The 72,089-nt window shown below is 39.0% G+C and overlaps 3 protein-coding genes and 1 pseudogene across 7 annotated transcripts in view; 2 read left to right on the forward strand and 2 right to left on the reverse strand.

The window, feature by feature from the left end:
• The first annotated feature begins 12,349 nt into the window (after positions 1–12,349).
• GPRASP2 (G protein-coupled receptor associated sorting protein 2) lies at positions 12,350–21,558 on the forward strand. 4 transcript variants are annotated; one of them, XR_013169625.1, is made up of 5 exons: positions 12,350–12,603; positions 13,109–13,263; positions 13,791–13,889; positions 14,198–14,277; positions 21,004–21,558. XR_013169625.1 is itself a non-coding variant. In XM_077146870.1 (5 exons), the coding sequence occupies exon 5, from the start codon at positions 14,919–14,921 to the stop codon at positions 17,613–17,615; it is 2,697 nt and encodes an 898-aa protein (XP_077002985.1). In that variant the 5' UTR covers positions 12,350–12,603; positions 13,109–13,263; positions 13,791–13,889; positions 14,198–14,277; positions 14,599–14,918; the 3' UTR covers positions 17,616–17,966. The 4 variants fall into 4 exon arrangements, 3 of the variants coding, with proteins under 3 accessions (XP_077002985.1, XP_077002986.1, XP_077002987.1); XM_077146870.1 differs by lacking the exon at positions 21,004–21,558 and adding an exon at positions 14,599–17,966; XM_077146871.1 differs by lacking the exon at positions 21,004–21,558 and adding an exon at positions 14,599–17,966 and having other exon boundaries at positions 13,173–13,263.
• An 8,038-nt stretch (positions 21,559–29,596) lies between these two features.
• Positions 29,597–35,141, forward strand: GPRASP3 (G protein-coupled receptor associated sorting protein family member 3). The gene is made up of 3 exons (XM_077145914.1): positions 29,597–30,018; positions 30,424–30,496; positions 31,237–35,141. The coding sequence occupies exon 3, from the start codon at positions 31,534–31,536 to the stop codon at positions 33,259–33,261; it is 1,728 nt and encodes a 575-aa protein (XP_077002029.1). The 5' UTR covers positions 29,597–30,018; positions 30,424–30,496; positions 31,237–31,533; the 3' UTR covers positions 33,262–35,141.
• Positions 35,142–45,134: 9,993 nt separating this feature from the next.
• On the reverse strand, positions 45,135–46,658 carry LOC143670754 (coiled-coil domain-containing protein 125-like; annotated as a pseudogene).
• A 24,927-nt stretch (positions 46,659–71,585) lies between these two features.
• GPRASP1 (G protein-coupled receptor associated sorting protein 1) overlaps positions 71,586–72,089 on the reverse strand; it is an 8,181-nt gene continuing 7,677 nt past the window's right edge. For both annotated transcript variants that reach the window (XM_077145912.1, XM_077145913.1), the window contains one exon: positions 71,586–72,089. This exon is cut by the window's right edge and continues 5,441 nt beyond it. The gene's annotated coding sequence lies outside the window, so the exon portion shown is untranslated.

Here is a 72,089-nt window from a genome sequence, read left to right on the forward strand (position 1 = left end):
TAATGCAAAATGGTAAGAATTAATAAACAAGTTCAACAAAGTTGCATGATACACAATCAATAGAAAAATTGTATTTCTATACAGTAGCAATGAACAATCCAATAATGAATTAAGAAAATAATTCCATTTACAATAATATTGAAAATAATTTTAAGCTTAGGATAAATTTAAAGACGTACAAGACATTTACACTGTAAACTATAAAACATTGTTGAAAAAATTAAAGAAGACCCAAATAAATGGAAAGACATCCCATTTTGAGGATTATAAAATGATGTTGTTAAAATGGCAATACTCACCAAATTAACCTACATATTCAATGCAATCCTTAATAAAAATTCTCTTTTTGTATGAATCGACAAATGAATCTTAGCGTTATTATGGAACTACAAAAGATGCAGAATAGTCAAGGTAAATTTGAAAAAGAACAAAGTTGAAGGACTCACAATCAAATTTTGAAGCTTACTACAAAGCTATAGTAATCAAGACTGTGTGTTAACTTCATTAAGGATAAATATATGCATCAATGGAATAGAATTAAAAGTCCAAAAATAAACCAATGAATCAATGGTCAATTGATTTTCAACAAGTGTTCCAAGACTGTTCAAAGAGGGGAAGAACAGTCTTTTCAAAAAATGGACCTGAGACAACTGGATAGCCACATGCAAAGAATGGAGTTGGGCCTTTACCTCATGCCATAAACAAAAATTAACTCCAAATGTATCAAAGATGTAAGAGATAGAACTATAAAACTCTTAAAGGGAAAAATGTAGGTATAAAACTTTGTGGCCTTGGATTAGGCATATTTCGTAGATATGACAGAAAAAATAAAACTAACAAAAGAACAAATAGAGAAACTGAATATCAAAATGAAAAACAAATTTGCGTTTCAAAGGACAAAACCAAGTAAGTAAAACCGATAATCTGAAGAATGAGGGAAAATATTTACAAATCATATGCTTGATAAGGCACTTGAATTAGGGTAGATAGAGAACTCTTCAACTCAATAAAAAAAGATAATCCAATTATAAAATTGGCAAAGGAACTTAATGGACATTTCTCCATAGAAGATACACAAGTGGCCAATAAGCACATGAAATTACCCATCAAGTAAATGCAAATCAAACCACAATTTAATACCATGTCACAGTCTAGGGTAGCTATAATCAAAATAACAGATAATAACAAGGGTAGACAAGGATGTGGAGATATTGAAACGCTCATAAACTGCTAGTGGGCATGTAAAAGGGTAGACTTGATTTGGAAAACAGTGTGGCAGTTCTTAAAAAATTACCATATAATCTAGCAATTTCACTCCCAGGTATATACCCAAGAGAAATGAAAACATATATCCACACAAAACTTACATGTGAATGTTCATAACATCATTATTCATAATAGCCAAAATTGGAAACAACCCATGTCCATGAACTCATAAATTGATTGACAAAATGTTATATATTCATACAATGGAATGTTAATTGGCAATAAAAACTAATGAAATACTGATACATGTGGCATCATGGAAGAACCTTTAAAACATTATGCAAAAGTGAAAAAAAAGTGAGTCACAAAGGACCGCATATTGTATGATTTTTACTTATTTTAATTGTCCAGAATAGGCAAATTTATAGAGACAGTATATAGTGGTTGCATACAGCTGGGATTGGGGTAAATGGGGTCTGACAGCTAAAGAATGTAAGGTCTCTTCTGGTACTAATGAAAGCGTTCCAAAATTGATAGTGGTGATGGATGCAAAACTCTGAATATATTAAGAGCCAATGAATTTTTACACTTTAAATAAGCTAATTGTATGGTATGTTAATTATATCTCTATGAAGCTGCTAAAATACCATCAACAAAGTCAAAAGACAAAGTATATACTGGAAACACTAGTTATAACACCTATGGCAGTATATGGGCAAATTTCCTGAATTTACAAATAGTAGAAATTACTGGACTTAACAACACAATGGAAAACTGGGTAAGTAAAACAGTCCATTCAAATGAAAAGAAACATGTTTGCAATAACCAATGAATGGATATAAGACCTTTGTTGGTATTAGTGTAGTTCAAGATTTCCTGCTATCCAATTTCCAGGTGCTTAGGATTACACTTCACTCTTTTTGAACACAGGCATAGCCCGGTGTCTTGCTTTAGACAATGAAATGGAGTGGAAATGGTTTATGTCAATTCTGGGGAGAAACTTGCCACTCTGCAAATTGTCACATTCTGTCTTTTTCTAAGGCAATGATCCAGATAATGAATGTTCCCACTACTTTAATCCTACTGAGCATATAGCCCAACCAATGTGTGTTGGACATGTACTGTGCAAAGAAATATAGTTCTGTGGTTTTTAAGTTACTAAGATTTGGGAGACATTTGTTGCTGCAACAAAATGTAACACACACTGACTGATACATTCACTCACGATTGTAGAAATACAAATCAAAACAATATGATTCCATTTTTACCCCCCCTATTATTGATAAAAATAAAAGTTGTATAGCTCCCAATGCTGACAGTGTTTCTGAACCAGACATTTTCATTTTTTATTGGCATAGTGACATCTCGTGAACTTGTCATAATTAAGTTAAAAATACTCTACTCTCAGATATTTAGGCTATATCTATTTTCCCTTATTGTGAACACTGCTGTGATGAATAACCTTGTAGTAATTTTCTGCTTTATATGGTATATTACATGCGTACATTTTATTTTTGTTTCAGCCCAGTTATAGCTTTACTCTCTTTCACACAGCAAAATCACCTGAGTGAGTTCCAGGATACTGAGAAGAGACCTTGAAGATTTACGCAGTACATCGATGTTTACGTTTGCTGCGGCTTGGATCATTTTTTCTGTTTTACTCTGTTTCCATTCATTCTTTCAGTGCAATCCTTCTGTAGTCTTTCTGTTCTCTGAAGTCATCGTAGAGGTGAAGGGATAGAGAAGACTGGTATCCTGATAGTTAATTTTTTTTGCAAAACTATCTTAGTTTCCAGGCTCTGGTGAAAAATACAATATAAGAGTTTGGCTTAAACAATGGGAATTTATTGTCTCATGGGTTCAGAATTTCTTATTGTCTCATTTTTCCAAATCTTTTACTCTTCACTGTAAAACAATGACTATCGAGTTTCTGACCCTACTTTTATGGTGGCACAGTAATACTTATTCAGAGTTCAATTCAGATATTTGAATATTGAAATGGAATAGTTAAAGGGGTCTCCAGACATTTGAGAAAAATGATTGTCAAGATAAAGTCTAGTAGCATAGATAAAAAGCCATACATCAGAAATTCTGGTTTCTACTGCAATATGTAAAGGGTTTTAAAGTCATCACTTATAAGCTTATCAGAAGAAGCTGAAAAAATTGAAAATCAATGACTTTTCTTGGACCCATCAGTGAAATAATTTCACAGGGAAAACGACCACTGAAAAATCTGTAGAAACATGCAAATTCAGAGTCATGGTATTAGTGTAGTTCAATGCGTACCTAGAGCAGAATCCACTGGAGCCATAAACTGGTAGCAACACTTATATAATAATTTTAATGAAATTCTGGACTCTGAGTATGGACCAGCAGAAGAGTAAGAAACTTCTTGCAGCCAGGGTCTTGGAGGAGGCCCCCATACTTTTGTTGATTTGACCTACAAGAAATTCACAAATTTTGTCACCATGTCCTCACAGGGAAGAACAAAGTATCCCTTCATGGATCTGTAAGAGGGAGAGAAACACAACATTTCATATATACCCAGAGCATTCCCCATAACAAAGGCCTACTCTCTGAGGGAAAAGTCTTTGCAAGAACCTTATGCCACATAGGGGGGAAGGCATTTATCTTACTCTAGCCCCATCTAGCCTTTCTGCCTCATCTTGGGGGAACAAGGGTAAGAAACCCTTGTGAGGGCACAACCCAGAGGCCCAGAGGCCTACGAAAAGAGTGATATGTATCATAAGATGGTACAAAGTACCTGCTCCTCCACATCTTACCATCACAGTAATAGGGTCCAGTGAATTACAATGGAAAGAGTTGTCAGATTCATACTCCATATGAAGAGTAGTTCTTCGGGAGGCCCAAAGTCAACAGGAGAGACAAAACAAGGAAGATAGAGAAATTGGAAGCTTCTTCCACCTACAACTACAGAAACATTAAACAGAACAACACATAAGCAGAATAATATAAAACTTCACATTAAAAGTCTATCTACCGGGGCGGGCCACGGTGACTCAGCAGGTAAGAGTGCTTGACTGCCATGCCCGAGGACCCAGGTTCGATTCCTGGTGCCTGCCCATGTAAAAAAAAAAAAAAAAAAAAAAAAAAAAGTCTATCTACTGGGTGGGCCACAGTGGCTAAGTGGCACAGTTCTCGCCTGCCATGCCAGAGACCTGGGTTCAATTCCCAGTGCCTGCCCATGCAAAAATAAAAGCCTATCTACCTTAGTTCCTATTACCCAATGCATTGTGTCCAGCTTCCATCAAAGAATTATGAGGCATACTAACAGTCAAGGAAAAACAGTCTGAAGAGACAGAGCAAGCATTAAAACCAGACCCAGATATGATGCAGATTTCCCAATTATCAGGTAGAGAATAGAAAATAACTATGATTAATATGTAAAGAAATCTAATGATAAAGTAGACAACATGCAAGAACAGATGGGTAATGGAAGCAGGGAGATGGGAACTCTAAGAAAGAAGAAAAATGAAATACAAGAAAAAAGGCACTATAATAGAAATGAAAAATGCCTCTGATGAGCTCATTAGTAGCCTGAACATGGCTGAGGAAAGAATCAGTGAGTCTGAAGATAAGTCAATAGGAACTTCCCAAAATGAAATGCAAAGAGAAAAAAAATAATGACAATAAGATATAACTGAACATCCAAGAACTGTGGAAAACTTTCAAAAGGTATGATGTACATAACTGGAACACCAGTAAAAGAAAGAGAGAATGGAGCATAAGAAATATTCGAAGGAATATTCCAAAATTCATGGTAGACACCAAAACACAGATCCCAGACGCTCAGAGAAGAAGAAGAAGAAATATCTAAATATATACCTAGGTATATCATATTCAAATTGTAAAAAGACAAAGTCACAGGAAAAAGATTAAAGAAACTGGCACTAAAATATCAAGTCACATAAAGAGGAACAGTGATAAAACATACAGTAACTTTTAATCAGCAATCTTGTAAGCAAGAAGATTTGAGTGGTATATTTAGTGTTGAAAGAAAAAAAAAACAACCTAATATTCTATATCCAGTGAAATTACCATTCAAGGTTGAAGAAGAAAAGTTTCTCAGAGAAACAATATTTGAGCAAATTGATGGCACAAGCTTGCCATGTAAGCAATGTTAAAACAAGTTATTTAGAGAGATGGAAAACTATATAAGTTAGAAAATCAGATCTACATAAAGCAAGGAAGACTGTTGGAGAAGAAATAAATTAAGGTAAAATAAAATCTTTTATATTTCTTATCCTTAACTGATCTAAAAGATAATTGTTTAAAGTAATAATAGTAAGTATATTGTGTAGTTATAGCATATGAAGTGAATAACAATGTTATAAATGCTGGGACGAAGAAAATGGGAACATTTTCTGTTAAGAAATCTGCACTAAATGTGAAGCAGTATAGTGTTATTTGAAGGTGGACTGAGATCAAGTATAAATGTACATTAAAAACTAAGGCAGGGTGGGCCACGGTGGCTCAGCAAGCAGAGTTCTTGCCTGCCATGCCAGAGACTTGGGTTTGATTCCCAGTGTCTGCCCAGGCAAAAAGAAAAAAAAACTAAGGCAACCAGTAAAAAAAAAAAAAAAAACTTTCAAAAGATGTATAATTGATATACTAAGAGAGGAGATAGAATGATGTAATATAAAATCCTCAATTAAGCCATGGAGTGCATAAAAAGATATGGGAAAAGAAGCAAAAAGTAACAAATAGAAAATGTTGTAAACATTGTAGCTGTATATCCAACTTTATCAATTATCCCTTCAAATGTGAATGCTTAAATACACCAATTAAAAGACAGATTTCAAAGAAAAAAAGTCCCAGTATTACTGAATTGAATTGGGTTCCCAGACATTCATGCCCACTCAGAACCTCAAAATGTAAACATATTAAAGATGAGGTCATACTGGATTAGTGTAGGCCCTGAGTCCAATATGACTTGTGTCCCTATAAGAAGAGAAGTCAAAGGCACAAATACACAGAGGGAGGAATGTCACATGATGATGGAGACAGATACTGAAGTGATGCCGCTCCAAGCCAAGGAACATCAAAGACTGCCAGACAGGAACCCCAAAAGTTAAGAAGCAGCAAGGAAATATTCTTTCCTAGAGTCTTCAGAGAGAACATAGCCCTGCCAAGATGTTGATTTTTTTACTTCTAGCCATTAGAACTATGGAAGAAAAATATTGTTATCTTAAAGTCCTCTAGTTTGTGATAATTTGTTATGACAGTCCAAGAATTCTAATACACCAACTGCATGTGGTCTACATCAAACCCACTTTAAAATTAAACACTCTGATAGGTTGAAAGTAAAGGGATAGAGAAAGATGTACCATGCTAACACTAATCAAAAGAACACTGGACTAGCAATATTAATTTCCTAACAAAGCAGACTTCAGAACAAGGAAAATCATCAGTGAAAAACGGGCATTACATAATGATAAAGTGGTCAATATTAAAGAAGACATGACAATACTAAACGTTTATGCACCTAAAACTACGGTGCCATAGTACATGAGGCAAACTGACAGAACTTCAAGGAAAATAGACAAATTCACTATTGTAGCTGGAGAGTTCAGCACCCTTCTTTCAATAATTGCTCTATAATGGAGGAGAAAATTAGTAGGGATATACTTGACCTGAACATCACTATCAGTCAACTTGATCTAATTAACATTAATTCAATACACCATCCAAAAACAACAGAATACATACACTTCTCAAGCTTACATGGAACATTCACCAAGACAGACCAAGGCAGACACATTCTTGGCCACAGAACACATTTTAACAAATTTAAAATAATAAAAAGCATGCTCTTAGACCACAATGGAATAAAATAGAAATAAGTAAATAAAAGAGAAATTGAAAATAGCCAAATATTTAGAAATTAAAACAGCACACTTCTAAATAATACATGGATAAATGAGAGATTTCAAGACAAAAAATTAAAAATAGTTCGAATTAATGAAAATGAAAATACATCTTATCAAAATGTGCGGGATGCAGCAAAGAAATGATTATACTGGAGTTTATAACATTAAATGCATATATGAGAAAAAAGAAATAATATCTAAAATCAATACCCTAAGTTTCTACCTTAAGAAACTATATAAAGACCAATTTAAAGCATAAAAGAAGCAGAAGAAAATAAATACTGAAAATTGGTGCAGAAAATAAATGAAACTGAAAACAGGGAAACAATAGAGAAAATCCATGAAACCAAAAGTTGATTCTTTGAAAACCTCAATAAAATCGATAAACCTATAACCAGGTTAAGCAAGAAAAAGGCATAGAAGACACAATTTACCAAGGTAAAAAAATTAAAGGAGGGGCGGGCCATGGTGGCTCAGCAGGCAGAGTTCTCACCTGTCATACTGGACACCCGGGTTCGATTCCCAGTGCCTACCCATGCAAAAAGAAAAAAAAATTAAAGGTGGGTCATCACTATTGAGCCCATGGAAACTAAAAGGATAATAAAGGGATACTACAAACACTTCTGTGTCCACAAATTTGATAATATGAATGAAATGGATACATTTATTCATAGAAAATAACTAACAAAACTCAAAACTGCACTGAACTTCAATGGTTTTGACATGATTCTTCCAGATGCTGTTGCCATTCAAAGCTTTATGCGAGGCACAAAAGCCCTTCCAAATGCTCCCTCTAATTTTTCTATCCACCTCCCATACAGAGAGCCCTCATGATGTCACAGCTGTGTAATAGTCTGGACTGTAAGGCCATGTTGGAGAGAAAGATGTTTTCTTCTCTTTTAGGTGATACTTTATTGATGGAACTTATACAGCAGAGTGTTACATAATTTATCATGAGGCAAATAAATATTTCTTTCTGGGCTTTCTATAACCCTGCCTATGCTGTAACAGACATACCTGAGGATACACGATGGAACAAGCACAAATAGGAGTCCCAATTCCAGGGCCGCCATTAGAATAGTTGTACTAATCTTTACACCAAGACTTTGTTCCTGAGCTAGGCTCATTGTGCCTAGCTCTGTTGTACTTCAGGATGAATTCTTTTGTAGCAGGCCCACCTCCATATGACCTGAACATACTTGTCCAGGTTCACCAGGGGTGTCCTCACTCAATCAGCAAACACAGGGTCAAGTTCTTTCCTGAAGTCTCTCAGGCTGTATTGCTAGTAGACTTCCACTGGGTCAATTTCACCAGTTAGTTCTCCAGACATGCTGCAGGGAGGTCCAAGTACCAGCACTCTCCTTGAATCCCCACAAATATATGAATCATGAGACTTCCAAAGAGGTTCCCCAACCCACTCACAAATGGACTTTTGCAAGGCCTCCCCTTCAGATATGCCCAGTTCCAGTATATTCCTGAGTATGGGTATATCATGAAATCATAAAGGCCTCACAGGCAAGGGATATGCTATTTTGAATAGTCTCCCTTATGTAGTGTGGGCTTGGGGGCAGAGTGGTAGAGATGATGAATCAGCACAGCTGCTTCGGTATCACAAATTGGTTCTGAAATTTAGATATGTGTCAACTCACGCTTACACTGTTTCTAGAGGAAGCACTTGGGATTGTAGTAGACTGGAATACTTGCAACTTAATAAATTCTCTATTTACAAGCCATTCCGTTTCTAGTATATCACATTCCGGCAGCTTTTGCAAACTAAAACACCATTCATTTATTCAACCAATATGTTTTGAGCACCTACACTGTCCAAGGCACTTTGGAAACAGTAGAAACAAAACAAAAAGAAATCCTTATTCTCCTGGAACTTACATTCACTTGTGGTTTCTTTTCCATTCAATTCCCTGTTTACCTGTTTACAGGTACGTCCAAAACCATATCAGCACAAGCTTCTCTGGTAATCCTGGAAGTACTGGGCTCTTGATAGCAAGATATTTACTGACAGGGGAGTGCATTTTAGGATACATCTTAGGAGGAAATAAACGGTGCTTATAGTCAGGCAGACATAGGTCAGCATTCTGATTCTATTTTTCATGAGCTCTGACTTCAAACATCTTAGATCTGACTTTAAACTTATCTGAACCTGTTTCCTCATCTGTTATATGAAGATCATAGTAGTGCAGTTTGGTAATAATCCCTATTTCCTAGTTTTGATATAAATTAATACATGTAAAATTCTTCAAATAGGGCCTTTCTTAATTGAATATATGTTAATATTTGCATGTTTTTTCTAAATTAATTGAGAAAAATTATCCAATAGATATGTCAACCCTCACAGTATAACCTACCTACCAGCTCTTAGTAGATGCACTCCTTTGTCAGTACATATCTTGCTATCAAGAGCCCAGTACTTCCAGGATTACCAGAGAAGCTCGTGCTGATACGATTTTGGACATACCTGTAAACATTTAAACAGGGAACTGAATGAAAAAGAAACCACAAGTGAATGTAAGTTCCAGGAGAATAAGGATTTCTTTTTGTTTTGTTTCTACTGTTTCCAAAGTGCCTTGGACAGTGTAGGTGCTCAATACATAGTGGTTGAATAAATGAATGGTGTTTTAGTTTGCAAAAGCTGCCGGAATGTGATATACTAGAAACGGAACGGCTTTTAAATAGAGAAGTTATTAAGTAGTAAGTTTACAGTTCTAAGGCCTTGAAAATGTCCAAATTAAGGCATCAAAGGAAAAATATCTAATTCCAAAGAAAGGGCCAATGAAGTTCAGGGTCTCTCTCAGCTGAGAGGGCACAAGATGATGTCTGCTAGCTTTTGCTCCGGGCTCTGTCCGTTCTGTTGGCTCTGTTGGTTCTGGTGACTCTCAAGCTTTTTCCAAAATGGTTCTCTCTTAAAAGGCTCCACTAAGCAACTGCATCTTGAATGGGTGGAGATGCATCTCCATGGAAACCAACTAATCAAAAGCTACCACTCACAACTGGGTGGGGCACATCTCCATGGAAACAATCTAAAAGATCCCTTCAAGCAATACCGAATGATAATTAAAGGACATGGCTTTTCTGGGGTACATAATAGCTTCAAACCAGCACAAATGGCAACAGGGACTTTCAAGAAAGAAAGAATAGGAACCATGAAAAAGTGACAAGGCTTCACATACACCCACAGATTCCATCACAGCTCAGGCTCCCTTCTTCAAAACCTGGCATTCACCCAAGACTGTATGCTGAGGAAGGAACAGGAAAACAATATAAAATTCAGCTGAGGTCATTCAAATAGCACAGTAAAAAAAAAAAAAAGTGATCTTCCACTGATAGTAAGCTCCAGGTGTTACCTATCAACAAGTATTGCACAACTATAGTAAATATCTGATAACAAAAGCTGATACAGAAATACATGAAAATTCATGGTAAATGATTCCCTTGTCATCCAGTAGACTATCAGTGGTTTTCAGCAAAAGGGGAGCTTCTCTAAGATGGGTTTCAAGGGCCATTGCAAAATCTCCTTGCTTTAAGAATCAGGATATAAGATGGCAGGAGACAGAGAAGGGGTGTTGTGGTAAGAAATAAGTTCAAAAATAAAGAATCCAGTTGGAGGAAGTCAAGGGGAATGGATTTCATCTAGAAGGAGAGCCTATTAGGTTCCAACTGGCTGTACTGATTCCACAAACATGGTAGCTTTAAATTGCACACTGATTATCCTACAGTCCTGGAGGTGAGAAGTCTGAAATGGGTGTCTCACGGGACTAATGTCAAGGTATTGGCGGGGCTACGTTCCTTCTGGTGACTTTCAGGGAGAATCTGTTACCTTGTCTTTACCAACTTCTATGGGCTGCCTGCATACCTTGCTCCTGCTCAGCTTCCATCTTCAAAGGCAACCACGGCTGGTATACTGCTTCTATCATCTCCCTAGTTCTCTCTCTACTGCCTCCCTGTTCCACATTTATAAGGACCTGTGTAATTACACTGGCCAGAGAAATAATTTTTGTCAGCTGATGATTAGCTGATTAATTCCTGATTAAAGGAATTAATTACCTTAATTCCATCTGCAGCCTTAGTTCTCCTTTGCCATGAAAGAGAACATATTCATAGGTGTCAGCATTACAACTTGGACATCTGGGGGTGGGGGCGGGGATGGAGGCATCATTTGCCAGCCACACTGAAGGTGCCATTCAAATGGATTGTTAAATGTGCTGCATCGTCAGCACCATGTTTGCGCTTAACCACTGCTCTGTTTGTCCTTTGGAACTTGATAAAGAGGGGCTAAAGACTGGGGAAAATGTGTAGAGATGAGGAAACAAGATTCAGAAAGAACTGCTAGGCTTCCCCAGCAGTCCTGGGGAATGTGTGAATGGTGGGGGATATCCCTACAGAGTGGCCTGGCACAACTAGACATGACAATGCAAGGTCCCGAGATTCAAGCTGGTTTGAATCACTGCTGCATTTCCACACTGCCACCAATTATCAGGGCCTGGGTGTGACTGGGAAGGGAAGCTCTGACAGGACAGACGAGGAGCCAGGGTAGGCCCTGCCTGGTGTGGCTGCAAGTAGATGGACAGAATGGATTGTGTATTCCAGTGCCCGTCCTGACAGAGAAAGGCCCTCTTTCTTGGGTAACTCTGGCAACCCCGTAATGCCAAGAAAAGCTGCCATTTCGAATGGAGAGAAAAAAGCAATGTGACAGAATGATTCTTGATGGAGACAGAGGAATGGTTTGTTTCCTAGGGTTAGAGGTCTAGATGTGCCTTCTTCTAGAAGAGGGGCAGGGGACAGGACCTTATAGGAGGGCCCCCCCCACCACCCCCATGCTCACTCCCCCGACTTTAATTAAGAGCCTTCCTTCCTCCTCTCTCTGTCACATTGAAGTAATGAGGGAAGAACATGGGAGAGACCACCTCTAGACCCTCCAGTGTGTTCTGGCCTTCAATCGCCTCTCCCCGTCACCCTGCTTTCCTGACACCCCATCTCCCATCAACACCCTGGAAAGATGATACGCAACAAGCCGCAGTTCGGTGTTCATCCGCTGCTCCTTCCCGCACGGCTCTACCTGACCACCAGGTCCTGCCCCCACCCCAACAGCCCTCCATTCCCCTATACGGTATCCTAGTGCCAGAAGCGTGCTGGTGGTCGCCACACAAGGGGCCGCATACACTGCGGCATCCAGCTGGCAACCCGCCTTCCCCGGGCTGGGGCTCCTGGCCCCGCCCACCTCTGGGTCGGAACTATGGTGGGCCTGGGAGGGGGCGTCGAGCGCATTCGCGCCCATATCCCTCCGCCCCCTTCCCGCCCCCACTTCCTTACACTCTAGCCACCAGCCATTCGTGCCGCACTCCTGCGCAGCCCCTGCTGGGTTTGGTTCTGCAGCGTGGGGGGCGGGAGCGCCTCTTTGCGATTCTGACCCGGCACGGAGAGCGGTGGGACTGCGACTGAGGAGCTTCGAGAGGAGGGGGAGGCCGACGAGCTGGGCCCTGGGCCTGCAAAGGCAAGTGGGGGCGGGGGGACCGGGGCGGGTAGGTGGTCGCCACGGTTGACCGTGGATGGCCTGCCCTTCTGAGCCTGGGATCCTGGCAAGGAGGAGAGAATGCGGTCCGAGCCAGCCTCTGAGAGAGGTGCGCAGCGCCGGGAGACCCCTGACGCGAAGATGCGGAGATCGGCGCGGCCCAGGCCGAGGGCGGAGAGGTGGCCAGAGAGACACCCTCGGGTCGTGCAGAAAGGAACCGCGCAGCCCGCTTCCCGGCCAGCCTTCCAGGAGCCCTTGCCCCGCCCCCGGCCGCGTCTGTGCTGGGAGAGGGCTGTGGAGAGGCTGCTGTGGGGGCGATCTTGGAGAGGCTCTGGGGTGGGGGTCGCAGGGGGTGGTAGTCAGAGGCGGGGGTTGGCGTCAGAGCTTTGCGCGGAGGCGGCAGGTGGACGGTCGCGTTCGCCATTCCCGGCCCAGATTCTGGGAAGGTGCCTGTTGGGCCCCGCGTGTTGGATGCTTTTCCTTGCAGCTCTGGGCCCGGTTTCTTCCTGTGGGTGCCCTGTTGATGCCAGAGTCTCCTGTCTGCGCGGTAGGTCTCGCGGAGTCTGTCTTCCTGCAGTGTGCGGCTCTAAAGGAGAGGCTTGAGAAAAAGCAGGAGCAGGAAAATGGCCTGGATTCCTGGAGGTGTGTTGGGAGAGGGAGTGGGCGGTGGGCCCTGACTGGAGACCATGAAGTGGGTCGGGGGGATGCAGGGGCACCTCCTAATATTTGCTTCTCTGTCGGTGTTCTAGACTCTTCTCACCCCTCACCCCCAAATTCGGGGTAGGAACAAATAGGCTTTGGAGGTGGGGTTGGCAAGGGCGTCATGGTTGCAGGTACCACTTCCCAGCTTGGGTTCTAGAATATGCCTTTGCCCATCCCCCAATTTATGCTGCGCTGGGTACGGGTTGAGTTCCACCTAGCGGTGAATTCCCAGAATTGGAGAAGAAAGTTAATGGGGGAGAGAGGGAGGTGAAGAAATGGAGTTACAATCTCTGGCAGCCTGACTTAGAGGGTCTAAAGGAGAACTGAAGAATATTCTACCGGTAGAATACTAAATGTTGAAAAGCAGATAATATTGTGACTCCTAGCCTGGGTGTTGGTTTGTTCACTAGTCAGTTACTACCATTGTCTCCTGACTATGTTACGTTTATTTCTGTTTGAACCCCTAGGTCTTCTTTAGGGCTGGTCAGTTCTGCAAGGAAGGAAAGGAGGGGGCACTGGCTCAGATCTCTGGAGGTTGGTGTGAACGGGAGAACACCTGTGGACAGGTAGAGTTAGAGCCTGGCACATGACTTTGATCCAAGCTGGTATAGGGCCTCCTCCACCTCTCCTTTACTCTGCCATATTTCCATACTGCCTCAGCATCCTTTGTGCATTTCATGCAGAGACTATTGGTTTAAAAGTAGAGAGGGCTGTGACTGGGAGGAGAAGACATAAGAGTAGGGACTAGGAGATGGGAAATGATAGACAAATTGGAGCCTTGAATGGAAAGGGAGGTATTTGTATCAGGGGACAGCATGTGTGCCTGTATATACACTCTTGCTCCATTCTTACCTGTTTCTTTTTTTGTCTTTAGGGTTACCTGAAAGCCTTCTGTAGGGTTTGACAGTGCTGGAATCCAGGAAAGGAGGGGGAAATTGCACCAGATCAGTGCAGGTTGGTATGAGAATGGTTCAAGGTTTGGGGTGGGATCCTATATGCCAACATGTGTCCCTTAATGGTTACAGTCCAGTCTGATGGCTTCTCAGTCTCTCCCATTGCAAACCCATTTTCCCACCATTCCTGTGCCTGTTATTTATAGCAGGCAAAGTAATGTTGCCGCTCCAGGGGTCAGGAACATGGAAATGAGGGCTCAGTGACTGTTTCAGTAACGCTATGGTGTCACCAGGTGTTCAGTATCCAGTCTTCCCATGTGAGTTTCTGCATGGGATGACAATTGAAAGAGGCTCAAAGCTCATTTCCTTTCTCTTTCCCTAGATCCACCTCCAGTGGCAGCTCTGGTGGTGATAGAATCGTTGCGGCTACCACCCTCAGCATGTCTATGTCCACCTAGGAACCATCCATCCTCCCCAGCTTGGTTGTACCTCCTCTGCATTCTTTATTATTGTCAGAGGCTGTGTTTGGGAACGAGGTTGATTGACTGCTGGACTGGCAATTGCTTCTTATCTCTTGCTTCCAACTTTGTCTCCAGAATCACTGAAAGATTAGGGTGTGAAGATAAAACCTGTGACACATCTGTATTCAAGGCTGAGCCTGGGGTAGGGCTATAGAACTTGGTCTCCTCTGTAATTGGGACCATGACTGGAGCTGAAATTGAGCCTGGAACCCAGGCCAAATCTGAAAAGAAGACTGGAGAAGTGGTTGGGGATGGGGCTGAGAGAGAGGTTGATGTCCCTCTAGTGGTCAGACCCAAGGTTAGGAACCAGGCCCAATTAATGACTGGGGCAAGGTCTAAAACTGAGGCCAATGCAGTAACTGGGACACGGCCCAAAGCTGAAACCAATGCAATGGCTGGGTCACAGCCCAAAACTGAGGCTGTGGTAGTGGCTGGGTCACGGCTCAAAACTGAGGGCATAGCAGTGGCTGGGGCAAGGCCCAAATCTGAGGCTGTGGCAGCGGCTGGGGCATGGCCCAGAACTGAGGGCATGGCAATGGCTGGGGCACAGCCCACAACTGATGGTATGACGGTGGCTGGAGCATGGTCCAAAACTGAGGCCATGGCAGTGGCTGGGGCACGTCCTAAGACTGAGGCCATGGCAATGGCTGGGGCACGTCCTAAGACTGAGGCCATGGCAATGGCTGGGGCACATCCTAAGACTGAGGCCAAGGCAGTACCTGGGAAAAGGCCCATGGATGAAGCCCAGGCTTGGGCCCAGACTGAGTTTGAGGTTGAGGCAACGTTGAAGGCAGAGGGAGTGACACAGTCCAATGCTATGGCCTGGCGAATGGTTAGTACTGAGACTGGGCCAGTTGCTAAAACTAGTGCTTTGTCTATGGATAGGGAACTGGGCAATGTGGAGGCTGAGCCCTTTCATGGCCCAAAGGTCCAGTCCCAAGCAGGAATTCAACCCTGGTTTGGATCAGTGGAAACTAATATGGGGTCTTGGTGCTATCCCAGGCCCAGAGCCCAACAGAAGGCCACAAATGAGTCTGGATTCTGGTCAGCAGATGAAACCTCAGCAGTGTCTTCTTTTTGGGCTGGAGGAGAGGGCAGTATTAGATCATGGCCCAAGGAAGGGGCCAATACCAGGTCCCGGCACAGGGCTAAGCAACAGAATAATACCAGATCTAGGCCCAAGATAAAGCAAGAACCCTATATTGATTCTGAGGATGAGACTGAAAACCCATACTGCTTGTGGGCTAGAGAAAAGACCAATACTTTGTCCAGACCCAAAGCCAAGGAAGAGGCAAATATCAGGTCCAAACCCAGGATAAAGAGAGAGGACTGTTTTGAATCAGGGTCTGAAGATGAGTTCTATAAGGAGTCATGGTTTTTGTCTGGAAAAGAGGCCAATAATAAATTCAGGCCCAGAGACAAAGAAGAGCCTAATAACAACTGGAAGTCCAAAGCCCCGAAAGATGTTAATAACCGGGATAGGGTCAAACAAGAGCCCAGGAGTGAGGAGGAGGTCATTATTGGATCCTGGTTCTGGGCTGAGAAAGAGGCCAGTGTGGAGGCTGGGGCTGTGTCCATATGTGAATCTAGGCCAGGAGCTGAGGTGGGGGCTGTTGCCAGATCCTTGTTCTGGACTGAAGAAGAGGCAAGTTCGGGTGCTGAGGCCAGAGAAGATACCAGGGCAGAGTCTGAAGAAGAGACCCTATTTGGTACCTGGTTCTGGGACAGAGATGAGGCCTGTTTTGACCTAAATCCACTTCCTGTGTACAGGGCACGTTGCAGGTTCAGAGATTTGGCTGAGCAGGAAATTAATGTATCATCCAGGCCCCAAACCTGGGAAGAGGTCACTGTTGAATTTAAGCCTGTCCCCTGTCATGGGATTGGCTTTCCATCCACAAGCTCCTTTAGAATTCCTGAAGAAACGGGGTCTGTATTCTTTGAAATGTTCGGAGGAAAGCCCAAGAATGTAGAACTGAGCCCAGAAGGAGAAGAGCAGGAATTTTTGCCTGACCCTGAGTTGCCATTTCAGTATGAGCCTTCCTACCGTTCAGTCAGGGAGATTCGAGAGCATCTTAAGGCCAAGGAAAGTACAGAGCCTGAGAGTTGGTCCTGCAGCTGCATACAATGTGAGCTTAGAATTGGTTCTGAAGAGTTTGAAGAGCTCCTTTTATTAATCGACAAAATTCGGGATCCCTTTATTTATGAAATATCAAAAATTGCAATGGGTACGAGAAGTGCTTCTCAATTTACCCGAGATTTCATTCGGGATTCAGGTGTTGTTTCACTTATTGAAACCTTGCTCAATTATCCCTCCTCCCGAGTTAGGACCAGTTTTTTGGAAAACATGATTACCATGGCTCCACCTTATCCAAATCTAAACATGATTGAGACATTCATATGTCAAGTATGTGAGGAAACCTTTGTTCATAGTTTGGATTCCCCTGAGCAGCTGCTTGGTATAAGAATGGTTAGACACTTCACTACTACTACTGATTATCACACACTGGTTGCCAATTATATAGCAGAGTTTCTCTCCTTACTTACTGCAGGCAATAGAAGAACAAAGTTTCACGTTCTGAAAATGTTACTGAATTTGTCAGAAAATCCTGTCATGGCAAAAAAGCTATTCAGTGTCAAGGCTATACCAATATTTATGAGTCTCTTTAACATAGAAGAATCAAATGATAATATTCAAATCGTCATAAAAATATTTCAGAATATTAGTAATAATGTGAAAAAGGGAGTGATGTCCTTAATTGATGATGATTTCAGTCTTGAGCCACTTATTTCTGCATATCATGAATTTGAAAAGTTAGCTAAGGAACTGCAAGTCCAAATAGACAATCAAAATGATCCTGAGGCAGGACAACAAAGTTAGTATGATTAACCACCTGCCTTTGGTCAGCCATATGTTCCCAAAGAGTCCTGAGTAGTGCTTTGGTTTTCACAATCTGGTGTTATGTGGTAACTTGTATTTTTATTGCTGATGTTAGCTTTGTCCAAGTCTTGGTTTGAGCTGGATCACTGTGTGGATGCTAAATGAATATTAAAACTGAAAACACATTTGTTGATATTTGTCTTGCTGTCCAGACTGCAATATTTTTTTAATTGAGCTTCCAGTGAACTGAGTCAGCTAACTAAGATACACTTCTATTTGTTGTATTAACATGGTTCTCTATCTTAGTCTGTTGGTGTTTTCAATAAAGTTCTATGTTAAAATTGGTAGAAATGACTCTTCTTCGGCTTAAAGTTAGGTGCAGAGACATTGCACACACACACAAGCACAGATCATTGGTATGGTAGCAAACACATTCATTGGAAAATCCCATTCTTGAAGCTTAACAAGGCAAGAGATTACTGTGGGCTGTGGTACTAAGGGGATGCTTCAGAGAAAAGAGACAGTTAAGTTGGTCAATAAAGGGTAGGATAACATGATTTATTAGGTCATTCCTGGAAGTGGGCAGTGTGGAGTGAAGAAAAGTGCAGAATTGGAAAATCTGTTCCAGTAGCAGAGATGTACCTAGTCTGCCTGGAAGAGGTGAGAATTTAGTAAGGGATGCCATTGGAAAGTTGGGGTGAGGCCAGTTTTTGACAGATGATCAGGCTAAATCTGCACATTTTATAACTCAAAGTATAGGTGTTCAGATGTTGCTTCAGTGCCACCTAAAAGGTGAAGGAAAAAGTAGGATAGCACACCAGTTAAAGGGATTCAGGAATAGGATTTCCTTTCTGATTTTAGTCCAAGGAAAATGTTAAAAGAATACCATGCAGACATTGAAAATGATGATGTATAAATCTGTTTATTGACATGAATGACCTTGACGCTTTTATATTCGGTGCAATGTGACATCATCTATGGAAAATTGGATCCCATATTTTAAAATGTGTGTGTAAATAGACAACATTTCTGTGTAACTAAATTATGATTAGTCTGGAGTGGAATATACCATCTTAATTCTCAGAGACTGATACTGGGAAGATACAAAAATAAGGCAGTATTTTCTTTTAATATGTTTATATCTAGTGTCTCCAGTTGTAGGTGGGCAGGTAGAGTATATGCTTATATAAATGCATAAACTGAAAATGTAACAAATTCATGGAGATCATTAAGATTTACAAGGGAATGAGACTGTGGAAAGACTGGCTTTTTAAATAAAATTTTTAAAGACAAAATTGCCAAGGTTGCTTAGTTTATATTACTCTCTTGGTACAAAAACAGCAGCATTTTAACATGATTCTGTATTCAAAACATTTCCTTTTTGGGTGATGTAAAAGTTCTGGATATGAATAGCAGTAATGGTTGTGCAATATTACAAATGTACTTAGTCAATGAATTGTACACTTTATAATGGTTAAATAGTAGATTTTATGTTATGTGAATTTTAGCACAATAATAAAACTTTAAAAAGATATATCTTCAGACAGGACAATTGCAAAAGTCAGGGACAGAGTTGGTTTGGGGAGAGAATCTAAACGGGGAAATATCAAAAGTTTTATCGTTTTTAGATGTAGTGAAAATGTTATTTTTGTTTTGTCTGTGGGCCTGTTAATATGACGCATGCGAATTTAACATGAATATGGGAAACATTTTTTCAATGTATTATTGAACAACTGCTAAGATTATGAAAATGGTTGAAGGACAAATCTGTGTATATAATACAGACATAAAAATATGAACAAAATGTATGGTAAATTCCATACACATAGGTAAGCTAATAAATGTTAGGATAACTTCGCTAAGTTAAAGACAAAACTCTTTAAGATCCTGCATAGCAATAAACTGAAACCTTTGAGGATATCATTTGCCTATGTTATGGACAAAATATCTGCAAGTTAATATAAGCTTCTACAGCTGGGCTTTAGCACAATAAATAGAAAGTGAAACCCAGCACTGAACTGAAATTATATCTGGTAACTTGTGTCGTTTTTATCCAAGTCTTGAATAACATTTCTGACAGTAAAAAGGGATCTTTTTCTTTTTCCAACTGACTCTAGTATGTGAAGTTTATAGAAGTAGGCAAAATGCAGTTTTGACTCCTGTCACAAACCACAAATGTTAACAGGGATCATCCTGGCAGTAGAAACTGAAATTTGAATGTTTGTTTCACTTATCCATATTTCTCCAAGACAGATTGTGTGTGTCTGTGTATTTTAGTATGTCACCTGAGTATGACACAAAATATTAAAAACCAGTTAATCTCTGAAGTCCTCTTAGAGCGTTCCTTGCCAGTCCTAGGCCCTTATAGACTTAGTCCCAGGCCTAAGGCTGGAAGCTTTGACTCCAAAACCACCCTTTCTTCCAACTCTCTATCTTCACTGGAGTCAGGAGCTTCAGGTTTCTTCTAGCAAGCAGAAGGCACCAGTTCAAGCCAGAGGCAGAAGGTTCTGCCAACCAAGCAGCAGGGCTGCCTCAGACTAGCTGATTGCTTGGTCACATGGGGTTAACAGTGGATCATGTGACCAGACTCACATCGAGGTGTATCTACTTGTAAGGAAAAGAAACAGGAAAGACATACACCTGATGTTTGACAGATGGAGGTCTGAGGAGAGCTGGGGTGTTATTTTGGATCGGTGGTGTGCATGGATTTCTGTCTGTCCTTCCCTGCACTAGTGTAAAAATTAGTTTCTCAGGCGACCATAAGAACATTTGTTGGTAGAGGAAAGGGTCCCTCAGCCAATTGCCAGCACCTTATCCCAGGTCTGTCTTTTGTCCAGGAGCTCAAGGAGTAGGCATTCATCCTGTGGGAAGCACACATGGGGAGAAGCAGTGGTTGCTATGGTGGAGGTGGAGTGAAGCCAGGAAATGGTGGAGCAACCGTAGGACGTGATGGCTGAGACTAGATCCAGATACCAGGAGGGCCCCGGATCTGGTTCCCTCCTTTCCCTCTTCCCTTCTGCCGCCTCTTTATTGTTAAGCTCTTCCTTCCACTACCCAACATTCGGATAATTTAAATATTTGGACCAATGTTCAGGTTGTAGTTTTTCCACTCAAGCTCTTTTGTCTCTTGTCTGTGTCTGTTCTTTTAGAGTTTGACAAAAGAGAATACCTCAACCAATGTGTCATATGTCCCTAATTTTAGCAGCCATCCCCAGTTTAATACCTGCAAAGCACAGCTGCAATCCAATGAATTGTACATCAACAGGTTATAATGAAGGGGTCAGAGCCACACAAATGTATTACGGGCAAAGAAAACAGCATGTTTTTCCGATGTGTACCTGCAATTTAGATGATTTTTAAAGTTTTCTCTCTCTTTTTTTCTGATTAGAGCTCCCTGAAATTCCTGGTGTGTACTGCATTTATACTTGAGGAACTTCACTCTGCAGCCTGGCTAGATACCTCTAAGTCTCACACGTACCCTCCAGCAGATAGTTAACCAACCTGTGGAAATTTTCAACCTCAGCCAAACAGCAGAGTGAGTGTGGGAGGGGTGTGTGTGTGTGTCCAAGCAAGAAGCTGATTGTCTTTGTTCTGATCACTCTGGGTGGGGCTTCTTGGGGGCAGGACATCCCCCAACTTTTTCGTGAGGTATAGCTGAAGGAAAAACCTCATCATTTATACAGCCCTCTTGTTTTGTCCCCCTTTCTGAATAAATATTATTGTCTCTATCATGTATTATTAGGGCAAGTCCACATGTCATTTGGCTTAAAATGTTGCTGTCATCTGTCAGCATGGGAGCTCATCTATTAAGCATCACCAGATTCCCTAGAAAGACTTTCAGGACCCTGCAAATTTCATCACAATACCATCTTTCCATTTCTATCCTCCGACACATTCCTTAAAGTCAGGGCAGGGAATCGAGTAAGTTAAGGGCAGCAGTTGAGGAGGCACTCACTTTCAGGTGCCCAATCCTAGTCCATCCAGTTGTGTTCCACCTTCTCTATATTTAAGCCAGACTGGACTATCCACTGTTTCCTAATTCTAATGTCTGCTTTCCTATATCTATACCCTTCCCCATACTGTACCCTCAATCTGTAATGCTCTTACAGCTGTACCTCTGTCCATGGGAGACATATTCATCCTTTTAGGCTCAGCTGAAATGCCCGGACCTCTTTGAGATATTTCTGATATCTTCACCCTTACCCCTTGCCTCCAGGTAAGATTTAATTCCTCCATCCTCAGTACTTGCATGCTATTTTATTTGCCTCTTTCTTAGTTCTTGTTTCTTTATATATGTATTGGTGTCTTTTTTTTCCTTAAATTTAATCTGATATAATTTCAGAATTACAGGGAAGTTGTAAAAATAAGATAACTCATATAGAGAACCCCAACCTACTCCTATCCCTCCAGATACCCAGGGCCACCAATTTTAACATTTTGCCACTTTTGCTGTATCATTTTATCTATCTATCCATGCATCATATATCTATCAATTTTCTAAATACTTGAGGGTAGGTTGTATACATCACACTCCTTGAATACATAATACTTCCATATACATTTCCTAGGTACAAGGATATTTACTTAAGTAATCTCCTTAAATACAGGTATTGTGTTCAAGAATTCTAACATTAATATAAAGCTTTCAAAGCAGATTCCAATTTTTCATATGTCCCAATAATGTCCATTTGGGCCTTTTCTCCCCTATTTGTTAGATACAGTCAAGGATCATGTATTGCATTTAGTTATCATTATCTCTTTAGTTGCTTTTTTAAATTGTAGAAATATATATGCAACTTAAATTTTCCCAACTCAACCACTCCCAAGCATACCATTGAACAGGATTCACAATACTGTGGTATGCTCATCACCATCAATAGAACTTTCCTATTACCCAAAATAGAAACCTCACACGTTACATATTAACTTCCCATCATTCCTCACTCCACTCGTTACATTAACGACCTAAATGTAACAGCTAAAACTATGAAACTCTTAGAGGAAAACACAGGGAAATATCTTCAGGACTTTGTATCAGGCAATGGATTCTTAGACTTTATACCAAAGGCAAGAGCAACAACAAAAAAATAAAGTAAAATGCACTTCATTGAAATTAAAAACTTGTGCACCTAAGGACATTATCAAGAAAATGAAAAGACAGTGGGGAGAATAGGAGAAAGTATTTGGAAGCCATATTATGTCTGATAAGGCTTTTATATCCAGACTATATAAAGAACTCCTACCACTCAATGACAAAAGAAACCAACCCAAGTAAAAAATAGACAAAGAACTTGAGTATACATTTCTCCAAAGAAAAATACACAAATGGCTAATAAGCACATGAAAAGATGCTCAACATTACTTAGATCTTTAATTTGTTTCATTAATGACTTTTAGTTTTCTGTATACATGACTTTTACATCCTTGGTTAAATACATTCCTTGATATTTTATTAGTTGCTGTTGTAATTGGGATTGTTTTCTTCATTTCATTTTTGGATTGTTCATTACTCATGTATAGAAACACCACTTATTTTTGCATATTGATCTTGTAACTGACCACTTTGCTGAATTTATTAGCTTTAGTAAATTTCTTGTATTATCTTTTGGATTTCCTTAGACAGTGTCATGCCATCTGAGAATAGAGATAGTTTTACTTTTTCCTTTCTGATTTGGAAGCCTTGTTTCAGGTTGCAACCTGGATATGCCTTTTGTGGGAGACGTGATTCAATTAATACCCTCTCTTTCCTTACTGATCTTCTCTCTAGATGTTCTATCCATTATTGAAAGTGGTATATTGTCTCTGACTATTAATGTAGAATCATGTATCTTTCCCTTCAAATCTGTTAATGTTTGCATCACACATTTTGGGGCTCTGTTGATAGGTGCATATATCTTTATAATTCACTATATCTTCTGATGAATTTACCCCAACAATATATAGTGGCTTTCTTTGTCCCTTCTAATATTTTCTGACTTAAAGTTCATTTTATCTGATATTAGGATGGTCTCACTTGCTCTCTTTTGATCACTATTTACATGGAATATTTTTTTTACATACACTCAATTACAACATGGTTTTTGAGTTTAAGCTGACTCTCTTTTAAGCAGCTTATAGTTGGGTCATACTTTTAATCCATTCTTCTAATCTCTGCATTTTGACTGGAGAGTTTAACACATTTATATATAAAACACTGATAATGCAGGACTTTCTTCTACTATTTTACTGTTTGGTTTTTCTAAGTCTTTCAACTTTTTTTTTTCTCATTACTGACAATTTTTATTCAGTTGATCTTTTGTAGTGAACTTGTGCTTGTCTGAAACTGTTATGTACCCCAGAAAAGCCATGTTCCTTTAATCCTAAATCCAATCTTGTGGGGCAGTCATGATCTTTTAATCCTGATCCAATATTGTAGGGTGGGACCTCTTGATTCAGCTGTTTCCATGGAGTTCTGACACACCCAGTTGTGGGTATGACCTTTTGATTAGGTTGTCTCCATGGAGATGTGATAAACCCAATTGTGGGTGTGACCTTTTGATTAGATGGAGATATGACTCTGCCCATTGAAGGTATAAGTGTTAATTAATTTACTAGAGTCCTTGAGCTGAAACAGACATAGATGTTTGGAGATCAATACAGAAAAAGCCCAGGTGCTAAGCAATGACTCACAGAAATAGCAGAACCCCAAGAGAAGAAATCTCCATCCTCAGGAGATGCTAAGCTAAGAGATGAAACCCAAAGTTTTGCACTGGAGCAGCTAAGTGAGGGCCCACAGATGCTTAGAGATGAAGCCACTGGAATCAGAAACTGGAAGCAACAGAACCAGAAACATGGACCAGCAGCCACTAGCCATATGCCTTCCCATGTGACAGACATCAGCCTTTCTTCAAAGTCAAGGTATCCTTCTCTGCATGCCTTAGTTTGGACATTTTTAAGGCCTTAGAACTATAAACTTGTAAATTAATAAATCCTTGTATTTATCAGGGATCTCTAGAGAAACAGAACCAATAGGAGATACCTGTAAATATAAGATTTATAAAAGTGTCTCATGCAACCGTGGGAATGCAAGAGTCCCAGATCCATAGAGCAGTATGCGAGGCTGGAAGCTCCAGCCAAGAGTCTTGACAAACTCCACAGGAGAGGTTTGTTGGCTAAAGAAGTGAAAATTCTCTCTTCTCCTTTAAAAGCCCTCAACTGATTGCATCAAATTCAGCTGATTGGATCATCTGGTCCATTTGCCCCTTTCTCTCTTTTCCTTCTGGAACTCCCATGATGTGTAGATTGGTATGCCTGCCTGATGGTATTCCACAGGTCTCTCAGACTCTGTTCTTTTTTTTTGTATTTTTTATTCTTTCCATTCCCCAGAAAGAATGATTTCAACTGCTTTATTTTCACTATCACTGGTTTCTTCTTCTACCAGCTCCAATCTGCTGTTTAATTCATCTGGGGAATTTTTTTATTTCTGTTACTGTGGTCTTCAGCTCTGGTTGATTCCTTTTCATAATTTCTGTTGTTTTAATATTCTCTTTGTGTTCATCTATCATTTTCCTGATTTACTTTAGTTGTTTGTCCATGTTTTCCTTGACCTCTTTGAGCATATTTAAGACCAATTTTCTTTTCAAGTTTTGTTTGCTATGTCCCAGGTATTGTTCTCCTCATTGATGGTTTCCCTTTAGAAGGGGCTTCCAGGGGTCAGAGACTGGTTGCTGTAGTCTAAACAAGTACCTAGTAGTATCTTTCACTGCCTCTTGGTGGTGGCAGTGACAGGAATAACTTTTTCTCCTAAGATGAAGTCGCAGTTATCCAAACCTCACCACCAATAATTTGATTCAGGAGAGATGAATTTAATCTACACTCCAGGTTAAGAGTTTTTTGCCAACATGCCAATTTCTGGGAGCCATAAACATTTTCTGTACTTGGGGAGCAACTGGGAATTTTTTGTACAATTTTAATCACAAGACTGAAGTTCAATTGAAAAGAGGACAAAGGCTTTGTTCACTGGTGTTTACCTACCTGATTAAACCCATAAACTTCTGGTTTCAGCTCTGACATGAAAAGGGCTTGGAAGTTGCCACTTCCATCCTTCCAACAAGAAAAAAAGCTGAACAAATGGAAAGTTAAGGACTATTTTTAAATCCATTAGATAACTCAGGTTACAGGGTAAACCATCTCCCAAAAATTTGAAGAAACAGGCAAATCTGGAGTATCACAGCTTACTTCTCCTTAACTAGAGTTAAAGTCTCTGGAGCCATAAACTAATAGGGGCACTTAAATGGTGATTTTGGTAAATTGTTAGAGGCTGAGTATGGACTAGCATGAGAATTAGAAACTCCTGGGGACCTGTAGTCTTAAGGGGTCCTTCACACTTTTATGGGCTTTACCTCCAGGAACCCCACCAGGATCTCATGGTAAAAATATGAGAAAGATCCTCTCATGACTTGGGCAGTGGGAGGGGAAGAATACTCCTTGTGAAGTACAACCAGAACCTCCATGACAGAGGCCTGCTTTCCAGTGGAAAACGGTTTTACCAAAGCCTTATCACAGCTGACAGAAGAACGTTCCTCCCATTCCAGCTACTTCTAGCCTTGATGTCTCATGTAAGGGGGAAAGGAAGCTAAGAAACACTTGTGAAGGTCACAACACTTTTGAAGCTCAGGTCAGAGGCCCACTAGAAGGCTAGAGTTTAATCACATAAGGTTGTCCTTCCTCAACACTTTACTGCCATGCCAACACAACTCCAGGTTAATAACAACGCATCACAGAGGAAAGCGATGCAAGACACAGTCTCTCTGAGCAGTGTTTAGGGAACCTCAAAGTTAGGAGCAGGGAACAAAAACAAGGACAATTAAGAAATCTGAAGCCGGGCGGGCCGCGGTGGCTCAGCGGGCAAAGTGCTTGCCTGCTATGCCGGAGGACCTCGGTTCGATTCCCGGCCCCAGCCCATGTAACAAAAACAAAGAAACAAAATACAATAAAACAAGAAAATGTTTAAAGATGTGTCCCTTTCTTCCTTCCTTCCTTCCTTCTATCCTTCCTTCCTTCTCTCTGTCTTTCCTTAAAATAAAAAAAAAAAAAAAAAAAAAAAAGAAATCTGAAGCCTCTGGCACCTACAGCTAAAGAAAAACACAGCCTAACTCCTAGTCAGAATAACAAAACCTCACACTAAAGACTTACCTCTATTTCTGTTACCTAATACTTCATTTCCAGCTTTCAATACAAAATGACAAGGCATGCTAAAAAGTAAAAAGGAACAAAAAAAACAGTCTGGAGATAACGAAGCAACAGACCAGACTGACATATGATGTAGACTTTGGACTTTAAAACAATTGTGATTAATATGTTAACGTTTCTAGTAAACTAGACAATACAGAGGACAAGCTGAGCAATTTAGACAGAGAATCAAAAGGAAATGCCAGAAAGCAAAATCATTGTAACAGAAATGATGAATGCCTTTGATGGGCACAGCAGTAATCAGGATATAGCTGAGGAATCAATCAGTGAACCTGAAAATAGGTGTGTTGGCTTGAAATTGTTATGTACCCCAGAAAAGCCATGTTTTCTTTTCTAATCAATTTTGTGGGCGATTCTGATTGGATTGTTTCCATAGAGATGTGACACACCCAATTGTGAGTGTGGCCTTTTGATTAGATAGAGATATGACTCTACCTATTCAGCGTAGGTATTGATTAGTTTACTGGAGTCCTTTAAAAGGGGAAACATTGTGGAGGAAGCTCAGACACTTGACACACAGTTGCTTCAGAGCCAGCAGAGATGCAGACATTTAGAGATGCCGGGAATGCCAACAGAAAGAGTAGACACCTAGACATGGATGTTTGGAGATGCAGAACCCAGGAGATATTGTCTTGTGCTTTCCTGTGAGATGCTAAGCAAGCCAGAAGCCAGTGTTGGGTCCCAGAGGAGGTTAAGTGAAGGCCCAAAGATGCTTAAATAGGAAACCACTGGCATCCAAAGCTAGAAGCAACAGAACTGGAAACAAGGACCAGTAGATGCCAGTCACGTGCCTTCCCATGTGATAGACATTGGCCTTTCTTCAGAATCAAGGTATCTTTCTTTGGATGCCTTAATTTGGACACTTTTAAGGCCTGAGAACTGTAAACTTGTAACTTAATAAATTCCCTTTTTAAAAGCCATACCATTTCAGGTATATTGCATTCTGGCAGCATTTAATAAACTAATACAACAGGTCAATAGGAACTTCTAAACTGAAATGTAAAAAGTAAAAAATAAATTAAAAATTCCAGGACATCCAAAGACTGGGCAATTTCAAAAGGTATAGCATACGCATACTTTAAATACAAAAAGGAGAAGAAAGAATGGAGCAGAAAAAATAATGGCTGAGAATTTTCCAAAATTTATGATAGACACCAAGCAACAAAGAAATCCAAGAAGTTCAGAGAACACCAAGCAGGATAAAAAAAAGTATACACTAAAGCATATCATATTCAAAATTCAGAAAAACAAAGAAAGAAAAAAAATCTCGAGACAAGTCATAAGATTAAAAAAGCACCTAACTATAGGGGAACAAGAATAAAACGATCCTACTGCCTGGCCAGAGAAGACTAAAAATATGTATATTCAGGAGAAAAGAGCAAATACATTTCTTACGCAACATGTAAGGATGTGAGAAAAGAGGGAGTTAAGGAGAACAATTAGGATCTTCCTTCAATGTGTGTGTGGGTGGTGTTTCCCTTTCCTGACAAAACATCAAAAGAGGAGCCAGGGCAGGCTCTACCTGGTATCTGAGGCTGGTTGTGGGGAGACAGAGAAGTTTGCACGATCATGTGCGGGTCCCGACAGCGAAAGGCCCTCTTTCCGGGGTAACTCTGGAGACCCCTTAATGCCAAGGCAAGGATCCCCTATACGGTATCCTAGTGCCAGAAGCGTGCTGGTGGTCGCCACACAAGGGGCCGCATACACTGCGGCATCCAGCTGGCAACCCGCCTTCCCCGGGCTGGGGCTCCTGGCCCCGCCCACCTCTGGGTCGGAACTATGGTGGGCCTGGGAGGGGGCGTCGAGCGCATTCGCGCCCATATCCCTCCGCCCCCTTCCCGCCCCCACTTCCTTACACTCTAGCCACCAGCCATTCGTGCCGCACTCCTGCGCAGCCCCTGCTGGGTTTGGTTCTGCAGCGTGGGGGGCGGGAGCGCCTCTTTGCGATTCTGACCCGGCACGGAGAGCGGTGGGACTGCGACTGAGGAGCTTCGAGAGGAGGGGGAGGCCGACGAGCTGGGCCCTGGGCCTGCAAAGGCAAGTGGGGGCGGGGGGACCGGGGCGGGTAGGTGGTCGCCACGGTTGACCGTGGATGGCCTGCCCTTCTGAGCCTGGGATCCTGGCAAGGAGGAGAGAATGCGGTCCGAGCCAGCCTCTGAGAGAGGTGCGCAGCGCCGGGAGACCCCTGACGCGAAGATGCGGAGATCGGCGCGGCCCAGGCCGAGGGCGGAGAGGTGGCCAGAGAGACACCCTCGGGTCGTGCAGAAAGGAACCGCGCAGCCCGCTTCCCGGCCAGCCTTCCAGGAGCCCTTGCCCCGCCCCCGGCCGCGTCTGTGCTGGGAGAGGGCTGTGGAGAGGCTGCTGTGGGGGCGATCTTGGAGAGGCTCTGGGGTGGGGGTCGCAGGGGGTGGTCGCCAGAGGCGGGGGTTGGCGTCAGAGCTTTGCGCGGAGGCGGCAGGTGGACGGTCGCGTTCGCCATTCCCGGCCCAGATTCTGGGAAGGTGCCTGTTGGGCCCCGCATGTTGGATGCTTTTCCTTGCAGCTCTGGGCCCGGTTTCTTCCTGTGGGTGCCCTGTTGATGCCAGAGTCTCCTGTCTGCGCGGTGGTTTCGGGGACTCTACAGATGGGGAACCGTGGTGGGTGGACTAAGAAAAACTGAAGTTATGCTCATCCTCTTAATACAACACTGTTTTACTGCCTCCTCACTTACACCCCTACACTCAATTTAATACAAACAAATGAGCAGGACAAGTAATGGGTTGGCTTACACATGAAGAATTCGTGCAAATAAATAGTGTGGTATTATTCTACCTTTTTGGCTCAGCATCCAAGTCCATTTAAAGTAATATGTTGAGGTGTAGAAATGGGGCTTCAGGTTAAAGGAGAAAGCACCACAGATGATATCATAGACTTCCTGAGGGTAGATGTCTGAGGAACTTTGGGAGTTTTATCTACAGAGTTAACATTCTGGAAAAGAAGACATCAAACCCTGAATTCTGGGAAACTGTTAACTTGATATTTTTCTACTGTTGTCAACATAGTTTCTTGGTGTTTTGCTCAATGCCACTTATCTTTCTAAGATGAAGAGGAAGAGGAAGATTCTTCTTGGTTGTGAAATTTAACATTTCTTGAGGAAGATCTCCTGAGGAAGCTGGGATAGGTGGAAAATGAGGTGAGATCTAAATATGGGGTCATGGGGAAGAGAAGGGGGCTCACAAAGATAGTATTGAAATAATAGTTGCTATTATCTTCCCTATATGCTTTTTAAATTCTGTTATTCATGTATCACGCTCCACTCCTGCACCTCATAGTATTGTTTGGTGAAAAATATGTGGCCTCTGCTATTAGAATGGCTGACTTTAGGATTGGGGGGAGGGTTATTCATATAGGCTGTGGGTCTTGGGGGATGGCTAGGCAATGTGGGAGGGGCAGACAGGTGACAGACATCTAACTTGTTCTTTTATATATAAAGGTAAATGTTACAATCCTTGTCTTGGGTGTTGGGACTTCTGTTAATCGCTCAGTCTCTTTTCTTTCCTGGATCTTTTTCTCTACCAATAAGTCTTTCTCATTCTAGGTTCCTGTAGAGATCCATAGGTAGCTGTTCTTTAGGAGTTTAAGAAGAAAAAAACTATGAATTTGGAACCAAGGTGGGTATGAGTGTGAACACCTCTGTTGATTGAGGCTGGTGGGTTGGCTGTTGGCAAGTGGATGAGACTAGATCATATCGTGGAGCTGTTGTCTTCCAGGTTTCCAGACATCTTTGCCCTTATGTATTTGTGTACAGGAAATGGAGTGGGATGAACCAGGATTATGTAGGGTAATTAGATATTGGGGTAGTAAATGGGGAGGGGAACTATGAGAAGGAGGACCAGGACAGCCAGAAATGTTATATAGTCAAGGCTCCAGATTTGGAAAAACAGGTATCAGATTTAGAGACCAGAGTATGTAGGATTGTCTACCAAATATTCAAAATTCTAGTCTCTCCTATATTTTTGTCCATAGGTTGCCTATGGATCTCAGGTAGGGTTTGCCAATACTGGAGGCAAGGAGGAAGGAGAAACTTGGACCCAGATTAGTGCAAGTTGGTGTGAGAATGAGACTCATGGGTTCAGAAGGGCTGTGTGTTCTTTAGCATCTCTGACTTTCATCAAGCTTTCTCACCACCTCTGCTCCTGTTTAATGCAGAGAGAGGAGTGTGGTAGCCTCTGGGCTGCAAATTGTTGGGCATTAGTGAGAATGTGGAAGGGATAAAATGAGTAGCAGAGTTTTCTAAAAAGAAAATTTTTTTCCTCCTACCAGTCAGTCTCTATCCTCTAATGTCCTTTATTTTGCATAGAGCAATATAATTGGAAGATACTCAGAGCCCCATTTCTTTCTTCCACCTCAGGTCTATCTCCAGTGGTAGCTGTGGTAGCCTTGGATTGGCAGAAGACAATCACTGTTAACAGATCTCACGCAGGAACCGTCATTGTCCTCCAGTCCGAGTATGCCTCTGCCTTCTCTCTGTATCAGTGACAGAGGCTGTGTGTTTGGAAAGGGAATGTTTGACTATCAGTTGACAGTTGACTCTAACTCTTGCTATCAAGTTTATGACCTGACCCAGTGAAAGTGTTAACACACTAACTTGGGATACATTGACAACCAAGTCCAAGACTGGATTGGGCTATATAACTGGGGTTCAGCCATGACTGGGACTGAGAATGAGATTGGAGCACAGGCCAAAACTGAAAAAGGGGCTGGTGTAGAGGCTGAGGCTGAAGCAGAGAGGGAGTCTGTTGGCATAGTCAGACCTGTAGCCAAGACCCAGGCCAAGGCAATCACCAAGGCAGGATCTGAGGCAGAGACAGTAGCAAATAAGAATGCAGTTTCTAAGAACAGGTTTGATGCTAAGATGAAGGAAAGATCTCTGTCAGAGCCTGAGGCTCTTATCAAAGCTAAAGCTATGCCTAGGCCCTGGGTCGGGTCAAGGGAAATCGATCCAGACTTCAGTCCCTTGGCTGAGGATGAGGCCACTGTGTTACCTGGATTTTGTTCTGTGGCTGAGTCTGGTGCTCAGTCCAAGTTCACATATAAAGATGAAGCAGGTATTGATGCCTGGTTCTGGGCTGAGGAGGAGGCCAGTATTGGTTCCTGGTTCTGGAATGGGGAAGAGACTGGCAGTAGGTTCAGTGCTAAGTATGAAGATGAATTTGATACTGGTGCCCAGTCTTGTGCTGTGGGATTGGGTATAGAGCCTGCAGCCGGAGTCAACTGCAAACCTAGACCAAAGGCTGAGGAGGAGGAGTACATTATTGGGAACTGGTTTTGGGATGGAGATGATACTAGTTTTGATCCTAATCCTAGACCTGTGAGCAGGATAGTCAGGCCACAACCTGTGGATGAAATTAATGAAAAAAATAGGCCCAAGGACTGGTCTGAGGTCACTATCTGGCCCAATGCCCCTGCTGTTCCTCCAGCGGTGTTAGGATTCAGATCCCAGGTTCCACTTGAAACAAGGCCTCCTTCATATGTTGTCCTTGCTTCAGCTAAGGAAAATACCCATTCTTTGCCTCGTGCATCAGTCAGACCTTCTAGGAGTACTCTCTCATGCCCACAGACTATGCCTGAAGGCCCATTTGGTTCTGACCCTTGTATTCAGACCATAGAGGAGATCAGACGCCAAATCAGGATCAGGGAGTTGAATGGGATTAAGCCATTTGCTTGCCCTTGCAAAATGGAGTGCTGCATGGATTCTGGGGAATTTGAAAAACTTGTTAGTTTACTGAAGTCAACTACTGATCCTCTCATTCATAAAATAGCTCAAATTGCAATGGGTATCAATGCTGTTCATCCATTTGCCCAGGAGTTCATTAATGAGGTTGGTGTGGTAACACTTATTGAAAGCTTGCTCAGTTTGCCTTCCCCTGAAATGAGAAAAAAAGATGTAATAACTCTGAATTCCCCTTCAGGGGATGAAAGAAAACACAGAGTTGAATTACACATTAAGCATATGTGTAAAGAAACTATATCTTTTCCCTTGAACTCCCCTGAACAGCAATCTGGATTAAAGATATTAGGGCAACTGACTACTGATTCTGACTATCACTACATTGTTGCCAATTACTTTTCAGAGCTTTTCCATTTGCTATCTGTGGGAAATCGTAAAACCAGAAATCTTGTTTTGAAAGTACTTCTGAATATGTCTGAAAATCCACTTGCGGCCAGAGACATGATCAACATCAAGGCATTATCAGTATTAAAACTCATCTTTAACCAGCGAGAGGCAAAAGCAAATCTTGTTCATGCTGTGGCCATATTTATTAATATAAAGGAGCATATCAGAAAGGGATCAATTGTAGTTGTTGATCGCTTGAGTTATAATACACTCATGGCCATATTCCGTGAAGTTAAAATGATTATTGAAACAATGTAAAATGATCCAGAAATACAGGAGAAAACTTTGAACAATCTCCAAATGCTAATAGGCTGTATGTTCCTAAAGAGCTTTGCATAATGCTTTGATTATTACAGTGTTTATATTATAAGTTACATTTTTCACATGACTTGTACCTGTGACAGTCTGTGTTTGAGCTAGTCCATTTTTGGGTATCAGGTGAATGTTACATCTTGAGCTGAATGTTGTTTTTTTTATCTTATCTAAATTAGTAGATTTTTAATATTTTACTTAGAATGGAAAACCAATTCATCATAAATAAACTAGCGTGTTCATTTATATCTACTTAGATAGATACATTTGTGCTTCAAATGACATAAAATAACCTTGAATTTATAATCAGTTGTAGAACTAAGACTTATACAAAAAAACATATTGACTAATAGTACCTAGAATATACATGCTCATTGCCAAATGCACCCTTTCAATATCTAGAGGAAGAGGTTGCCATAGGCTGTTGTTACAAGAGGAATGACTGTCCACTATTGCACCTGCATCAGACAACTCATTCTACAACACAGAAATGGTCCTGAATCTTAGATCAAATGTAATGTTTGTCCATTTTTTATTATTGTTGTATTTATAACTCTTATTAGGCTGTGTCATTTGTCAAAATTATCTCTTACAGAAGAGAAAGGAGGTAGATAGAGGGAGGAAACATTTCCTGTGTCCCTGTTCTAATCAGATGCTGTGCTGGCACGATATTTTATGTTTTTTTTTTTTTTCCCTCAAGTTCTCACAGTGATTCTGTGAGACAGGTGCTTGTTTTTTTAATTTTTGAAAAAATTTAATACATTATTCTGGGTACTCTGTAATGAGAAATAGAGATGTTAAATACTTTTTCCTAGTCTCCCACTGATAGTAAGTGGTATAGTGTTTTGTCTAACACTAAAACCCACTCTCAGCACAATTTTACATAGTATACTTTTTTAGGTGGTGGCCATCAGGGCTCAGGGAGTGTTTGGTTTTAATGGTTCAACTCTGCTGTGAATGCTGTCCCTGTCAGGCCTTACAATTCTTAATATTTAACTTCCTTTAAATGGGTATGTCCTTTAGGCATTTGGTTTACCTGGCCAGAGGCCAGGAGAAAAGTCTAGGATGAATATGAATGGATTTGGCCTGGAAGTGTCTGGGAAGCAGTAGGTGCCCAAATTTTTGTTGTCATGGTTTTTAATGTATATTGGGAGTCATCAGCAAATGAAACTTGCTATCTATTCTTCCTAACTTTATCTAGTCATATGTAATTTTTCTTCAAAGGACTGGAATAATTCTAGACATCTCATATTTTGCATTAAAACACTAATTGCTTTCTTCCTCCTTATGAAATCATACCTTAGCTTTTTTACCATTCATAATTTATTCTCCCATGTGTCATGAAAGGCCAGAGAGCTCCATCTTTTGATTGTAGATAGGCACACTTTCTGCATTTGTAACAGATAAAGCTGTGTGGAATAAACTCAAATTGATTAATTTAGATCCAGAACTAGAGCTTCAAAAACACAGAAAATGAAGGCTAGGAGAGGGGCTGCTACCTCAATCCACAAGATAGTGCTTTCTGGAAGTCTGCGATCCAAAACGCATTCCCAGGATTTATGGGCAATGGCTGAATTCTCTTAAGTCTCATGGTATGAGGTACAACCCATGGTCGGAGCTAAAGAAAAAGTCTGTATGTGAAAGTATCAGGTTATATGTTTTGGAATTTTTAGTTAAGAAACTAAAATGAGATCATACTGTAAATATTGTTCGTTACATGCTTTTTGCCCCACTAACAGTATATTGTGAACATTTTTCCATATCAATAAATATACTTCTACAGCATACTTTTCAATCACTTAATATGTTTCCTGATTTTTTAGTTGATGTATCATTTCTAGTTTTTAACTGCATATTCTCTAATATACATATTCATAAATTTATTCTTTTGCAAAAATGAGAGGATAGTGTTCTGCAACTTGCCTTTTCTTTTAGCAGTTATCTTTCCAGCTCAGTATTTTATAAATCTGCTGTGTGCTTTTTATTTAGCAGATTTATTAAAGTATAATTGACATATACTAAGTTGTACATACTTAAAATGTACAATTTGATAAGTTTGACGTATGAAAACATCACTACAATCAAGATAGTGCACATATCCATCATCACCAAAAGCATCTTCACATCCCTTTGCAATTCTTCCCCCCCGCCCCCATCCATCCCTGTCTCCCCCTAGGTACAACCGCTGATCTTTCTGTCAATATAGATTAGTTTCTTTTCTATAATTCTATATAAATGTGATCATACAACTGGTACTCTTTTTTATGTTGATCTGCTTTCACTCAGTAATTATTTGAGAGTCATCCATGTTGTTGTGTATATATAGTTCATTGCTTTTAAAAATATTTTTATTGAGAAATATCCACACATGTACAATTCAGCCATATTATACAATCAGTGGCTCACAATATCATAGTTGTGTTTTCTTCATTGGTCATTTTTTAGAACATTTGCATCATTCCAAAAGAAAAAGAAAACAAAAATGAACTCATACATCCCATACCCCTTTCCCCTCTCATTTACCCACAGTATATCAGTCTACCCAATTTTTACCATTTATCCTTCCCTATTGTTTATTTGCTTTTTTATCCTTTTTTTAAAAAAACTCATCTGTCCATACCCTGGATAAAAGGAGCATTGAAGACGAAACTTTCACAATCATGTTGCAAAAATCTATATAGTTATACAGACTTCAAGAATCAAAGCTACTGGAACGCAGTTCAATAGTTTCAAGTACTTCCCTCTAGCCACTCCAATACACCATAAACTAAAAAGGGATATCTATATAATGAATAAGAATAACCTCCCAACTCTGGTTGAAGTCTCTCAGCCACAGAAAGTTTATTTTGTCTCGTTTCTCTCTTCCCCCTTTTGGTCAAGAAGGCTTTCTCAGTCCCATGGTGTCGGGTCCCAGCTTATCCCGGGGAGTTAGGTCCCACATTGCCAGGGAGATTTACACCCCTGGGAGTCATGTCCCCCTTAGAGGGGAAGGCAGTGAGTTCACCTGCCAAGCTGGCTTGTAGAGAGTGGCCACATCTGAGGAACAAAAGTTCTCCAGGGGTGACTTAGGCTTCTCTTTTGCATAAATAAGCTTCATAGGGGTGAGCCCAAGATTGAGGGCTCAGCCTATTGAATTGGTTGTCCCCACTACTTTTGAGAATCAGGAACTCCCCAGATTGAGAAGTCTAATATTTCCTCCTTTCTCCCCAGTACCCCAAGGGGACTTTGCAAATCTTTTTTATTCTCTGCCCAAATTATTCTGGGATATGTCAGGGCATCACAATAACCTGTACAAACCAACAAGATCTCATGCCCTATTCAAGATTATGTGTAATTATGGTGTTAAAATAAACTGACCATACAAATTAAATTAGATAATGTGCTACCCAAAATATAAATTTCGCACCAAATATCTCTCCCTTTGGTCTCGCACAGAGGTTGAAGATTCAAAGTATGGGCCATATCATCCTTTACCGCGTACTCTGATTTACCTTAGTCCTATCCAGATCTGTTTCATATCTGTAGATGAAGTTTGATCATTTTTTTCAGGTTCTTAAGAGTTGCTGAATGGGGTAATGCCGACTTTCATAGCTTCAGTGCTCTAATTCTGAGTCTCAGATGTCACATAAATGCCTGAAGTTTCTGGGAACGACCAGGTTATATACAAATAGCTCAGTACCTCAGAATTTAGAAATACCAGTTACAACTCCTAAATATATGTGACTGCTGTAAGAGTTTATAATCTAGGATCCTCTATAATAGGCCCCAACCTGATAACCCATCTCTCGATTTCAGTTCTCTGAGTTTGCATATTATAGTTAATCCATATGAGTGAGGCATGATAATATTTGTCTTTTTGTTTCTGCATTTTATTCAACATACTGTCCTTAAGGCTCATTCGCCTAGTTGCATGCCTCACAACTTCATTCCTTCTTGCAGCTGCTCAGTAGTCTGTTGTATGTAAACACCACAGTACCCCCTTCCATTCCTTAGACCTTGTACCCTTAGGTCACCTCCATCCATTGCAAATTATGAATACTGCCACCATAAACACCAGTGTGGAAATGTCCATTTGTGTCCCCACTTTCAGTTCCTCCAGATATATTCCTAGCAACAGCGTTGCAAGATCATATGGCAACCCCACCGCTAGCCTCCTGTGAAACCACCACACTGCCCTCCAAGGGTCTGTACTTCTCAGCTTCTCTATCAACAGTGAAGAAGTACACCTCTTTCTTCACATTTTCTCTAGCACTTGTTTCTCTCTGATAATTTTTAAAGAATTTTATGCACACATCATACGGCCCAACCTAAGTTAATAGACATGCCTTCGTCACCATAGTCTATATGAAGACATTTCCTTTTCTTCTGCATAGAATCCATACCGCCCCCCATGCTCCCCGCATATTGACATTTAGTTTTGAGATATTACCTTTGTTACATTCAGTGGAAGTATATTACAGTGTTACTGTTGACTACACACCCTAGCTTGCCTTGATTATACTTGTTCATGTATTCCATCCATTTTCAACCCCCTTGCAATGTTGACATTTATCTGTTCTCCATCATGCAAAAACGTTTTTATACTTGTACACTTAATCACTATTATTGCCCATTCTAGGCATTCCTAAGGGACACCATCTCAGTATTTATCTTTCCTTCTGGTTTCCTATGTGCCCCAACCCTTCTCCCTTAACCATACTCGCATTCAGCTTCATTCAGTGTACTTATATTATTGTACTATCATCAGTTAACATTGTGTTATCCATTTCTGAATTTTACAATCAGTCCTGTTGCACAGTCCATATTCCTTCAGCACCAAATGCCTCTTTCTATCTCTTGACAACCTGTGTTCTTAAATTTAACTCTCAAAGTTCATTCATTAATGTTAGTTTATATTAGTGATATTTATCTGTTCACAGTATTTGTCCCTTTGTTTCTGGCTAATTTCACTCAGCATAATATCCTCAAGGTTCATACATATTCTTAAATGCTTCTTGACTTTATTCTGTCTTACAGCTGTGCAATATTCCATTGCATGTATATACCACAGCTTGTTCAGCCACTCATCCATTGGTGGACATCTGGGCTTTTTCCATCTCTTGGCAATCCTAAATAATGCTGCTATAAACATTGGTGTGAGAATGTCTGATTGTGTCCTTACCTTCAGTTCCTATGAATATATACCTAATAACGGAATTGTGGATCATATGGCAATTCTATGCTTGGCTTCCTGAGGAACCGCCAAACTGCCTTCCAGAGCAGTGATACCGTTTTACATTCCCATCAACCGTGAATAAGTGTACCTCTTTCTCCCCATCTTCTCCAGCACTTGTTGTTTTCTGTTGTTTTGATAATGGCCATTGTAGTGGGTGTCAGGTGATATCTCATTGTGGTTTTGATTTACATTTCCCTAATAGCTAGTGAAGTTGAAAATCTTTTAATGTACCTTTTGGCCATTTGTATTTCCTCTCCTGAAAGTATCTGTTCATGCCTTTTGCCTACTTTTTAAGTGGGTTGTTTGTCTTTTTGTTGTTGAGTTGAAGAATCTCTTTATGTATTCTGAGTACTAAACCATTATCTGATACTTGGTTTCCAAATATTGTCTCCCATTGTAGGCTGACTGTTTACTTTCCTGACAAGTTCTCTAATGCACAAAATTGTTTAATTTTGAGGTGATCCCGTTTATCTATTTCTTTTTTAAATATTTTTTTAATTGTGAAATATAACATATATACAAAAAAGCAATAAATTTCCAAGTACATTTTAACAAGTAGTTATAGAACAGATTTTAAAGTTTGGTATGGGTTACAGTTCCATGATTTTTTGTGTTTTCTTCTAGCTGCTCCAAGACACTGGAGACCAACAGAAATATCAATATATTGATTCAGCAGTCATACTCATTTGTTAAATCCTATCTTCTCTGTTATGTTCCTCCTTCTCTTCAAATAACATGTATACATAAAAGCAACAAATTTCAAAGAACATCCCAACAATTGGTTATAGAACAAATTTCAGATTTTGGTATGGGTTATAATTCCACAATTTTAGGTTTTTATTTCTAGCTGCTCTTAGGTACTGAAAGCAAAAAGAAATATCGGTATGATTATTCAGCACTCATACACATTTGTTGAACTTGACCTTCTCTGTAAAACTGCACCATCACCTTTGATCTTTCTCCCACTCTTTAGGGTTTGCGCCAGTATGAAAGAATGTACATACCATAGAAAAGCCATGTTTTAATCCTAATCAATCTTGTGGGAGCAACGGTTTCTTCTAATCCTTATTCAGCACTATAGGCTGGAAACTTGATTAGGTTATTTCCATGGAGATGTGAGTCAATCAATTGTGGGTATTAAACTTAATTAGATGAAGATGTGTCTCCACCCATTCTACATGGGTCTTGATTAGTTTACTGGAATCCATAAAAGAGGAAACATTTCAGAGAGAGTTCCTTTATTGAGCATGAGAGAGCTGCAGAACCGTGACAGATGGATGAAAGAACCACAGAGTCCACCAGCCAGCGACCTTTGGAGATGAAGAAGGAAAACACCTCCTGGGGTTCTTCATGAAGCAAGAGCGTGGAGAGAAAGCTAGCAGATGCCACCATGTTCACCATGTGCCCTTCCAGCTGAGAGAGAAACACTGAATGTCATCAGCCTTCTTGAACCAAGGTATCATTCCCTGGATGCCTTAGATTGGACATTTCTATAGACTTGATTTGGACAATTTCACAACCTTAGAACTGTAAACTTGTAACTCATTAAATTCCCCCTTTTAAAAGCCATTCAATTTCTGGTATATCACATTCTGGCAGTGAGCAAATTAAAACAGGGGCATTTGGGCTATGCCCATTCTAACTTTTTCATGTTGGAAGGGGCTGCCAATAATATGGGATGGGGGATGGAGCTAATTGATGTTCTGGAAAGACTGGCCCCTCTGCATTTCAGGACTTGTCTGATTAGGGACGCATCTGGAGGGTGTAGGTTTTGGAGAGTTACCTTAGTGCATGGAACCTTTGTAGAATCTTATATCATGCTGTAGATATTTTTTAGGATTGGCAGGAATTGTTTTGGTTATGATTTGGCAAGTTATGATAGGTAACAATGTCTAACTGAAGCTTGTGTAAGAGTGACTTCCTGTGTAGCCTCTTGTCTCTATTTGAACTTTCCCAGCCACTGATACCTTTTTTGTTATACTTCTTTTCCCCCTTTTAGTCAGGATGACATTGTTGATGCTATGGTGCCAGGACCAGGCTCATCCCTGGGGTCATCTCCCATGCTGCCAGAGAGACTTTCATACCTGGATGTCATGTCCCATGTAGGGGGGAGGGCAATGGCTTCACTTGAAAAGTTGGGCTTAGAACAAGAAAGGCCACATCTGAACAACAGAAGAGGTCCTCTGGAGATGACTCTTAGGCATAGCTGTAGGTAGGCTATGCATCTCTGCTACATATATAAGCTTCACAATAGTAAACCTCAATATGAAGGGCTTGGCATGTTGATTTGGGTGTCCCTAATGTTTGGCATGGTATCTGGGGTTTCCCTTTGGTAAAGTTTAATAGTTATATAGTTTTTCACCCATCCCTCAAGGGACTTTGCCCATACTTTTTGATTTTCTGCCTAATAGATTCTGGGATGTATCCAGTATTACAGTAAGCTATTCAAGATTATTCTTATTCTGGGCTCCCTGTGTTTGGATTGTTTACCATTTATCAATTTCTTTTTTCAATGCTTGTTCTAGTTTGCTAGCTGCTGGAATGCAATATACCAGAAACGGAATGGCTTTTAAAAAGGGGAATTTAATGAGTTGCTAGTTTACAGTTCTAAGGCTGAGAAAATGTCCCAGTTAAAACAAGTCTACAGAAATGTCCAATCTAAGGCATCCAGTGAAAGATACCTTGGTTCAAGAAGGCCGATGAAGTTCAGGGTTTCTCTCTCAAGTGGAATGGCACATGGAAAGCACAGTCAGGGCTTCTCTCTCTCATCTGGAAGGGCACATGGCGAACACGGCATCATCTGCTAGCTTTCTCTCCTGGCTTCCGGTATCATGAAGCTCCCTGGGAGCCATTTTCCTTCTTCATCTCCAAAGGTCGCTGGCTGGTGGACTCTCTGCTTCGTAGTGTTGCTCTCTCTGAATCTCTCATTCTCCAAAATATTTCCTCTTTTATAGGACTCCAATAAACCAGTCAAGACCCACCGAAACGGGTGGAGACATGTCATCACCTAATCCAATTTAACAACCACTCTTGACTAAATCACATCATCCAGGGAGATGATCTCATTACAGTTTCAAACATACAGTATTGAATAGAGATTATTCTACCTTTATGAAATGCAATTTATAGTAAAACATGGCTTTTCTTAGGGGGCATATATCCTTTCAAACCAGCAAAATGCTCATACTTTTGTTGTCAGGTCTAGGAAACCACCTCCTATTACAAGATTTATAAGATATTTCCCTACATTTTCTTCTAACAGTTTTATGGTTTTAACTCTAAAGTTTAAATCTTTGATCCATTTTGAGTTAACGTGTGTATAAGAGGAGAGATATGGAACCTCTTTCATTCTTTTTCATATAGATATCCTGTTCTCCAAACACCATTTGTGGAAGAGGCTGCTCTGTTTCAGGTGGGTCGGCTTGACTGTCTTATCAATACCATTGTCCATAGATGAGAGGGTCAATTTCTGAACACTCAATTCTATTCCATTGGTCAGTGTATCTATCTTTATGCCAGTACCATGCTGTTTTGATCACTGTAGCTTTGTAATATGCTTTAAAGTCAGGTAGTGTGAGACCGCTCACTTCATTTTTCTTTCTCAAGATATTTTTAGCTATTTGAGACATCCTGCCCTTCCAAATACATTTGGTTATTGGCTTTTCTATTTCTGCAAAGTGCACTGTTGTGATTTTAATTGGTATTGCATTGAATCTATAACTCAATTTGGTAGAATTGATATCTTAACTATATTTAGTCTTCCAATCCATGAACATGGTATCCCCTTACATTTATTTAGGATTTCCATGATTTCTTTAGCAATTTCTTGTAGTTTTATGTGTAGAGGTCTTTTATATTCTTTGTTAAATTTATTCCTAAATATTCCATTCTTTTGGTTGTCATTGTAAATGGATTTCTTTTCTTGAATTCCTCCTCAGATTGCTTATCACTGGTGTATAGAACCACTACTGACATTTGGGTGTTGATCTGTTGTCCTGCTACTTTGCTGTACTCATTTATTTACTCGAGTAGCGTTGCTGTAGATTTTTCAGGATTTTTGAATATAGTATCATGTCATCTGCACACAGTGAGAGTTTTATTTCTTCCTTTCCAATTTGGTTTCCTTTTATTTCTTTTTCCTATGTAATTGCTCTGACTAGAACTTCCAGCACAATATTGAATAACAATGGTGACAATGGGCATCCTTGTCTTATTCCTGATCTTACAGGGAGAGCTTTCAGTCTTTTCCCGCATTAAGAATGATGTTAGCTGTGGGTTTTTCATATATTCCCTTTATCATGTTGATGAGGTTCCCTTTTACTCCTATCCTTTGAAATGTTTTCATCATGAAAGGATGTTGAATTTTGTCAAATGTCTTTTCTGTATTAATTGAGATGACTTATTTGATACTGATATGATGTATTGCATTAATTTATTTTCTTGTGCTGAACCAGCCTTGCATACCTGGAATAACTCTTACTTGGTCATGTTGTATAATTCTTTTAATGTGCTGCTGGATTCAATTCAGAAGTACTTTGGTGAGGATTTTGGCATCTATATTCATTAAAGAGATTGGTCTGTAATTTTCTTTTCTTGTAGTGTATTTGTTGTCTTTGGTATTAGGGTGATGTTGACTTAATAGAATAAGTTATGTAGCTTAACTTCCTCTGCAATTTCTTGAAGAGTTTGAGCAGGATTATTATGAATTATTTCTTCAATGCTTGGTCGAATTCACATGTGAAGCCCTTTGGTCCTGGACTTTTCTTTTTTGGGAGCTTCTTGAGTCTTGACATATTCATGTATGAAATGGGGATAATAGGATTGATTTTAGGCTTGTGGTTCTGATTACAGAATAAAATGTGTGAGGGCATACCTTAAAAACTTAAAATATGCCTGAATAAATAGAGGGGCTTGCAATGAACTAACTGTTCATGTAAATGTAGATGAGAGCTGGCTGGGTTTAGTTATGGCAGTTCTCTCTTTTCAGAGTTGGGATTTTAAACTTGAACAGGAAGACCATGGATTGGATAAGTAGGAAGAACATTCAGGGAGTTTCAGGAGATGAAGAACATGAATTTGGAGGATGGCACGCCAACTGGGAAAAAGGCATGAGAGGCAAGTTTAGAATGAAATTAATAGGAAGTAAGCAGATCATCTTTTTTTTTTCAAGTATCACTAAGTTTCTTTTTACTAAGCTCTTTCACTTTCATTTCACCTTACACCATGGTTAAATGGGATATGGGAATTTGGAGCTTGAAGGAATGCTAACATTTTTATTCTAGCATTCTCACTTTACATATGTAGAATATTGGAGACTAGTGGCTGGCTCGAGCCTTCCTAAGACCTTATAAGTGCTCCTTTTATCACTTTATGCTGATTTTAAACATTAGGTAAAAATCTACACTCTGTCATTATTTGATTAAAATTTAGATTTGTAATATACTTGAAGTTATCTGCGAGTCAGTTAACTAATATGCTTGCCTATATGAAAAATATATTCAAAAATAGCATAGACCAGGATTCCCTTCCAATCAGAGGTAATATTCAAAATATTTAACATCTGGCAGAGCACAGGTATTGACCTATTAGCTTAAACACCAGCTGTCAACACTTGATCCTACTGAAGCATGACAGGGAAATGACAATCCTGCTTCCATCTTTCCCCAGGAAATTAAGAATTTGATGAAAGAATCAGACATGGATACTCCATAGACATGACAGAACTATGAGGAAGAGTGAATATGTGCTTGGAAGTAAAGTAAATAGTATTCTATTAATTAGAAAATACTAAAATTTAAGCATACTTTCTATGCTTAGTGACTATGTCAAGTAGGACAGACTCCCAACTCAAATTTCTTTAGTCATATGAATGTAATTAACATCACCCAATTGCATATTTGAAAGTGGTTAAAATGGGAAATTTTAGGTTGTATATAAATTAGATGAAAAAAGATATTCATAGAACTGTAGAACACAAAGAGTGAACCCTAATGTAAGCCATGGGCAATGAATAATAATGTAATTATAATGATATTGTTTCATCAATTGTAACAAAGTTACCATACTAGTGCAAAACATTAATAATAGAAAAAGCTGTGTATGTGAGAGGGAGGTGTGCTGGTTTGAAACTGTTGTGTACCCCCAAAAAGTCATGTTCTGTAATCCTCATTCAATATTTTTGGGTGAGATCTTTTTTTTTTGAACATATCCACATACAGGGACAAACATTCTTACCATATGATCATTCCATTATTTTTATATAATCAATAACTCACAATATCATCACATAGTTGTATATTTATCATCATGATCATTTCTTAGAACATTTCCATCAATTCAGAAAAAGAAATAAAAAGAAAACAGAAAAAAATTCATACATACCATGCCCCTTACCCCTCCCTTTCATTGATTACTAGTCTTTCAATCAACTAAATTTATTTTAACATTTGTTCTCCCTATTATTTATTTATTTTTAATCCTTATGTTTACCTTGTCTGGGGAAAATGCATGAAGGGCAAATTTAGAATGAAATTAATAGGAAGCAAACAGATTATCTTAATCACAACCTCCAACAAAAAGAAAGCAAAGACACTAACCAAATCTATTAGCATCTTAAAGATTTCTTGAGGATTATCCTAGTCTTCAGTCTTCCTAGAACTGTTTTCTGAAGGAATAGCCTACAGTTTCTGCCCTAAGCTCTTCTTATTCCCTTGTGATATAAGTCCATCCTCACTACAATGCTTCCAAATTATCCATTTTGATGTTTTGGGTTTTTTTTTTTGCACAATTTATCAATTTGTGTCAATTTTAGTGTCTGGTCATTTTTCCTCAGTAATTATTGCCCAATGAAATTCCGAACACATCTCTCCTTACATAAACTTCTTTACTCTTCTGCAAGAGTTCCAACACTTGTTTGAGCTGAAGAAGCAGTTTCTGAGTGGATGCTGCTATTTTGGCACAGGAACAGGGGGTTCCCTCCAGGACTGTGATGAAGTCAGGCTTCCAGGATTGCAAACTCAAAACCTGGAATCTCTGTAAAGAAGATACTTTTATTATGGCACATGTTTTCCTGAGCCATCTTCTGGTATTTCATATCAAGCATTGCAAGGGAGGTTCAAAATTTCATTTTCAGATTTCACCATTTAAATTTCTTGTTTTCAGTTTCAAAGTTTCTTTGAGGACTGCACTTTCACAGTTTAATCCATCACACCTTTGGGTCCAACATTCCTCTGTATTTTAAATCTGTTTTGATCAAATTCTATTTCCTACTGCATAGCATTTATTTCCTTCTCCAAGGATCTCTTTAGTTCCACAGGTTTTTTTAAAAGTACTGCCTGGGTTTGAATTGTGGCTTTACCAAATATTTCCATGCTTTGATGAATTTTCAATGCTTCCTCTTTACCTTCAAGTTGTCTTTGAGATGCTTCAAGTTCAATTTTTAAAATTTCTACCTCTTCTAAAGTTTCATGAAGATGCCTCCTTAATTCAACATTTGACAATCCTGAATTAGAATTACTGCCTTCTTATATATCTGTTGACTTCTAAGTTTATTTTCTGTTTTCTCCACCAGAATGTAAACTCCATGACATTTGGGCCTTTGGCTGTATTCTTCACTGATGCCATTTTCAGTACCTAGAACAATGGCTGGTACCAGAACTACTTTGTGGTCTGTAATTGGAAATCCTGGTCCCTTGAGAATATGAATCTTGCAAGCCCTTATGCTTGGAACACTGAAAAATGTCACCACTACTTTCTTCCCTCTGTCTTGGAAGTTTGGGAGGGCTAAAGTTCTTTCCATCTGATATTTTCTAGATGTAAATAAATGTGAAACTTCCACTTAGTAAATAATACCTGGTCTTATTCCAAGGCCATATCATAAATCACCTTCTGTTATGTCATCTTCTGTTTGCCAGATTTGTACCTCTGAATCTCTTGATGACCTGACCACCTTGCTCATTAACCAAATGCCATCTCTATCATAAGGATAAATAGGTTATCTGGTATGGATAGTCCTTGTCACAAGTTACATTTTTATATGTTAAGAGTCCAAAACCAGTGATTTATCATTATATTTTATACATTTCCATTTAAGGTACTGTAGGAAGCTGTGGTTTATACATACAATGGAATATTATGCAGCCATGAGATAGAATAAAGTCATGAAGCATGTAACAACGAGGACAGACTTTGAGGACATCATGCTGACTGAAATTAGCCAGAAACAAAATGACAAATGCTATGGTCTCACTAATATGAACTAACATTAATTAGGGAACTTTGAGAGTTAAAGTTAAGAACATAGTTTATTAGGAGATAGAAATAGGGTAGAGATTGGGTATTTGGTGAGGAAGGGACACAGACTGTGCAACAGGTCTGATCGTAAAAATTCAGAAATACATAACATAATAATTCCTGATTGTAGTGCAATAATATAAGTACACTGAATGAAGCTGAATGTGACTATGATAGAGTAAGAAGGGCTGGGGGCATGTATGAAACCAGAAGGAGAAAAGAAAGGATAAAGACTGAGACGATATAATTTAGGAATGCCTAGAGTGGACAATGATGGTGATTAAAGGTACAAATAAAAAAAAAACGTTTTTCCATGAAGGAGAACAAATGAATTTCAACATTGCAAGGTGTTGAAAATGAATGGTATATAGAAAAAGTACAATAAATGCAAGCAAGGGTCTATAGTCAACAGTAACATTGTAATATGCTTCCAACGAATGTAACAAAGGCATTATGCCAAAACTAAATGCCAAAAGGTGGGGGGTATGGGGGAGGGATACGCATTCTTTGTGAAAGAAAATGAAATGTCTTCTTAAAGATTATGGTGGTGAACCAACGTCTGTATACTTAGGTTGGATTGTATGGAGTGTGACTAAAACTGTTTTAAAATGAACAGAAACAAGTGTCAGAGAAAATGCAGAGAAAGGGATGTATCTATTCACTATTGGTTGGGAAACTGAGAGGTGCAGGGCCTTGAAAGGCAGTATGGTGGTTCAACAGGAAGCTGGGGGTAGGGTTGCCACATAATCCTAAAACCCTGTGGTTCAGTATATACCTGGAGAAACTGAGTGTGGGGACATGAATAGACATTTGTGTTGTAGTGCTTATCACCGTGAGTGTTCTTGATTAACAATGGATGGAAGTGACCAAATGGTACAACGACTAAGGAATGGAAGGGGGTACTTTGGTGTATACATACAATGGACTTCTGAGCAGCTGAAAGAAGGAAGTTGTGGGGCATGCCACTAGGTGTATGAACCTTAAGGATTATATGTTGAATGAAATGTCAGGAACAAACAGAGAAATATTATCATGGTTCAATCATATGGACTACGTATAATATAAAAACTCAGTGAACTGAAGTTGAGAGCATGGGTTATCATGTTGGGGCTTATTGTAAAGGGACCTAGATTCTAAGCTCTTACAGCAGTCACATATATTTAGGAGTTATAACTGTTATTTCTAAATTCTATGATTCTGAACTATTTTTATGTAACATGGTCATTCCCAGAAAATTTGGGTATTTATGTCACACCTGAGACGGTTAGAGCTCTGAAGCTATGAAAGTTAGTAGTACTCCATTGATGAACTGTTTAAAAAGTTGAAAAAGTGACCAGGCATTGACTAAAGATTTGAATGAAGCTGATCTGCATAGGACTAAGGTATATCAGAATATAGGGTAAAGGATGATATGGTCCATATTTTAAATGTTCAACTTCTGTATGTATTTTTGCTGATATGCCTTTAAGAGGGAACCATTATGGAAGAAGCCACAGAATAGACAGAGCCAACAGGAGACCTAGATGTTTGGAAAGTCCCTGGGGAAGGTGTTTGAAACAAGAAGCCAAAGGACCAGTAGATGCCAGCCCCATGCCTTCTCAATTGAAGAGGTGCTCCAGACCCACTGACCTTCTTCAGTCAAGGTATCTTTTCCTAGATGCCTTAATTTGGATATTTTTATGGGCTTAGAACTGTAAACCTTACACAAACTATTCCATTTCTGGTGTATTGCATTCTAGCAGCTTAAGTAAACTAAGCCTTTATATTTCTTCACTTCGTGTTATCTATCATTTACATGAAATCTAGTTCCATTTTTTCATCTTTCTTGCCATTTGTTATTTTATGTGTTCAAGTTCAATTGTCCTATCTTCTAATTTGCTTTTCCTTTCTTCTGCCTGTTCAAATCTGCTATTGTGTGTCTCTAGGATACTTTTAATGGGGTCTAAAGTATCTTTCATCTCTATAAGATCTTGCCATTTTTCTATTTATTCTTTCAAATTCTTTTTTATGCTCTTCCAGTGTGTTTTTTGTTTTTGTATGCTGTATGGTGGGGTCACATTTCATTATTTTTCCATGTGAGTATCCTGTAATTGCAGCACCATTTGTTGAATTTTTCTTTATTGGTTTTGTTTCTTTGTTTTGCTTGTTTGCTTGCTTTTTGGGAATTGAACCCAGGTCTCCCATATGGCAGGCAAGAAAAAATAACAATCATAAAAGATTATGCTCCTAATCAAGGAGCTCCAAAATATATGAGACAGACATTGGTAAAACTGAAGGGATAGATAGATGTTTCAACAATAATATTAGGAGATGTCAATACACCAATATCCTCTATAGATAGAACAACCAGACAGAGGGTCAACAAGGAAATAGAGAACTTAAACAATTTGATAAATGAATTAGACCTAACAGACATATAAAAGTTATTACAACCCAAAAGATTCTTCTCTAGTGCTCATGGAACATTTTCCAGGATAGATCATATGCTGGGGGTACAAAACAGGTCTTTATAAATTTAGAAACATTGAAGTTATTCAAAGCACTTTCTTTGATCATAAGGGAATGCAGCTGGAAATAAAGAGTACAATGAGATACCACCTCACCTATCAGAATGGCTGCTATTAATCAAACAGGAAACTACAAATATTGGAGAGGACATGGAGAAATTTGGACAGTTGGTACAGCTGCTATGGAAGACAGTCTGCTGGTTCCTCAGAAAACTAAATAGCAAGTTGCCTTATGACCCAGCAATACCACTATTCAGTATATACCCAGGAGAGCTGAAAGCAGTGACACAAATAGTTGCATGCCAATGTCCACAGCAGCATTATTCACATTCACCAAAAGATGGAAACAATCCAACTGCTCATCAATAGATGAGTGGATTAACAAAATGTAGTATATACATATGATGGAATATTATTCAGCAGTAAGATGAAACAACATCCTGAGGCACATGACAAGATGGATGAGCCTTAAAGCCATAATGCTGAGTGAAATAAACCAGACATAAAAGGAAAGATATTGTGGATTCCACTTTTATGACCATGGTAAAAGTAAAAATCAGAGGCTTATAATAAAGAATATAGGTGACCTAGAGATACACAGAAGTTTGAGATGGGTGAAAAGTTAGCTAATGAGGTTGAACTTAATTGTAAGTGAGTAGATATAAGTGAATGTGGTTCACAAGTGGGTCTATAAGTAATATTACCATATTGAAGGTGAACATGATTGAAATAGGTTCTATAGACTCATATGTCCCATTGATTAACACTACAAATATAAATAAGTTCTTGCAAGAACTACTGAAAAGTTACGGATCTTGTACAAAAAGGGTATAATTTCAGGGTATGGGGGCAACTGCTATTGCCTGCTATGGACTATGTTTAACAGGAAAACATCATCAGTACTGCAGCAATACCAGTGGTATACAATAGGGGGAGGGACAAGAGTAAGGGGGTGGTTTGGATTTTCTATTTGGTGATGGTCTGTTTATTGGTTTTCATTTGGGAACAATGAAATTATCTAAAATTGAGAGTATTGATGGACTGTTGACTTTAGGTGTTCTATATGAGTCCCAGGACATAGAGGTGGATGAAAGATTCACTGACTGAGGAATAGATTGGCAAATGATAGTGTATATGTATGACTGAACATTGTGCTGCTGCAAAAATGAATGAAGTGGTAAGGCATGCAACAGTGTGAATGAACCTGTGGGACATTTGGTGTGGCAAAATATTACAGAAACCAAAAAGCAAATATTGTATGATACCATTTAGAAAATAATTATAAGAAAACTGGGGCCTAGATTATAAGCTCTTATAGCAGTCACACTTAGTCTGGAGTGGTAATTGTTATTTCTAGATTGTGAGGGGCTGTTTTATATGTGTATAACCTGGTATTTAGAGATAAGAATAAAAGACAACCAGGTCAGGATTAACATAATTCAGAATACAGGGGTAAGGAAGACATTGCCTGTATTTTAGAACTTCACCTATTCTTTGGGACCAAAGGAAGAAAGGTTTATTTTGTACATAACCTCAATTTCTATAGCACATAATCTAACATAACCCATCTGTATAGGTTATTCAAACAATCCAAACACATGGAGCCCAGAATAACAATGAGAGCCTTTAATACTGTACAGGCCAATTTAATGCCTTGATACATCTCAGAGTACATTAAGCAGATAATCAAAATGAATTGGCAAAGTCCCTTGGGAGAGAGAGAACATATATGGAACTATTAAATTTTACCACCAGTGAAACCCCAGATACTGTGCCAAACATTATGGACACGTAAATCCATAGTCCAAGCACTTGATCTTGAGGCTTCCTTTAGCTTATGTAAATAGAAGAGAAGCTTAGCCTATCTATAGGTATACCTAGAAGTCATCTCTGGAGGACCTCTATTGTTTCTCAGATGTGGCCCCTCTCTCTCTAAGACCAACTCTGCAATTGAAACCATTGCTCTCCCCTCTATATGGGACAGGACATCCAGGGATGAAAGTTTCCCTGGCAGAGTGGGAAATGACTCCAAGGGATGAGCCTGGCCCTGGCACTGTGGGATCAACAGTGCCATCCTGACCAAAGGGGGGGGTGAAAGAAGTGTAGCAAATTAGGTGTGGATGGCTGAAAGAGTTCAGGTGGAATCGAGAGGCTGTTCTGTATGTCACTCTTATGCACACTTCAGTTAGACATTGCTACCTGCCATAACTTGCCAAGCCCTGACCACAACTATCCCTGCCAGTCCTGAAGAATACCCAGGGTATTATGTAAGATTCTACAAAGGTTCCATGCACTGGGATAGTTTTCCAGAAACCTTTAGCCTCCAGGTGTGTCCCTGGATGAGATAGGTCCTGAAATGCAGAGGGCCAGACTTTCCAAAACATCGACTAGTTCCATTCCCCTGTTGTCAACAGTCCCTTTCAACATGAAAAGGTTGGAATGAGCCTGGCCCAAATACCATTAAAGAGTGGGAGAAAGATCAAAGGTGATGGTGGAGTTATACAGAGAGGGTAAGGTTTAACAAATGAATTTGAGTGCTGAACCATTATATTGATATATCTTTCAGGTTCCAGTATCTTAGAGCAGCCAGAAGTAAAAACCTAAAGTGTGGCATTGTAACCCATACTAAACTCTGAAATCTCTTCTACAACTAATTGTTAAAATGTACTTTGAAATTTATTGCTTTTTTTTGTATATTTGTTATATTTCACAAAAAAGAAAAAAGAGGAGAAGGAAGAGTATAACACAGAGGATAGGATTTGATGGATGATTGTGACTGCTGAGTCATTTTATTGATGTTTCTTTTGGTCTCAGTAGCTTGGATCAGCTAGAGGAAAAGATGAAGATCATGGAATTTGGACTCATGCCAGTTTTTGGGATCTGTTCTATAGCTACTTGTTCACACATAATTGGAAGTTTGTTGCTTTTCTGTGTATATGTTATACTTCACAATAGAAAATATGTTTTAAAAAAACTACAAAGAGAAACTATCTCACGCCTACTAGAATGGCCATTATAAAAACAAAAAACAGAGAACTACAAGTTTTGGAGAGGATGTGGAGAAATAGGTACACTTATTCATTGTTGGTGGGAATGCACAATGGTGCTGTCACTCTGGAAGGCACCTGGCGATTTCTTAGAAAGTTAAATATAAAATTGCCATATAATCCAGCAATTCTGTTTTTAGGCATATACTCAGAAGAACTGAAAGAAAGAGCACAAATACACATTTGCAGACAGATGTTTATAGTTGCATTATTTATGATTGACAATAGATGGAAACGGCCCAAGTTTCCATCAATGGATGAGTGGAAAAACAATCTGTGGTACATGCATATGATGGAATATTATGCATTGTAGGAAAGAATGAAGTCAAAATAAATGCAATGGTGTGGATGAACCTTGAGGACTTTATGTTGAGCAAAATAAGCCAGAACAAAAGGACAAATGCTGCATGGTCTCACTTATATGAATTAATTGTCATGAGTAAATGCAGAGCTAAATTCTAGAGCATAGGTTATCAGGACATAGAAAGAGGACAGAGATTGGGCAATTGATACTTAAGGAATACAGAATGTTTAATAAAGTTGATTGTAAACGTTCAGAATTGGATAGCATGGTACTGTGTGATGGCAGCATAATACTGTAGTGTAAGTAACAAAGATGAGTGTGAGTATGGTTAGAATAGGAAGGCTAGCGTCATGTACGTCACCCAAAGGAAAGCTAGAGGATAAAAATGGGACTGTATAACTTAGTGAAACCTAGAGTGGTTGATAATGGTGGTTAATTGTACAAATATAAGAAGGTTCTTACATAAATTAGAACTAATGCACATTACTATTACAAGGTGTTATTAATACAGTGGTATATGGGAAAAATACAATCATGCAAATTAAGGTCTATAGTTAACAGTAACACTGAAATATTCTTTGGTTAATTATAACAAAGGCACTAAACCAAAGCTAAATGTCAGTAATAGGGGGATATAAGGGTATGAGACTTTTTGGGGGGGAAGAAATGAGAATGTTCTCATATTGATTGTGATGGTGAATGCATAAGTTTGTGAATATATCAAGAGCCATTGATTGTACATGTAGGAAGGACTACATCGTGAATATAACTGTTTAAATAATAAATATGTAATAAATAGATTTCAACAGGCCTATAACTAGTAAAGAGATGGGATCTGTCATCAAAACCTCCCAACAAAGAAAAGCCCAGGACCACACAGATTCCTGGTGGAGTTTTACCAAACATTTCAAGAATTACCAGCAAATCTGCTCAAAGTCTTCTAAAACACTGAAGAGGAGGGAATACCCCTAATTCATTCTGTAAGGCAAACATCACCCTAATACAAAAGTCAGTTAAAGATATCACACACAAAAAAGAAAATTATAGACCAATATCCCTTACGAATAAAGATGCAAAAATCCTCAACAAAATAATAACTGAATCCAACAGCACATGAATAGAATTACACAACAAGATCAAGTGGGATTCATCCCAGGTATGCAATGGTAGTTGAACATAAGAGATTCAATTAATTTGATACATCACATTAACAGAACCCAGGAGAAAACCACACGCTCCTCTCAATTGATGCAGAAAAGGCAATCCATTATGTGTCTTGATTAAAAGCACTAAAAAAAATAGGAACAGAAGGAAATTTCTTCAACATGATAACAGGCATAAATGAAAAACCCACAGATAACATTATACTCAATGATGAAAGACCAAAAGCCTTCCCTCTAAGATAAAGAACAAGACAAGGATGCCCACTGGAACCACTGTTATTCAATATTGTACTGGAAGTTGAAGCCAGAGCAATTAGGCGAGGAAAAAAAAATAAAGACATCCAAATTGGAAAGAAAGAAGTAAAACTTTCCCTATTTGCAGATGGCATGATCCTATATACAGAATATTCTGAAAAATCCACAACAAAGTTTTTAGAATTAATAAATGAATTCATAAATGTTTCAAGGTACAAAATCAAAGAGCAAAAATCAGTAGTGTTTCTATACACTGGTAATGAAGAATCTGAAGAGAAAATCAAGAAAAAAATATCATTTACAATAGCAAAGAAAAAAATCTATTATCTAGGAATAAATCCAACCAAGGATGTAACAGACTTGTATGCATAAAACTAGAAAACATGGTTAAATGAAATTAAAGAAGAGCTAAATAATAAAAAAGCCATTCTGTGTTCACTGATTGGAAGACTAAATATTTCAATGTGCTATTTCTACCTAAAGAGATTTACAGATTAAATCCCAACAAAAATCCCAACAACCTTGTTTACAGAAATGTAAAAGTAATCATCACATTCATATGTAAGGGTAAGGGGCCAAAGCCATCTTGAAAAAGATGAGCAAAGCAAGATGACTTACATTTCCAAATTGTAAAAGTTATTACAAAGCTACACTAATCAAAACAGCATGGTAATGGCACAAGGACACACATAGACCAATGAAATTGAACTGAGAATTCCAAAAGAAACCCTTACGTCTATGGCCAATTGATTTCTGGCAAAGGTGTCAAGTCACCTCAACTGGGAAAAAATAGTCTCTTCAACAAATGGTATGAGAAAAACTGGATCTCCATATGCAGAAGAATGAAGATAAAATCATAACTCACACCAAACAAAAAGTCAACTCACTCCATATAAAAGTCACCTCAAAATGGGTAGAAGATGTAAATATAAGAACCAGAATTCTCCAACCCCTGGAAGAATACATAGTGATGCATTTTCAGGATGTTGTGTTAAGCAACAGTTTCTTGGACTTTATACACAAAGCACAAGCAACCAAGGAAAATAAAAGATAGGACCTCATCAAAATGTAAAGCTTTCATGCAAAAACTTTTCTCATGAAAGTAAAAACACAGCCTACAATGGTAGAAAATACTGGGGAATCATATATCTGATAAGTTTTGTTTGTTTGTTTTTGCATGGGCAGGCACCAGGAATCGAACCCAGGTCTCCAGCATAGCAGGCAAGAGCTCTGCCAGTGAGCCACTGTGGCTTGCCCTCTGATAGGTTTTTAATATTCAGAACATAGGAAGAAACCCTACAACTCAACAACAAAAAAATAAACAAACCAATTCAAAAATAGGCAAAAGAATTGAAAATGCACCTCTCCAGAAGATATACCAATAGCTACAAAGCACATGAAAAGATGCTCAACATCATTAGCCATTAGAGAAATGCAAATCAAAGCCATATTGTGATACTATTCACATCCATTAGAATGACTACTATCAAGAAAAAACAAACAAAACTATGAGTATTAGTGAGGATGTAGAGAAATAAGAACACTCATTTATTGTTGGTGAGAATTTAAAATGGTTCAGCTGCTACGGGAGACAACTTAGCAGTTTCTCAGAAAGTTAAATATAGAATTACCTTATGACACCTCAATCCCCCTTCTTTGTATATACAAGGTAAGCAGGGAGTCACATGAATATTTGCACACTGAGATTATTCACAATTGTCAAAAGATGGAAGTAGAGTAATAGGGGCAAGATGGTGGTATAGGGAGGTGTGGAATTTAGCTAGACCTCTTAGGCAGCTGGTAAGTAGCCAGGAACTGCCTGGAACAACTGTTTGGGGGACTTCTGTGACTGGATGTACATTGTACACCAGTTTGGAACAGGTAGAAGGGCCGAATCACAGTGCAGAACTGTAAATAGACTCCTGAACTGTTAAGGCTCATGCCCCTCCCCTACTGGCATGGCAGGCTGTTTTATAGACACTCTCCATGGGAAAAAGAAGCAGTCTCTACTAGGATCAAGGCAAGGAGAGATCAAGCAAGTTCCAATTGAGGATTTAATTAACAAACTCAGACTGCTAAATACAAGCTTTGAGCACAGATAAACCTGAAGCAATCATGAAAGGAACCCTGAGATCTCTCCCAGAAGAGAGGAAGTGGGATTGATGAAAGAAAAAGACAGAGACTTTTGGAGTTGACTGAGCTCAGAATACTCGAAGAGGGTCGTGCCTCTAGAAAAGGAGCACGAAGATCTGGATACCAACTCCAGCTCTTGATTGGCCAACCCAGGGGGCTATGGACTTGCTCCAAAAAGGATTTTCTTAAAAAATTCCTTTAGTAGCCCTTTAAATAAAGTCTCGGGCATTTTCATTTGTTAGTACTGACACAGGCAAGGGCAGAGTTAAGATATGTCTGAGAGACAAAGTAACTAGTCAAGTGAAGGAGATAATGCCATAAAAGGCATAACTTCCCCCAAGAAAAGGGAGGGTAGGACTCAGCTCAAGTGGTGGCTCTTATCAGAGAATTCAGTCCCCAGGGGCTGAAAAACAGAAATAGCTTAAGTCTGCATTCTACCTCAGCCTCTGTCTTAATCATGCCACTGGCAGAGACAGGGTCTGCTGAGAATTAAATGTACCTCACCACCTTATGCTGGTTGGGATCTGCGGGCTGACAAGAGCCACCTGCTTGGCAGGACAGGAAAAGCACATAATTAAGAGAGCCCACCAGAAAGACTGACAAACTATTGGGTCTCATCCTGGGGAAACTTGAAACTGATTAAACCCTCTTCCTGAGTACTAGCCCTGTCTTGTCTGGAAAATCCTAACTGGTAGGCAAACAAACAAACAAAGAACTAGAAAAAGAGAAGCTGAAAAATTCTGATCAGTTAAACAGAAGCCATGCTAGAGGGCTAGAATTAGTTGAACTGGATGTCAAAGAACAGACAGAGAACAGAGCAATGAGTAGAAGGAAATACTAGTGGTCAATGAGAGGGAGGAGTAAGGTGCATGGTAGGTATGAGTTTTTTCTTTTTTCTTTATATTTATTTTTCTGGAGTGATGCAACTGTTCTAAAAAATGATCATGGTGATGAATACACAAATATGTGATGATACTGAGACATTAATTATACACTATGTATGGAATGTATTTGTGTTAAGATTTCTCAATAACATATTTTTTTAAATAAAAATATAAGGGAAAGTTTAAAATACTTTCAGACAAACTACACTCCGAGAGTTTGAAAAGGAGTCTTGCTCTACAAGAAATACTAGAAGGAGCACTAAAGGCAGATAGGAAAAGACAGGAGAGAGAAGTTTGGAGAATAATGTAGAAATGAAGATTATCAATAAGGGTAAAAAGAGAAATAAAATATGACCTATAAAATCCAAAACAAATTGGTAGAATAAAGTACTCCCTTTACATTAATAACATTAAATGTTAATGGATTAAACTCTCCAGTCAAAAGACATACAGAATTGATTAAAAAAAAAAAACAGGACCCACCTATATGCTGTCTAAAAGAGATTCACTTTAGATCCAAGAACAAAAATAGGTTGAAAGTGAAAGAGGAAAGCTAGGGGCATGCATGACACCAAAGGAAAGATACAGGATAAAAACTGGTGCTGTGATAAAGACCAAGATGGTATAATCTAGGAATGCTGAGAGTGTACAATGATAGTGACTAAATGTACAAATTAAAACATGTTTTTTTGTATGAGGAAGAACAAAGGAATGTCCGTATTGCAGGGTGTTGAAAATAGGTGGTCATTCATATTTTAAAACTTCAATTTCTGTGTGGGGCTAAAGCAAGAAATGTTTATTTGGTACAATATTTAACTAGTGCATTTTCTAATTTAACTAATATGGGCAGTGTAATTGAACTCCATAAGTATGGAACCATGAATAGGGCATAAGATTTTGCTGGTTTATCCAGGTTAGGGTGATGCCCTGATAAATCCCAGAGTGATTTGAAAAATGAATAAAGAAGTATTTACAAAGTCCCCTTGGGGGAATGGGGAGAAAGGAGGAAAACTCAACTTCCCCATTTGGAGAATTCCTGATATTCTTGCAAGCAGTGGGGACAACCACATCAATAGGCTAGCCCTCAATCTTGGGGGTTGCCCCTATGGAAACTTATTCCCACAAAGTATAGGCTAAGCCTACTTAAAATTAGGACTCAGTCTCCCCCCGAGACCTCTTTTGTTGCTCAGATGTGGCCTCTCTCTCAGCTGACACAGCAAGCGAACTCAATGTCATCCCCTCCTCTATGTGGGAAATGACTCCCAGGGGTGTAAATCTCCCTGGCAACGTGGGAAAGAAATCTTAGAATGAAACTGGGACTCAGCATCAAGGGATTGTGAAAACCTTCTCTACCAAAAGAGGGGGAGAGAGAAATGAGACAAAATAAAGTGTCAGTGGCTGCGAGATTTCAAACAGAGTCAAAAGGTTATCCTGGAGGTTATTCTTACGCATTATATAGATATCCCCTGTCCTAGTTTGCTAGTGGCCGGAATGCAATATACCAGAAACGGAATGGCTTTTAAAAAGCTGAATTTAATAAGTTTCTAGTTTACAATTCTAAGGCCGAGAAAATGTCCCAATTAAAACAGGTCTATAGAAATGTCCAATCTAAGGCATCCAGGGAAAGATATCTAGGTTCAAGAAGGCCAATGAAGTTCAGGGTTTCTCTCTCAAGTGAGAAGGTAAATGGCAAACACAGGGTTTCTCTCTCATCTGGAAAGGCACGTGGCGAACACTGCATCATCTGCTAGTGTTCTCTCCTGGTTTCCTTTCATGAAGCTCTCTGGGAGGCATTTTCCTTATTCATCTCCAAAGGTCACTGGCTGGTGGACTCTGCTTCTTGTGGCTGTGTCATTCTCTGCTCTCTCAGAATCTCCTGGCTTTCTCTCTTGTCATCCTCTAGCTTTTTCCAAAGTGTTTCTTCTTTTAAAGGATTCCAGTAAAATCAATCAAGACCCACCTGGAATGGGTGGAAACACATCTCTACCTATCAAGTTCAATACCCACACTGATTAAGTCACATTTCCATGGAAATAACTCAACCAAGTTTCCAGCCTATAGTGTTGAATAGGGATTAAGGGAAATGGTTGCTCCCACAAGATTGCTTAGGATTAAATCGTGGCTTTTCTAGGGTACATAAATCCTTTCAAACCAGCAAATTCCACCCTCTGGACCCTAAAAAAGACATGTTTTATCCATATACAAAATGCATTCATTCCATCACAGTATCAGAAAACTTTAAAGCATTTCAATAACAATCAAATGCAATACAAGGATAAAACCAGTACAAAGTCTCATCAAAGTTAGTTACAGGAATGGATTATTCCTAAGGCAAAATATTTCTCTGGCTCTGGACCTGTGAAACTCAGAACACGTTTCTGCCAACATACAAAGGAGGAACAGTCATAGGATATGCATACCCATTTCCATAGGGTGTATTAGAGTGGCTAGAGGGAAATACCTGAAACTGCAGAGCTGTGTTCCAGGAGCCATGTTTCTTGAACATGGTTGTATAATGATATAGCTTTAACAATGTGACTGTGTGATTGTGAAAACCTTATGTCTGATGCTCCTTTTATCTATGGTATGGACAGATTAATGAAAAATAGGGATAAAATAAACAAATAATAGGGGGAACAAAGATTAAAATAAATTAAGTAGATTGAAATACTAGTTGTCAATGAGAGGGAGGAGTAAGGGGTATGAGATGCATGAGTTTTTTTCTCTTTTCCTTCGTTTGCTGGAGAGATGCAAATGTTCAAAAAAAAGGATCATGGTAATGAATATATAACTATGTGATGATATTGTCAGCCATTGATTGTAACCATGTCAAGAATGTTTGTATGACAAGAATGTTTGTATGTTTCTTGTTTACAATTAAAATATTAAAAAAAAACAACAACCACTGGTGCTGTATAACTTTGAAAAACCTAGAGTGGATATAGATGGTGATTAAACGTACAAATATTAGAAAGTTTTTACACGAGGGAAAGTAAATGAATGTCAACATTGCAAGTATTGAAAATCAGATGGAGTGCCAGTTTGAATCTGTTGTGGATCCCAGAAAAGCCATACCCTTTAAACCTCATTCAATATTGCTGGGTGGAAGCTTTTTGATTATTCCCATGGAGATGTGATCCACCCAATTTTAGGTGGTAACCTTTGATTAGACGGCTTCCATGGAGATGTGTCTCCACCCATTCAAGGTGGAGTTGCTCACTGGAGCCCTTTAAGAAGGAACCATTTTCGGAAAAACTTTAGAGCCATGAGAGCCGTCAGAGACCACACAGCCAGAGATCTATGGAGATGAAGAAGGAAAATGCCCCCAGGGGAGCTTCTTGAAACAAGAAGCTTGGAGAAAAATGTAGCAGACATCACCATGTTTGCCATGTGCCTTTCCAATTGAGAGAGAAACCCTGAACGTCATTGGCCTTCTTAAACCAAGGTATCTTTCCCTGCATGCCTAAGATTTGACATTTCTACAGACTTGCTTTACTTTGGACACTTTCATGGCCTTAGAACATGTAAACTTGCAACTTAATAAATCGCCCTTTTTAAAACCTGTTCCTTTTCTGGTATATCACATTCCAGCAGCTTGAAAATTAGAACAGATAGTATATGGAAAAAATACAATCAGTACAAACTAGGGTCTATAGTTAACAGTTGGCATTATAATATGCTTCAATTAATTGTAAGATTAATTGAAAAAGCTAAATATCAATAAGAGGGGGATATAAGGGAGGGATATGGAATTCTTGTTGTTTTGCCTTTTTATTTATTTATTCATTTTTTAATCTTTTACTCTTTTTCTTTCTTTGTGGATGAAATGGAAATGTTCTCATATAGATGGTGTTGGTGAATGCATAACTACATGATTATACCAGGAGTCATTGATTGTTTACTTAGGATGGATTGTAGGGTATGTGAATAAAACTGTTTTAAAAACAGACAGAAGGATACAAGCGTTGGAGAAAATGTGGAAAGATGTACCTATTCACTATTGTAGGGGAGTAGAATGTTGTAGCCCCTCTAGAGGGCAGTAAGGTGGTTCTACAGGAGGCTAAGTATAAGGTTGCCATTAGTAGGTATATACTTAGAAGAACTGAAAGCAAGGACATGAATGGACATTTGCACACTGATGTTTATGGTGGCAGTATCTAAGATCGGCAAGGAGTCAAAGTGGCTGAAGGGTATATTGGTAGATGAATGGAAGGTGAACTGTGGTGTATACATATAATGGAAGATTGACCAACTGCAAGAAGGAATGAAGTTGTGAGGAATGCAACTAGGTGAATGAACCTTGAAGATATATTCAGCAAAATTAGTAAAAAATGAAAAGACAAATATTTAGAACTCACTAATATGAACTAACTATAATGTAAAAACTCTGAGAATTGATTTTGAAGGCACAGGTTATTAGGGAATGGAAGCTGGGAAGAGATTAGGCAACTGAATATTAAGGAATACAGAATGTTCAATAAGGCTTATTGTAAAGATTCCTAGATTGTAAGCTCTTGCAGCAGTCACATCTATTCCTGAGTTTTCACTGTTATTTCTAAATTTTGAGAAGAGAAGCTGAGCTCTTTGTGTATAACCTGGTCATTTCCTGGACCTTTGGGTATCTGTGTGAAACCGGAGACTCACAGTTAAGATTTTGAAGCTCTTAGCATTACACCATACAGCAACTCTTAAAGAAGCTGAAAAAGAGATAAGACTTCAATTAGAGATATGAGTCAAGGTAAATCAGAATATAGGTTTATGGATCATATTGACAGTATCTAAAAACTTCAATGTCTTTGTGAAATCAAAGGAAGAGATGATTATTTGGTAGAAAATTTATATTTTCTGTAGCACATTATCTCATTAAACTTGTATGGTCAGTTTATTCAAACAACATAATTACATGGTACCTCGAATAGGAAAGGAGATCTTGTTGCTTTGTACAGGTTAATGTACCCTGATACATTCCAGAGTAATTTGGGCAGAAAATTTAAAAAGTATTTGCAAAGCACCCTTGAGGGACTGGTGAAAAAATTGGAAATATTAAACTTCCCCACCTGGGGAATTCTTGATTTTCACAAGTATCAGGGATTCCAAATTTAATAAGCCAAGTCCTTGATTACTGGGCCTGCCCTTATGAAACTTATTTCTGCAAAGGAGAAGTTAAGCCTACTTATAATTTTGTCTAAGAGTCACCCCCAGAGAATCTCTTTTGTTGTTCAGATGTGTCATTTCTCACCTAGCTGACTCTGCAAATAAACTCACTAGTGTCTCCACTATATGGGGCATGACTCCCAGGAGGGTAAATCTCCGTGGCAATGTGGGACATGACTCACAGGGATTAGCCTGGCCATGGCATAGTGGAATTGAGAAACCCTTCTTGACTAAAATGGGTTAAAGAAATGAAACAAAATAAAATTTAAGTGGCTAAGAGTTCCAATAGAGTTAAAAGGTCATTCTAGAGGTTATTCTTATTGTAGAGATATTTCATTTTAGTTTCTAGTGTACTAGAATAGCTAGAAGGAAATACCTGAAGCTATTGAAATGTAATCCAGTAGCCTTGATTCTTGAAAATGATTGTATAACTATATAGCTTTTACTGGGTGACCATGTGTTTGTGAAAACCTTATGAGTGACACTCCCTTTATCCGGTGTATGGGCAGATGAGTGAGAAAATAAAGACAGAAATATAAATAAATAATAGGGCAGATAGGGGTTTAGTATCAATGAGCAATGAAATGTTCTAAAATTGATTGTGGTGATGAATGCAGAACTGTATGATGATACTGTGAGCCACTGATTGCATACTTTGGATGATTATATGCTATGTGAATATATCTCAATAAAATTGCATAAAAAGAGATGGAAATAACACAAGCACCCTGATAAATGGATAAGTAAAATGTGGTACATACACACAAAGTAATATTAGTGAGCCATAGAAAGGAAGGAAATTCTGATACATGTGACAACATGTTGAGTGAAATAAGCCAGACACAAAAGGACAGATATTGTAGGATCTTAATGATATAAAGTAATTAGAATAGGCAAATTCATAGAGTCAGAAACTAGAACAGAGGTTACCAGGAGCTGAGGGTAGTTAATGGGGTGTTAATGCTTCAATTTTACAGTTTCTATTTTGGTTGATTGTGAAGTTTCGGCCAATGGATGGTAGTGATATTAGCACAACATTGTGAACATAATTATAGCACTGGATTATATACATGAATGTGCTTAAAAGGGGAAATTTTAGGTTGTTTATGTACCAGAAATTTTTTTTTAAAAAAGAAACCAAAACCTATGACTGTACAACACAAGCAGGGAACCCTAATGTAATCCATGGTGTATAGCTAATAGTACTATATTAATAATATTCTTTCATCAACTGTAACAAATGTACCACACTAACGCTAGGTGTAAATTGGGCAGCGTATATGGGAACTCTATTTTATGCATGATTTTTCTGTAAACCTACAACTTATCTAATCAAAAAAGATATTTTATTTATTAATATGAAGTTGAATATGAAGTGTGAATTCTACCACATACCTTAAGTCTACATTATTTAAAATGATAAAATCAAGAAAAAATATATTTACTATGATTCGTTTTATTTTTTAAATGTTTATGTATACAGAGAAAGATGAATGACACGAGATATTTTTAGTGATTTTCCATGATGTTAGTCTAAATACATGCACACATTTTTTTAATATTCCATTTAAAAAAAAATTATGTGTAAGTATATATGTAATTATGTATGAGAGGTGGGAAAAATGTCCTGAAATCACCTAAAATGATAATCAACTTTCATGTACTGAGGAGTATTAAGTAATTTATGGGTTAATTTGCTTAAGGATTAACCATAACTTGGGCTACTATTACCTTCCAGGTCCAAGTGAAGTATATTTTAAAAATTAGGCTCAAACTATATATTTTATATTATGCTTATGTTATGTTATAATATATCATTATGTCATGCTGTTTTATCCTATGCTATTATAATACTATAATTCATTATTAATAACTGCAATATGCACAAATATTTGTGAAACAATTCATTTAACTGATTACATTTGTTGAACATTTAGGTCTTATTACCAACAAAGACACAAAAAGCTTGTGACTAATACTTGTATACATATACAATTAAGTATATGGAATGAATTCTTAACAGGGACAGTAATATCCCAAAGGAAGGCAAAATCGGTCCTCGGGAGAAAAGCTTATTCTTTTTATGTATAAAGCACAGCATAACTATACCTTACATAAACTTTCACACAGTGTATCTCAGATACTAAAATTTCACGGGGATAGGTTAAGAAAAAATGTCTAAAATGGCTTCTTAGAATGGTGAGAATTAGCAAGTATTATCATTTCAATAAGTCTTTTTCAATTGAACCAGTGAAAGATGAACAAAGTTATCTCTCAATTTCTTATACTCATTGGCCGTTGTTGTATTTTTTTGTGTTATGGCTTTTAAAGTCACTTATAAATTTTTGGAGGTATCAGCATTTATTGATTTGCAAGGGCATTTAATAATAACATATTAAATGATTAACAATTTTTCATATATATTGTTATAGAGACAATTTTTATGGATTCAATTCTCTTAAACTCAACTATATTCCCCCCCTTTATTGTCATGCTTAGGAAGGCCCTTACCATGACAATATTAGATTGCTGTTTATACAAAGAACATGGATTCCTTTTGTAAGAAAAGAGGAAAATGGGTATTGAAAATTTTATTTAATCTTATTTTATTATGTGGGAACCTGTTATTATCTCCTATAAATAGCTGTCCATTGTGTCGGTTTGAAACTATCATATACCCCAGAAAAGCCATGTTATAAGGCTGATTCAACCTTGTGCAGCCAGACCTATAGTTTAGGGTGGAAGTCTTTGATTAGACTGTTTTCATGGAGCATGACCTTTTTATTAGATTACTTCCATGGAGATATGACACACCTAATAGTGAGTGTGGCCTTTTGATTAGATGTAGATGTGACTCTGCCCATTCAAGGTAGGTCTTGATTAGTTTACTAGAGACCTAGAAAGGGGAGATATTTTGGAGAAACTTCAGATGCAGACACAGACACAGATGTTTGGAAATGCAAAAGCCCCAGGGGATAACAGGAGCTAAGAGGGCCAACAGAAGCTAAACAGGGCTGACAGAGACACAGACATTTAGAGATACTTAGAGTGTCGAGAGAGAGCAGATGCTTAGACCCAGGTGTGTAGAGATGCAGAGCCCCGTAGAGGTCACCAAGTGTCTTCCCGTGAGATGCTAAGCAAGCCAAAACCCAGAGTTGTGTCATGGAGGACCTAAGTGAAGGCCCACAGTTGCTTAGAGAGGAAACCACTGGCATCAAAAGCTGGGAGCAATGGAACCAGGAACAAGGTCCAGCAGACACCAGCCACATGCCTTCCCATGTGACGGACATCAGCCTCTCTCGAGTCAAGGTATCTTTGTCTGGATGCCTTAGTTTGGACACTTTTATGACCTTAGAACTGAAAACTTTTAATCTAATAAAGTCCCTTTTTTTAAAAAAGCTGTTCCATTTCTGGTATATTGCATTCCAGCAGCATTTTACAAGTCAAAACATCAGTTGTCACAATATTTTTTAAATTTTTCATCCCATTATCTTTTTCTAAAATACTGTTATCGAGAAATCTTCACACACATACAGTCCATCCATAGTATACAATCAATGGCTCACAATAACATCACAGTTGTGCATTCATCACCATGATCATTTTTAGAACATTTGCATCACTCCAGAAAGAAAAAACTCAGACATCCCATTCCCTTTACCTCTCCCTCTCATTGACTACTAGTATTTCAATCCACCTAATTATTTTTACCCCTAATCCCCCCCATTATTCATTTATTTATTTTTCCTTATTTTTTCACTCATCTGTCCATACCTTGGATAAGAGGAGCATTAGACACATGGTTTTCACAATCACACAGTCATATTTTAAAAGCTATATAGTTATACAATCATCTTCAAGAATCTAGGCTACCAGAACACAGTTCAACAATTTCAGCTACTTCCCTCTAGCCACTCCAATGCACCATAAACTAAAAAGGGATAATCTATAAAATGCATAAGAATAACCTCCAGGATACCCTCCCAACTTTAAAATCTCCCAGCCACTGAAACTCTATTTTGTCTCATTTCTCTCTTCCCCCTTTTGGTTAAGAAGGCTTTCTTAATCCCATGATGCTGGGTACTGGCTCATCCTGGGAGTACCATTGCACATTGCCAGGGAGATATACATCCCTGGGAATCATGTCCCACATAGTGGGGAGGGCAGTGAGTTCACCTGCCAAGATGGCTTAGAAAGACAGGCCACATCTGAGCAACAAAAGAGGTTCTCTTGGAGGTGACTCTTAAGCATAATTACAAGTGGGCTTAGATTCTCCTTTGCAGGACTATGTTTCATAGGATTGAACCCCAAGATCGAAGGACCAGCCTATTGAATTGATTGTCCCCAATACTTGCAAGAATATCAGGAATTCCCAGGTGATGAAGTTTAGTATTTCCTCCTTTGTCCCCAGTCACCTCCAAGGGGACTTTGCAAATACATTTTTATTCACTGCCCAAATTTCTCTGGGATATATCAGGGCATCATACTAGCCTGTACAAACCAAGATCTAATGCCCTATTCAAGAGTCCATGTAATTATGGTATCCAAATAAACTGACCATACAAGTTATATTAGATAATGTGCTGCCCAAAATATAAATTTTGCACCAAATATACATTTCTCCCTTTGGTCTCACACACAGAAGTTGAAGTTTTTAAATATGGCCCATATCATCCCTTATCCTCTATTCTGATCTACCTTAGTCCTATTCAGATCAGCTTTATTCATATCTCTACTCAAAGTCTGATCACTTTCTCAACTTTTTAAACAGCTGCTCTATTTCATTCTCTTCTAATTTAAAACATCATCTTTATTACTTCTTCACTGTGTCTGTATTTTCATGACTTCTACTTTTAAATTCTTCATTGTATTTTGTATACCAGTAACAACCTCTCCAATTAGTACATTAAGAATATCAGAGTTGGTGGATTTCTAAATGGATTTACTTTCTTTCCTCTGAAAGGATCAGATTTTTGTCCAAATATTTCACGAAGTAATATTCCACAGTTATGTTACCACTCAAAGTGTATCTACGGACTGGCTTCTCATTGTCAACCTGTTTCTTACCAGTCTGCAAAGAGATAAAAAGATTGCACCTTAATGTAACGTGCTCATAGCTTATCAAAAAATCTTGCTAGGTGAACTCACTGCCTTCCCCCCACCCCTATGTGGGACATAACTCCCAGTGGTGGTGTAAATCTCCCTGGCACTGTGAAACAGAACTCCAGAGATGAGCCAGGACCCAGCACCAAGGGACTGAGAAAGCCTTCTTGACCAAAAGGAGGAAGAGAGAAATGAGACCAAACAAACTTTCAGTGGCTGAGAGATTTCAAACAGTTGACAGGTTATCCTGCAGATTATTCTTATGCATTACATAGATATCCCTTTTTAGTTTATTGTATATTGGAGTGGCTTGAGGGAAATACCTGAAACTGTTGAACTGTGTTCCAGTAGCCTTGATTCTTTAAGAATAAGATATAACTTTTACAATGTAACTGTGACTGTGAAAACCTTGTGTCTGATGCTCCTTTTATCCAGGGTATGGACAGATGAGTAAAAAAAATATGGATAAAAATAAAGAATAGGGGGAACAAAGGTTAAAATATATTGGGTAGAGGGAAATACTAGTGGTCAATGAGAGGGTGAGGTGAGGGGTATGGTATATATGAGTTTTTATCTTTTCATTTCTTTTCCTGGACTGATGCAAATTTTCTAAAAATCATGGTGATGAATACACAGATACATGATGAAAAAAAACTTACTAAAAATTTAATGAGTGCTTTGATGTAGAATTCTGGCACAAACTCCCTTTCTTATTGAAGACTAGCACTTTGAATACCAATTGTTCAAGAGTGATCATATATTCCAACTTCATAACAAAGATTTATACATTTAAATTAATATACAAATTATTTCTCAATCTAAATTAAATACTTGACCTTCTGTTTTGATTTTAAATTATGCCAGGTCTATACAGAGTGAGCAAATCCACTAGATGCTAATATTTTAGTTTAGTTTCGTTCCTTTGATGTTATTCTTTCCCCTTACAAATTAATGAACTGATACTCTGGATTCTGTAAGTCTTGTGTGGTAGTTAAATTCAGGTGTCAACTTGGCCCAGTGAAGATGCCTAGTTCTATCGCTGTGGACATGAGCCAATAGCATGTGAACCTCATCTGTTGCTGGTTACATCTGCAGTTGGCTAGGAGGCATGCCTGCTGCAATGAATGATGTTTGATTTAATTGGCTGGTGCTTAAATGAGAGAGCTCAACATAGCACAGCCCAAGCAGCTCGGCACACCTTATCTCAGGACTTGCAGCTCAGTCCAGGCCTTTGGAGATGCAGAAAGGAATCACCCCAGGGAAAGATGTTGGAACCTAGAGGCCTGGAGAGAAGGCCAGCAGAGATCGCCCTGTGCTTTCCCATGTAAGAACGAACCACAGTTGAAAGTTAGCTGCCTTTCCTCTGAAGAACTATAGGTTAACTAAATAAATCCCCTTTTATTGAAAACCAATCCATCTCTGGTGTGTTGCATTCCGGCAGCTAGCAAACTAGAACATCTTGTGTCCTGTTAAATATGAGCCTCCCCATACAGATGGAGTTTATCCTTTTGTTATTAGGAAATTGTATGGTTGAGGGTCATATATTGTGGACTATTTTAAAGCTGTCAAGATAATAAGCACCATCATGGAAGGCTTCTTGAAGACATTCAGCAGGCCTTCTGCCTTGGCAATGCAGAGACATATCCTTTGGCTTGGCCAATAGCCTTTTCTGTTTTGAAACTCAAAGAGAGGGTCAAGGGAGAATATCAGTGACCCCTGCCCCCAGTGAATCTATCAGTTAGGATACTGCTAATAGGATAAAGTGATGAAATTAACTGGAAAATCCAATGATGTATGTGAGATATGGATATAACATCTCAGCTAACCCATAAGGCTTAACATGGCTTAACGTAAACCATAGTAAGGAAGTTAATGTGTTTCCAACACCAGAAGAGCAGTTACCTACCCCTTTAAAGCATTTAAGACATTTTATCTTCCTGGAATTTGTTCACATGTATTTTTTTCCGAAATGACTAGCCAAGTTTTCCAAGACCATTCACTGAATATGCAGAAAACAGTTAAAGCAGGTCTGAGATTGCTATCCTTAGGCCGGCTTACAAGGCTAGCCCTTGACTAGCATCTGGAAATTCGGATTTGAGAAGGGTTTCACTATTTCCAGAATTATAAGAGGGGCTCACTGTACCAAAATTATTTGTGAAAATAACGTGTTTTATGGTGAACAACTGTTTTCATTCAGGAGGTCTGAAATTTTTGTTCATGCAAACTTCAACCCATAAATTTTTCCTTTTTGCTGATTTTTTTTCTTCTTTCACTATAATAAATCACAGCTAGAAGTAAAACTCTTATGTCAAGAGTCCTGCTATCAAATCACTGAACTTGTGTGTGGTCTTATGGACTCCCAAAACACTGAATATTTCACTTTTCTGTAAATTTCCAAACTGTCACATAATGTAAATGTACATATATAGCAATATACAGGCTCCTTATTTGTGCTCCATTTATCATTCCTTGAGTCAGCTCTACTTTATTTTTTATTTATTTTTGATTTTTACCTTTTTTTATTGTAGAGTATAACATATATACAAAGCAAAGAAACAAACAAACAAACAAAAAAACAGTTTTCAAATCAGTCTTCAACAAGTGGTTACAGAAAAGATCCCAGTTTGTCATGGGCTACCATACCATCCTCTCATATTTTTCCTTCTAGCTGCTCTAAAATATAGGAGGCTAGAGGGCGTAAATATTTTTTTTATCATCACAATCGACTTTTTTCCTTTTTGTGTGTGTGAAAACTAACATATACACAAAAAAGCTACAAATTTCAAAGCACAGCACCACAATTAGTTGTAAAACAAATTTCAGAATTTGACACAGGTTACAATTTCATAATTTTAGATTTTTATTTCTAGCACTCTAAAATACTGGATATTAAACGAGAAATCAATTTAATGGTTCAGCATTCATACTCATTTGTTTAATCCTATCTTCTCTGTATAACTCCACCGTCACCTATGATCTTTCCATCTCTCACTTTAGGGGTGTTTAGGCTATGGCCATTCTAAATTTTTCATATTGGAAGGGTCTGTCACTAACATGGGGTAGTGAGATGGAATTATCTGATGTTCTGGAGAGGCTAGGCTAGGTTTCAGGACTTATCTGGACAAGGGACCCATCTGGGGGTTGTAGGTTTCTGACAAGTTACTCTAGTGCGTGGAACCCTTGTGGAATCTTATATATTGCCCTAGGTGTTCTTTAGGACTGGCTGGAATGGTCCTGGTTGGGGGTTGGCAGGTTATGATAGGTAGCAAGGTCTAACTGAAGCTTGCATAAGAGCAACCTCCAGAGTAGCCTCTCGACTCTATTTGAACTCTCTCTGCCACTGACAATTAATTACACTTCTTTCCCCACTTTTGGTCAGGATGGAATTGTTGATCCCATGGTGCCAGGTCTGGATTCATCCCTGGGAGTCATTTTAAAATATTTAAAAAATAAAATCATACTTTATTTAAATTTATTTAAAATACATTTTTATTTTTAAAAATTGTTAAATTCCTGGTAGTGCAAATACTACTTAACCCCAAATTTATTTTTCTTTCAAAAGAAAAGGACCAAGGATCACCAGTAGCCAGCCTCAGAATGCCACCTCTTCCAACAGCCACCATTGTTTCTCCTTACATATGCTTCCTGCAGGATGAATTCCTACCCCATCAGTTCCTGGACAAAAGACAGACCCGGGCTGAGATGCTGGTGACTGGCTTAGAGACCTTTCATTTACCAATAAATGTTGTACTTATCGCTGCCTGAGAAATTAGTTTTCATACTAGTGTAGTGACAGACAGACACAATTTGGTCCCTTCTCCCACTCCCCTAGAATAATATCCTGCCACTCCTATGACTTCAGTCGGCCAAACATCCTTCCTGTTCCTTTTCTATGCAAATAAATACACCTTAATGCATGCCCCCAGTGTTCTAGTTTGCTAGCTGCCGGAATGCAACACACCAGAGACGGATTGGCTTTTAATAAAAGGGGATTTATTTTGTTGGTTCCTCAGAGGAAAGGCAGCTAACTTCGAAGCCTGGTCACATGATCCACAGTCGTCCCAAGCAGTCAAGCAATCAGCTAGTCTGAGCTAGGCCTACTGCTTGGTGGGCAGAACCTTCTGCTTGCTAGAGGAACCTGAAGCTCCAGACCCTGGTGAAGATACAGAGCTGGAAGAAGGGTAGATTTGGAGCAAAAGCTTCCAGCCCTAGGCCTGGGCCTAAGTCTGTAAGGGCCCAGGACTGGCAACGAACACTCTAAAAGAGGACTTTGGAGATGAACTACTTAATATTTTCTGTATTAAGCCAGTGACATTAAAATCTGTCTTGAAGAATACCGATAACTGAAACACATTCAAATTGTAATTTCCTCCACCAGGATGATCCCTGTTAACATTTGTGATTTGTGAGGGGAATCAAAACTGCCACTTTGCCCTACTTCCATAACCTTCACATACTAGAGTCAGTTGGAAAAAGAGCACTTAGCACTCTGAGACAAACCAAAAATAAGGTCACCATGTCTGGTACTCTTCCTGAAAATGTTCAAACCTTGTGTACTTCCGATAAACCCAGACTCCCTCCCCAAACCAACTTTTTCCCTGACATTGCTCATTTGAAAAGTTACTACCTTTGGGAATGTGTAAAACAACTCTGGAACTTCAGGGTTTTTTTCCCTTTAAATACTTGTGTGAATAAGATTATTTGGGAAACCAGTCCT

Source organism: Tamandua tetradactyla, chromosome X, assembly GCF_023851605.1.
Source record: "Tamandua tetradactyla isolate mTamTet1 chromosome X, mTamTet1.pri, whole genome shotgun sequence".
NCBI lineage: Eukaryota > Metazoa > Chordata > Mammalia > Pilosa > Myrmecophagidae > Tamandua > Tamandua tetradactyla.

Bases quoted from the DNA above. Each gene is read 5' to 3' on its own strand.
- GPRASP3 (XM_077145914.1), top strand. From the start codon at position 31,534: ATGACTGGGACTGAGAATGAGATTGGAGCACAGGCCAAAACTGAAAAA.
- GPRASP2 (XM_077146870.1), top strand. From the start codon at position 14,919: ATGACTGGAGCTGAAATTGAGCCTGGAACCCAGGCCAAATCTGAAAAG.